At 41.2% G+C, this 63801-nt stretch overlaps 4 protein-coding genes across 12 annotated transcripts; 3 read left to right on the forward strand and 1 right to left on the reverse strand.

Annotated features, from left to right (window-relative positions):
- Positions 1 to 1347: 1347 nt before the first annotated feature.
- On the forward strand, positions 1348 to 6248 carry trim59 (tripartite motif containing 59; the record flags this gene model as incomplete). The annotated part of the gene is made up of 3 exons (XM_079481953.1): positions 1348 to 1515; positions 3056 to 3078; positions 4231 to 6248. The coding sequence occupies 3 exons, from the start codon at positions 1348 to 1350 to the stop codon at positions 5363 to 5365; spliced, it is 1326 nt and encodes a 441-aa protein (XP_079338079.1). The 3' UTR covers positions 5366 to 6248.
- A 4-nt stretch (positions 6249 to 6252) lies between these two features.
- smc4 (structural maintenance of chromosomes 4) lies at positions 6253 to 26715 on the reverse strand. 2 transcript variants are annotated; one of them, XM_079481182.1, is made up of 24 exons: positions 26687 to 26715; positions 25552 to 25690; positions 23872 to 24062; positions 23054 to 23245; positions 22492 to 22668; positions 19355 to 19519; positions 19032 to 19159; positions 18806 to 18946; positions 18577 to 18727; positions 13039 to 13203; positions 12338 to 12571; positions 12071 to 12256; positions 11830 to 11991; positions 11447 to 11672; positions 11290 to 11369; positions 10852 to 11004; positions 10652 to 10778; positions 10380 to 10569; positions 10108 to 10252; positions 9807 to 9980; positions 9273 to 9458; positions 8949 to 9181; positions 8424 to 8607; positions 6253 to 6679 (listed from the first exon to the last, which is right to left on the reverse strand). In XM_079481182.1, the coding sequence occupies exons 2-24, from the start codon at positions 25676 to 25678 to the stop codon at positions 6515 to 6517; spliced, it is 3882 nt and encodes a 1293-aa protein (XP_079337308.1). In that variant the 5' UTR covers positions 25679 to 25690; positions 26687 to 26715; the 3' UTR covers positions 6253 to 6514. The 2 variants fall into 2 exon arrangements, with proteins under 2 accessions (XP_079337308.1, XP_079337307.1); XM_079481181.1 differs by lacking the exon at positions 26687 to 26715 and adding an exon at positions 26264 to 26503.
- A 62-nt stretch (positions 26716 to 26777) lies between these two features.
- Positions 26778 to 34091, forward strand: ift80 (intraflagellar transport 80 homolog (Chlamydomonas)). 2 transcript variants are annotated; one of them, XM_079482245.1, is made up of 20 exons: positions 26778 to 26869; positions 26959 to 27043; positions 27345 to 27566; positions 27666 to 27776; positions 27844 to 27912; positions 28480 to 28589; positions 29824 to 29913; positions 30187 to 30324; positions 30501 to 30680; positions 30753 to 30871; positions 30982 to 31056; positions 31333 to 31496; positions 31577 to 31641; positions 31820 to 31955; positions 32037 to 32184; positions 32255 to 32429; positions 32676 to 32765; positions 33134 to 33306; positions 33405 to 33528; positions 33883 to 34091. In XM_079482245.1, exons 2-20 carry the CDS (start codon positions 27007 to 27009, stop codon positions 33991 to 33993), a joined length of 2337 nt encoding a protein of 778 aa, XP_079338371.1. In that variant the 5' UTR covers positions 26778 to 26869; positions 26959 to 27006; the 3' UTR covers positions 33994 to 34091. The 2 variants fall into 2 exon arrangements, with proteins under 2 accessions (XP_079338371.1, XP_079338372.1); XM_079482246.1 differs by lacking the exons at positions 33134 to 33306; positions 33405 to 33528; positions 33883 to 34091 and having other exon boundaries at positions 26959 to 27041; positions 27343 to 27566; positions 32676 to 32965.
- Positions 34092 to 43992: 9901 nt separating this feature from the next.
- On the forward strand, positions 43993 to 60602 carry LOC306908280 (NACHT, LRR and PYD domains-containing protein 1b allele 3). 7 transcript variants are annotated; one of them, XM_079481002.1, is made up of 15 exons: positions 43993 to 44133; positions 47256 to 47287; positions 48371 to 48403; positions 48495 to 48572; positions 49042 to 49080; positions 49339 to 49382; positions 49736 to 49788; positions 54546 to 54763; positions 54847 to 55097; positions 58267 to 58410; positions 58486 to 58621; positions 58697 to 58747; positions 59006 to 59083; positions 59151 to 59444; positions 59755 to 60602. In XM_079481002.1, exons 1-15 carry the CDS (start codon positions 44084 to 44086, stop codon positions 59778 to 59780), a joined length of 1527 nt encoding a protein of 508 aa, XP_079337128.1. In that variant the 5' UTR covers positions 43993 to 44083; the 3' UTR covers positions 59781 to 60602. The 7 variants fall into 7 exon arrangements, 5 of the variants coding, with proteins under 5 accessions (XP_079337128.1, XP_079337127.1, XP_079337125.1 ...); XR_013787993.1 differs by having other exon boundaries at positions 44036 to 44133; positions 54844 to 55097; positions 59010 to 59083; positions 59755 to 60580; XM_079481001.1 differs by having other exon boundaries at positions 44036 to 44133; positions 54844 to 55097.
- The last annotated feature ends 3199 nt before the right edge of the window (positions 60603 to 63801 follow it).

A 63801-nucleotide genomic window follows, 5' to 3' on the forward strand; every position in this document is an offset into this window, starting at 1 on the left:
ATATCGCAATAGCAAAATTAAATTGTCTCAATATTATCGTGATCAAATGACTGTATGAAATGATAGGTCTTCCGGGTCTAACATAGAGAATGTTCGAAAAAATAATAGAAGGTCCATCTGGTGGAATTATTTTATTTTATAAAAGGGATTTTTAAGTTAATTGACCCATCTCATGCAACGTACTATTACTCATATCTCTAAGCAACAGTTCTGATTAAAGGATCAAGAAAAGAGGATGCTCATGGCACGTTTCCAAGTCATGATTTGTCATTGTGGCGAGCAGGGTGGGACGAGCGCCATGAGGGATAGGCGCGAGGCCGGTCACGTGAGTGATGAAGCTTTGTGCAACGGTCTCGCATCTCTCACGGAGGAGCTCAGGAAGCATAAGAGAGGAGCGACAGGAGTGTATGACGAGAGAGGACCGGGCCCGGACATGTGTTAAGTGTGTTTATTATCTGTTGGTTTTAATGAGCTTTTTCTCTCTTTAGTGCTTGTGTCCTTTGCTCTGATTTTTTTTGTCTTGTTTCCTTTGTTCTGATTTGTATTTGTTTTCATTTTATGTAATTTGCTTGTACAGCACTTTGGGCAACCCCGGTTGTATAAAATATAGTGAACAATATGACACATTTGCAGTTTTGATTGTATAGATATAGATTCATATCCGCACGTTGTGTTCTGCGTGTTAAGTCTCGCGCTACGAAGAAGTGAGTGATCCGCCGCTTCAGATGATTCAGAGCTGAACAAATCATTTCAACTGATTCGTGAACCTATTCAGACAGTTTTGCCCATTATTCAATTGATGCTTTCAAAAGAATCGACTCAAAACAATCAATCACTCGGGAATGCCCGTAAAAAGAAATAAACAACGCATTTTATAAAGCATATTTAAAAATGAAGGAACGAAGTAAAAGTACAGATTTTCGATTGGAAATATACTCAAGTAAGAGTAAAAATACACACTTTTCATTTCACTTAAGAAGTACATACTTTCCAAAATGTCAAACACCAACATCTAAGGAAGTAGCGTATAGTTGTGGCATCTAATGTTTCATCTAAGGTTCAGACATGAGGTTCAGCTCACAAATGATCTGTGGTATAATGTTCATTTTACAAAAGTATACAGAACGTTTTGGAGTAATCTCACGCAATTAAAAGACCTTAACCTGACATGGCAGGACATAGCATGCTCAAGGCCTTAGAAGGGAAAAATCAAGCTTCCCTTTCTTGGACATGGTTGATGAAAATGATCGATGCAATTGTGCAGAAGGAACACTATATGAACATGGAAGGTTGTAGCACATTCAGTTCATGAAGGCTGTTGACGGGGCAAATGTACTGCTGGCGGAGATGTACGATCTGCTGATCGAGCAGCTGAAGGAACTGGAGGCGGAGCAGAGCGAGCTGATATCTCTAAGCTCCATTAGTGAGGAGGAGGAAAAATGGCCAGTGGTTTATCTGGAGAAGGTGCATCAGCTGAGGGCACGTGTGAACGTTTGGACAGGCACTAAAGGTCCTGTAGATTGCATCTCTTATTTTCACTTGGAGCCTCAAGGCTGAGCATTGCATTGGTGGGTTTCTGGTGTAAGCCTTTTGGCGGCCATGTCTGTGATTTGAGCAGAGTGTTTCAAGGAAGTTGATTTAAGCCCCATGTAAGTTCATAAACTGCTTTCTCCTGTTCTTTTATAAAATCCATCCGCGTTTCTCAGTTTCCTTGAATTTGTGGAGTTAAATGCGGCATTATCATTGCAGGAGTTGGCAGTACACTGGGGAGGTCCTGTTGAGCCATAGAAAAAAGCTTGGGTGAGGTCCTCTGCTGCATGGGGGCCTGGACCCTGGTCCCACATTAAAGTCTGGTTCAGGGGCAAACTGCACATGGTCTCCTTAATACAAGGGACTAGAAGGTGTAGAAGTATAGATTTCAGAAACATACGGTGGTGGAAATCCAGTAGGCATTTGGCCAGAGCGGGGTAGCTATGTCTGGTGGTGCATCTATATCCACACAAGTGGACTGTGGGGATGGTGTTGTGGACTTGTTTTAATATTGTCTTCGTTCAATGTAGTGTGCAACACATTATGTACTGATGCATTATAATGTATGCAAATATAATGTGTATCAGAAGATCAGCAAATAAATGAAATTACAAACGACAATGTCCCATGTTTAAAACACACATTTTCAGCTGAAACACTTCAGTTATCTAAGCTATACCTTTAAGTAAGCCCTTGACTACTACAGTTAAACATTAATCTGAAGTTTCACCAATGTTTGTAACACTATTTAACACACACCAGTGTTTGCCATAAGTTGAGAATGAACTTGGGAAGGGGCAGCGTGGCGCAGCACACAGTGGAGTGGAGCGGTGTAGAAGGGTCCTTGATGAAAGACTTTACAATAAACTAGTTCAACAAAGGGTTAAAAACTCTGTTTGCTCAATATAATGAACAAATCATTTAGAAATGATACACAATTCTGATAAGTGTGAACTCATGAACTTAAGTGATGTGAATGTAACAGTGAGTGCAGATCAAGGATAGTGGATCACCCTTGTTTTCTAAAGATGTTCAGTAATTGTTGATATTATGTGAAATAATTGCTTTGAGACGATGATTTGATAATTGTGATAACAGCCCTATTGGATATATGTGTCTGGCAGATGCATTCATGTAAACGTTAGTGATTACAATAGAACATTTAAGAACTAAAACGGCCTTGTTCCCCCTTGTCTCGTTACACAGTGTTTGTGTTTAAATGCCAGACATATTTCACACAATGGACTTGGAATAGTATAAACGTTTAGAAAACAACATAGAAAATGTTTGTAATGCTTTATTAAACGTTAAGTTAACATTACATAATAAAACATGAATTAACAGTAAAACGAGAACGGAAAATAAAAGAACATTCTACCAGTGACGTATTCTTCCAGAGCAACTTTACACCAATCACATTTCTCGTGTCAAGTTGATCAACTTGTTGCACTGGGCGATTTATCAAACAAGGGCTGTGATTGGCGGAGAGAGTCGCGCATGCGTGTTGTCCGTGGAGAAGTGGTAGTTTGGGATCCTTCGCGGTTTACGGTCAGTGTGTTTATTTCTGCATCACAAACTACTTCAAATATATTTCAGTTTTTTTACTTACACTGAGCGTCATCTGATATTATCCACCGCCTGCACTTACAGGAAAAATCCTTCTAATAAAGTTACATGAAATAAAAACGGACGCTGGGTTTGTTGCTTATCACGTGACACCTGTGTGAGACTGAAGCAAACGTTTTCGCTGAATAAACAACACAAATCATTTGTTTATCAAGCAGTAAAAAGCATCAGCTATTAAGAGAAACCGTAACAATAGAGACATGCATTGTTAGCCAAATATGATAGATAGTAATAAAGAAAGTTTTCATTATAATCCTGTGGAGTAAACCCTGTTTTCCTGAGCACTTATACTACGCCTTAAAGTCCCAGTGAAATCAATTACAAGACCTATTTGTTATATCAATATGGGTCAATCTCTTTTTAAAATTCATGCGCTCTCATATTCTCCAGTTAAAATCTGAAATTGCACTTCTGTCCTGTGATGACTCTCCTGATGGCTTGGGCGGAGCATCCGTTAACCCCTCCCCTTCACCTGTCAGTATGTTGCCAGTGCCACTTAAAAATGCAACGGCTGTTTTTATGCATCCAATCCAATCGCAGAGAAAGACGAAAGCCACGCCCACTGTTTTTCTCGTTCGAAATTCCATTTTACTGAGAAGTGCGTTAAAATACGGTAGTAAAAGCGATCGCAACTTCCGGGTTCACGGGGACTTAACATGCATCCACGCACCCAGAAATAATAAAATTTCATGCAGAAATGTAAAATTTTAATCTGTCAAAAATATCAAATACTTTGTACCATTTTTCACAGTCCATTCTAAAAGTCCTTGTAAACGATTCCCTGAAAACTAGCCTCTTTATCATTTAAAACGCAGCTTTGCTTTGAAAAACGGACTTAAGTAGTTTTATTGCTTCACTGCTCCCTGAACTCTATGTAAGTCAAGGCATTTCAAGATCATTTTGATCCAGCTGAATGTTTCACTCTCAGGTCAGGACATTCTTCAGACACGCAGACAGGAGAGGAGCTCATTCTTTCTTGAAACAGTAACGATGATTTGATCTTTTGTCTTCAGCAGCTGTTATGGAGAATCTGGAGGAGGATTTGACATGTTCGGTGTGTTATGCTCTCTTTAGTGACCCAAGAGTTTTACCCTGTTCTCACACCTTCTGCAAGAGCTGTCTGGACAACGTGCTTCAGCTCTCCATTACCACATCCATCTGGCGCACTCTCCGTTTGCCGCTCAAATGTCCAAACTGCCGCAGCGTGACGGAGCTGCCGAGTAATGGAGTGGATGCACTCCCGGTGAACGTTTGCCTGCGTGCCATCATAGAGAAATATCAACGTGATGGCCGGCCCCGTTCTCCTGCGTGTCCCGAACATCCTGGGCAGCCTCTAAACGTCTATTGCGTTCAGGATCGCAAACTCATATGCGGCTTCTGCCTCACGGTTGGACGACATCGAGGCCACGCCATCGATGACCTCCAGAGTGCCTATGTAAAGGAGCGAGGCGCTCGAGCTGAGCTGCTGGAGGGGCTGAAAGGAGACGAGATCAGCGGCCTGGCCGAGCGTCTACGGCAGGAGAAGGTTCGGAGCGAGAGTCTCGTGCAGGAGGACCGGGAGGTTGTAGCACATTTCTTCCAGGAGCTCGAGCTGATTCTCGTTGAGAAGCGGGATCTGTTTATAAGAGCTCTCGACGGGGCGAGCGTGCTGCTGGCGGAGACGTACAATCCGCTCATCGAGCAGCTGAAGGAACTGCAGGCGGAGCAGAGGGAGCTGATATCTCTAAGCTCCAGTATTGAGGAAGAAGAATGGCCGCTAGTTTATTTGGAGAAGGTGCATCAGCTGAGGGCACGTGTGAACGCTTTAAACCTGATCGTCCTGCCGGAGGTACCCCGTCTTCATATCGCACCGCGAACAGAGGAGTTCATCAAGGAACACTGGACTCGTGTCACTGTCAGAGAACTCCGAGACGGACCCATTCCTGACATCCTGTGTTGTCATCCACACAGATGCTCGGTGAAGATCGCACAAAACCAACATGAGAAGCGCTTCTTGTACTCTTCAGTCTTTCTTGTGTTGTTTGTGCTCATGCTGGTGTGTGGCTTCTTCGTTTCATCAGGAATCACTGCTTCACCTCAGCTTCATGATATAGAGACACACCTCTGCTGTATATTACGCAACATTAACACACATCTCATCTCTTACATTTACACTCTAGGACAAAACACCTACCAACAGATCCTCACCGGTCTCAACATACTACACTAATGTGAATACAACACGTAACACGCAGTAATGACCTTACACAACTTTGTTTCATCAGTGATCAAAGGAAAGTGTGCAAGTCTAAAATCATTTGTGTGCTGCAGCTTTCAACATCACATTACCCATGATGCTTTCCCACATTCACGCAGATACAGTGTGAGCTCATGTATTCATGTTCTCTAGTTCAAGATGAAGCAATGCTGCCTATATGTGCTCTCAGAATTAAGGGAAATTTGAGTTTCCTAGGTAAAAATGGAACATGAATGCCCTCTGATGTCATATTTCCCACTGGGAAGTAATTTTGATACCCAAAACTTTAAACAAGGATTTGTGCTGTGACGGATCTGGTGGAAACACTGCTCAGACTAAATCCAGTACAGTCATGTGTTTGTCATGATCATTGACTTACTGCTATTAGCAAAACATCTAGGAACAAAATATTGCCATCTTCAGACCTGTTAGACTTGTGGCTAGTAAGAAAACTTTTCTGGCTTGCACTGGAAGAACATCTTTCATTTGTTAATCAAATTAAAGGTTAAATGTCAAAGAATCTGTAACTGCAGTCAGTGTTTTGAAATGAAAGCAGTTGTTCCACTTATTGCTTCAGAAAAGATTTATATACATATTAGGATACTGTACATCGGCTACCAATGTTGAAGTGACAGTAACAACATGAAAGCATGAATCAGCTGTTTTTGCCAAAAACAATAAATCCAGCTCGAACGCAGAAATTATACAATTTCCGAGAGCTTGTGAAGCCAGCCTAACAGTTCCATTGGTCAAACACACCGTACTGCACTGCCTCAACTAATGATATGAGAACTGCAGAAATTATTGATTATTTTGAACATTTGTAATAAAGTGAATTATTGATCAACACCACTCTATTGTGAAACTTGAGTTTGGACACTTGTATTAAAGAAGCACAAGCACCACAATCTCTGGAGCTCAGTTTAACTTGTATGTTTTATTAAAAGAAAATACTTGAGTGCAATAAAAAAGCTTATATTTCCAGAGATTTATTCTGTAGTAAATAAAACAGTCATTATTTAAAAAGATAAAAGTGAGTGCATACTGACAGAAGACAAGTGATCATATAAAGACATTACACACACTCACAATGATTTTGTTTATACAGACTTGAAGTCATGGTCACGCGGTTGCGGTCTCCACCTCTCTCAGCACAATAGATTTGGGGTTGATGGCCACGTTCTTGGTGGTGTTGTGTGTCTTATAGATGCCAATAAGCCGATCAGCCATCTCAAACATGTTGTTCCTCAGAGAGATGATGATGAATTGAGCATTCTTGGTTTGTTCCTGCAATCATTTGGTCAAGTTTAGAAAAGAACATTAGAGATTGGCAAAAATGTTAAAATTGGTCAGATAACATTGTCTTCTGCTGTATACGCACGCTTCTTGTAAACATCTCAATCAGAATAAAAACGGCCAGTCCGATAGTAATTTAGTTGAATTTTGTCATTTGACAGGACATGTAACATTCGATCAGATTGAAAACTGAATTGAGAACGACTGGAGTAGAACATTAAAATACCTTGAGTGCGCTTTATGTGCTTTCATGCTCTACTTTTGTGTCATATGCTGTTAAGTCTGTACAGCGCAACATAAGGTCAAACACACTCATGTTCTCACAGTCTCTTGTCGAGGCTCTTAAAATAAAAGCAGCAATGGTGAAGGGATGGCTTCACAGCAGGTATATTCGTGCATTGTGTGCATGGCAAACATTCAAATGTAATTTAAAGCTTGTCACACAGACACACACATCAATCTGTATAGATTTCTTTCAAACTAAAACCGCTCAGAATCATGCTAATCGAATGCGTGCAGTGATGTCACCACTTAGGATTTGTCACTCATCCGAGCCTAGTTCAACCCTGCATTCACATTTTGATCTGACGCCGCAAAGCTTGCATATTGGTTGCTGTCACTGAGTAAACTGCTGCGTTTGTAAATCATATATGTAATTATCATATATAACGCTACGATCAAGCTTCTGCTGCATTAGGCTAATAAATATATTGACATTGAAACAAAGTCGCGAGAACATAATTGTTGGCTCCCTTCCTGATTACGGATTTTTGTCACACTTTAATGCTTCAGATCATCAAACAAATTTAAATATTCAATAAAAGAGTTATATTACAGTGAGGCACGTCTTTATTCAACACGAGCTGCGCAGACACACGTCACAAACTGCTTGTCCTCTTTATACAGCGCAAGCTCTGCAGTTATAAAGTCAGTTGATATTATTCATATTTAATAATATATTATTATATTTTCTTTCTACTTAAAAGTAGACATTATTTAGTTAATTCTGTATTCTACTTTTGTAATAAAGTTCAAAACAACTTTGTTGTGTTATGTTTGAGCTCAGAGAATGAGTTGTGAGTTGTTATGAGGGTTGTGTTTGAATTTAGTAAATGGTCAAAAATATCGGTTAATTTATTGGTTATTGGCAGTTATTGCCCAACTTGGTTATCATATCGGCAAAATCCAATATCGGATCGACCTCTACAAGCAGCAGCGCATCTTGGCTGTTGAGGGTGTCAAGGAGAATTTAAATGAAGTCAACTTTATGGTAAAGAGCTATGATGCGGTTTGGCAGCAACAAATCGGAATGTACAAGTCCAAAGCAAGATTCCAGAGAACGCCAAAGTAAAAACTTTGGTTCCGACCACATATACGATGCGTCCCTGTTTGCGTACTGGGACGTACATTTAAAAAAATGATGGGTGGACCAAGGTGTCTGAGATTGTTTGTGTTCCTGGTGAGTTGCTAATGATGTGCATTAACGTTATACATTTTCTATAAATAAGTGGGAATTTCATGCTAACAATAAAGCTCTTTCCACCGATCTCTTGTGGCCAGTCTGCACAAGATCAACAAGATTGTTTGCTTTGCGGCCCTTTTAAATACAAGATTAGATATCGACCTACGTCAGAGCGCCCAAGACTCTTTCTACAGCGTTGTTGGCAAGGCAGCCAATTTCTGACGCTCTCGATGGCGGCGGTCTGAACGCACAGTAAGAGACAAAAGAACTCACGTATATGTAGCAAGCCACGATAGAGACGTTCTTAAAGTCCAGCGCTGCGTCAATCTCATCCATGAAGTACAGCGGTGTGGGTTTGAAGTGATGAAGAGCAAACACCAGAGCCAGAGAGCTCAACGTCTTCTCTCCTCCAGACAGATTATAGATCTTCTTCCAACTCTTCTTTGGAGGACGCACACTGACATTACACAGACACACAAAGATCTTCAACCTCAGACAATATATAGGCTTTTTCAACCCAGTTTGCAGAATTGGGATGTTTTAAACCAGGGTTCCTCACACAGTGCCCTGATGGAACACACCTGTGCATGAGTTTGGTCACGGTTCCAGTTCAACTCTGCAGGGATGGGATTTGAGGAATGCTGCTTTAAACCATTATCATCGTTTACTAACATAAACCATAAAGCAATCCTCCAGCATGAAAAAGCAGTCACTCTATGAAAATGTTGTTTTCTTACAGCACATTTACTTAATTCCTAGACATTTGGGTGATTTTATAGTTGTCATGTGACATCATACCTGAACATGATGCCCTCAGAGAAGGGATCGAGACTGTCCACTAGCTCGAGCTCAGCGTCTCCTCCCAGAGTGAGCATCTGATAATTCTCCTTCAGTTTATTAGTGATGATGTTGAACCCGGCCATGAACTCGTGCAGTCTCTGTTTGCGCAGATCCTCGCAGCCTCTCTTGAAAAGGTCTCTCTGTGTGGTGATTTCATCCAGCTCAGCCACCCTCTGCAGATACAACTCCTCCTGCACAACACACATACACATAGGGGTTGTTTGCAATTCATTGATGACAAACAAGGGTTCATCTGACAGCTCTGTGTGCGTGCGAGTGTACCTTCTTCTTGAACTCTGCGATGGCTCCCAGGTTGGGTTTCATGTTGGCGCAGCGGTCCTCCAGCAGAGCGATCTCGTTCTTGATGACATCTGGATTAGTGATGTCCTTCAGCTGATCTGGGCTCAGCGTGGACAGCTCTTCTGCTGGTGCTCCATCATCAATAGAGTGCAGTGACAGTTTACTGGCCTGAGAGCAACACACAAACATCTCCACTGAACCGCGTACATTTACATTTATTCATTTGGCAGACGCTTTTATCCAAAGCGACTTACGAGTAGTTTTTTACAGTGACACATTACTGCAGAGCAATCAGGGGTAAGGTGTCTTGCTCAAGGACCCTTCAGTCATGACCTGCTGACACTGAGATTCCAACCGGCAACCTTCTGATCACAAGCCCAACGCTCTAACCACAAGGCCACATCTGACCCCGTTCATTTGCTCTGACGTAAGCTAGCCGGTGCTTCAGTCATTAGCACTCATTACAGATTTATTCTACTGAAATCGAGAGCGTGCCACTAGTGTTGTGTTGCGTACCTCTTTCTCCCAGTGTTTGATCTTGTTCTGACACTCTGTGATGGCCGTGTTGATGTGTTCCACCTTGAGTCGTACATTCAGAGACTCTTTCTGTAGAGCATGTTCTTGCTCCTGAAGAGTCTTTATGTCCTGCACCACTGCCCGATACTGCTCCTGAACCTCAGGCAGGGCCTCCTACAACAGCACACACACACACACGGAATATTGAAACACAAATCTGTAGTTCAATGTTGTTCGGTTACCAGATAAAGAACAATCTCAAAAAATGAAACACGACAAAAGGTTTTTTGTGCCCTGTTACCTCGGCTTGCTGGTATGACTGCATGATCTCTCCAGCCTGCTCCTCGAGCTTCTTCAGCTTCTCCGTCAGCTCCTCCATCAGCGTCTCATTGTCTCCGATGTCCTTCTCCAGCTGAGACACGCTCTCCTCACACTTCTTCAGATTACTGACACATAACAAAACAACATCTTTACAAGCGCAAAGCGATGGACCTTACATGTTCCTTTGTGCGCTTTACCTTAACAATAAAACTACAAACACAAGACAGAGGCAAAACCAAGCAGCGAACTGACCGTCCAGCAGTCTTGATGGCCACCTGGGCTTTAGTGATGCTCGAGGAGCATTCGTCCAGCTGTGTGTTGATCTGGTCAAGTTTATCCTGCTGGGCCTTCAGCTTGTGACTGTTGATGTCCACGATGAGCGCGTGCAGTCGCTTCACCTCAGCCTCCACCTTCCCCGCTTTACTGGATGCCGCATCAAAGTCTTCAAGTGACAAAGAAGCAAAGCGTGTGAGTATCATGAGGTGTTTCATAGCGCTGTACTACAGCTCACGTGTAGGCCATACCTCTCCTGAACGTCTCAAGAGATTTCTGCAACTGCTTCTGCTTGACTTTATCCGGAGCGGCTGAAATGACATTGGCTTCCAGATCTTTAATTTGAGTTTTGAGGTGAAGTTCTTGTTCTGCGAGACTCTGAAAGACCAGCGCGTTACATCATGAGCTGAATGAAGAAACTTTATTTGATGAGGATGATGTTAGTTCTCACCTGAATGCTGGCGCTGTATTTCTCCAGTGTATTCTTCATATCTCTCAGCTCACGTCTGGATTTGTGCACTTTTTCCTCCAGCTGAAGTTTCCTCTGCTGCCAGTCCTGTAGCTGTGTCATCTCTTTATTCAGAGCGCTCTCCATTTTATCAAGCTGCACAGAGACACACGTTTATCCTTCACACCACACGCGTCTCTCCACCAAAAAAATAAGACACGCACGAACCATCATTGTAAATTCAGGGAACACAGGTCGTCTCTTATAACTTCAACATATCTTTCAAAAGCGTTGTATGAGAAACAGACAGACATTTAAGTCTCTATGCAGCAAATCTTTCACAAACTTGAAATGACGTTTGCAACAATGTTCAATAAACGCTTATCAATTGTACGAGACTGATCTAGATTTGCATTATATCAGAGAGTCAAGGCATCTGACCTGCTCCTGAGTGACATCAGCACAGACGGAAGAGCCCATGCGACCTTTCATCACGCGTCCTCCTCCTCCCGTCATGGTACCTGATGAACGGATGACATCAGCTCACAAGCGACTCTTCACTGCCATCACTAAAAACATCAGCTGAAGAGGGACTCACCGGCCTGCTCGATGATCTGACCCTGCAGCGTGACCACCCTCCAGCGTTTGTCCTTCTGAAAGGCCACACGTGTGGCCTGCTCCAGATCTCTGGCCACCAGGGTGTCTCTAAGGGCGAAGTAGAAGGCAGGACGCACGGCCTCGTCCTTCACACGGACCATGTCAAAGAGACGAGGAATGTTCTCTGGAGTGGAGATGGAGCCCATGCTCTGCTGCCACACTTTCATCTGAACAACACGGAACGGGTTTTCAGATTCAAGAACCTTCATTTTCCATGTTCTGTCTTAAGCTCTTAGCTATTACAGTCATCATTTATCATCAATAAGCTCTGCAGCGTTCAAGTCAGTCAAAATGTGCTGAAAGCCTCCTGACACGAATCGTTACCTTATCCAGACCGATGAAGGTGGCCACGCCGATGTTCTGGCTCTTCAGGAAGGAGACACACTTCTGTGCCGTGTCAATGGTGTCCACTAATATATTATCAAGAGAGCCACAGCTGGAGGAGATAGCAATGTCGTATTTCTCATCTATAGCACCCAGATCACCCTATTGAGAAACACGAGTAGACGTGACATCAGCGCTCTGTGTGTGTGTGTGTGAGAGAGCCGTGATTGTGTGTTCGTACCAGGCGGCCCAGAATTCCTGTGATGTTTCCTGAGCGTTTCTGCTGCATAAGGGCATCCAGCACTTTGTTTCTGCTGCGATTGCTGGACAGAGAGCTCTTAACTTCAGCCACCTTCTGTCTCATATCACCAACTAACAACGTCTTCTGTCTGTCCTGTTCCGAGATCTGCACTAGCTCCTGCTCGTCCTGAAACACACACACACACACGATTCATGTTCATTTCATTCCTCATTCTGTGTCATCTGTTGATAACACGCGCACACACACCTGCTGGAGCTGTTTCTCACACTGAGGTATCTTGATGTTCAGCTCTTTGATGGCGGCTCTTCTGTCTCTCAGCATGTCGACAGTCTCCTGCAGGGCGTCTTTGGCCTGTTTGAGCTGACTCACAGCAGTGTTGTGTTGACTCAGATAGATGTCCAGCTCAGACTGAGCCACATCCATGCGCGAGCGTGTCTCATTCACCGCTTTACTCAACTCCAGCAGCTCCTGCTCTCTCTTCTGCAGGAGAAAACAAGTGTGCGTTCATCAAACTAAATCTCCATGCTGTTTTTTGGTGTTTGGGCAAAGCGTCTTCCAGTCATGGACTGGATCCAAAAAAAACAGCGTTGTTGACATAGTAACTAATCTACCAACAGATTTAGCCAGTTTTCCGAACGCTTTAGCCACTTTAGTTCAGAAATCTAGGATCTTTTTCGATAAACCTTAGCATTTATTCAGCGGGAAAATGCGACCAATACAGCCCTGCGAGCGTGAGGTCTTGCTTTCCTGGCTATAAATCCAAACTGACAACAGAACCAGAAAATATGTACATGAGAACAGTTTCACTGGGCAATATACTGTATTATAATACAGAAGGTTTAGAGAGCAAACGCCAGACGGGTCTGAGGTGCCAAAGCAAATACAACGCAAATGACATCCCAAATATCCTGTGGGAAACACAGAAAGATCAATGTGTGTGATGTTACCTCCTTCTCGTCCTGCAGGCCGCTGGTCTCCTCCTTCAGACTCTCCATCACCTGAGCTAACTTCTGCTCCTCCTGCAGCTTCTTCTTCTCCAGCTCTTCCTTCCGAGCAGACGTCTCCGTGATGACCTGCTCGCTGCTGGCGGGAACGCTCCTCACTTCCTCCAGCTGCACAGCACGCACAGTCTCATGAGGTACATGTGTGACGCATGAGCCCATCAGATTACAAACACGGGGTCATGCTGTCCCAATATTGAATAATTCATCATGTTCCGTTTTGCATTGACTCTGATTGTCAGTAGTGAACCCTCAGGATCCTCTGTGAAGACCCAAACTATCATCACATATTTCATAGAAAATCGCAGATTTTCCCTATTAGATATATATACTTGACTTCCTGGATCAAACGATCGAAAAGCTGATAAAAAAACTAAAAGATGATAAACGTTGTTCAAAACAACAGCAGGAAGACTTTGTTATGAAGTTATTTGATCATTAAATTGCAGGTCATTTATGATTAATAAGAATTCCTCAGTTCATTCTGGTTACCGTTGTGCACAGTTGTTTATGTTGCTTGGCTTTATTTGAGACGAGTGATTTTGACATTTATTCATTTGGCAGACGCTTTTATCCAAAGCGACTTACAAGTAGTTTTATACAGTGTCACATTACTGCTGATCAATCAGGGGTAAGGCGCCTTGCTCAAGGGCCCTTCAGTCATGACCTGCTGACACTGAGATTAGAACCGGCAACCTTCTGATCACAAGCCCAACGCTCTAACCATTAGGCCACAACTGATTTTGACTGGTCATTTTCAACATTTTGCAGAATTGCTTTTACATTTACACATTTGGCAGATGCTTTTATCCAAAGTGACTTACATTGCATTATTCTATACATTTATACACAAGTATCTGCAATCCCCTGGGATCCTACACACAACCTTGCGTTGTAAACACAATGCTCTTACCACCGAGATACAGGAAAGCTAGTGTTATTCTGCATAACAGTGACATTTGATCAGATAAATGGTCAATTTACTATGGTCAGTTCCAAACATTAAGTTTCACTGTACCGGTTTAATATGAAGAGTTTGGTTCCAAAATGAGATGCATTTTGTATTATTTTTACAATTGTACATTCCGATTAATATCAATCAAACTGCAGTTGGTTTGCTTCGACTTAAGCCATAATAAATAAATACAGCTAACTCACAAAAAAACACATGATTTTTGAAGTTCTCATTTTGTAACCAAAGTCTCCTTCATATCCTTCATAGTTTATTCGCTGGTGAATCTATATTTACTGTCTGCTAGTGTAGGTTTTCTTTGCTGAGAGCGCTCTCATGAGGCGTCACTTTTTAAGCAGGTATTGTGTATGTTAGTCTGTGTTGGTTTTATGATCAGACTGGGAGGCAGAGTCTGTCATGTGGTCTATTATTCCGTTGAAGAGTAATAATTAGAGGTGTACCCGACCAAGGATTTACATAGTCGAATCAGAATTGTCACGTCTTGCTTAGTCGACTGATAGTCGAATCATACGCGCGTGTGCGTGCGCTGTGTGGATGACACCAGGTGGTTAAGTGCATTGATGTTCAAAATAACAATCACACATTAATTAACAGAATTTGCTAAGAACAGAATATACCTTTATAATAAATAAAAATAAGAAATTAATGAAATAACCCAGAAACAAGTCACAATGTGCAAATGAAATGCGTTTAGGAAAAATGTCTGATATGCAGAGGAACATATTTACCAGGGATGTTCCGATCCGATATTTGTATCGGGTATCGGCATCGATACGTAATAAAATTCTAGATCGGGTATCGGTGCAATTTGTCACCGATACCCGATCTGACATAAAATTTGTGCTAGACGATGTAAAAGTTCATGGAGACACCGGCGCTTAAACTCTCTCGTGGGCGGCTGTGCTTTGCGCAACGTGTGACATCATACGCTAGCAACGTGTGACATCATACGCTAGCAACGTGTGACATCATACGCTAGCAACGTGTGACATCATACGCTAGCAACGTGTGACATCATACGCTAGCAACGTGTGACATCATACGCTAGCAACGTGCTCTGTACGTAGTGCACGTGAACATATAGCAGCGAACAGCATGGAGCGAGCCAAAATATCTGTCATTTGGAGTTATTTTACAACAGCTACGCCAATAAGTTCCACCGCTTTCATTGTTATGGATGGGCAACCGCTGTCCGTCGTTGCGAATAATGGCTTCAGACTCCTTATAAACCACCTGGAGCCGCAGTACGACACGCCGAAGCGTAAATATTTATCTGATATTTATCTCTACCTTGAACTGTACCGAAAAGTCTGCAAACACATATCCGAAAAAATTAAAGATGTCAATGCGGTGAGTTTTACAACAGATATCTGGAGCTGCGACGTGTCGCTTTTAAGTTTAACCGCACACTGGTTGGATGAGAATTTTGTGCCACAAAATGTCACGTTAAATGCAACAAACATGTGCAGTTTTACTAAGCTAGGGAAGCTAGTGTTTTATTCATCTGTTTCTGTGTTGGAAGTTAAATTTTATTTTCACTAAACTTTAGTTTAGTTAAGTGGACTTTGCTTTAGTGACTAAAGCATTAAAACGATCTGATTCATGTTATTTTGAATATCGAAAGCAGTAAAGCTATTACTTTTTAGCTCAATTTCAGCTGCTTTACTGCGAATTGATTTTTTAATTATTTTTGCACTTTCTTAAAAATTATTAAGAGATTTTGTTTCCATTTATTTATACCCGTTTATCAAGCTAGTGAAGCTGTTGTTATATTCAGCTGCTTAATTTGCACTTTAATTTTGAATGTCTTGTCCAAAGATAGTGAACACTTTTGTGTTATTTTTCATTTGTTTTGCTGGTTTAATAAACTATTTACTAAATTTGTGAATCATTAGTTTGTTATTTTGTTTTACGGGGTCAGGAAATTTATGTTAAGTCGAGCCTGATGTCTTGCACAGCAATGCACATAGTTTATTAAGTAATTGTGCACTTTAAAATTTTTACCTTAGTATCGGATCGGTACTCTGTATCGGCCGATACTGAATCTCAGGTATCGGAATCGGAAGCAAAAAAGGTGGATCGGAGCATCCCTAATATTTACGCACAAGTATAAACAAAAGATGGTGTGTTGCCGACGGTGTAGGTCTGACACAGAAGTAGGGATGCACCGATACCAGTTTTTCTCTGCCGATCTATTCCGATACTGAACTTACAAATATCGTCCGATACCGATCCAAATCCGATATCAGTTATTGTTGGCCTTTTAAGGTTTTAGAATGTCTGTAACTCACACAGTCATTAAATTAATCTGCTTAAAGTCAAGCTTTGTATATTCATGAAATACATCAAAACTTGGATAAATAATATACACAGTATGACTAACATCTTTTTTAAGAACACTGTGCTAAACTTGTAATTGAAATAAATTTAATTTAATCAAGCTATGGAGTCATCCAAATGACAATCTGTATTTTCCAACCATTCAGCATTTCTTTGATTGAAGCTGAAATCACGCTGTTGTGTGTGATCCTCGCAACTCTTTAGCATGTAGCACAGCACTCTGCAATGCGTAACCAGAATCCATTCAATCCATTCTTTTCCGTGATGCTTCTGAAGATGTTTGATTTAATGTGTCGTATTGTAACGTGCAACAGTACTTCCACCTCTTCCAGTGCTGCTTTCTGTTGTTTCAAGCGTGAAATATTTCACGCGCTGAAGTAAATTTCCATATAGGCATAAAGTTGGGTCCTGAAAGGTCTCCCCGCTAAACTCGCCTGTCAGGCAATTACGCAAAATAAATTTCAAAGTATTTAATTAATTTTTCTCAAAATAAACAAACGTTTTCTATTTACTTAAATACAGCTGCCCGTTCAACAATCGCTGGTAATTTGGTATCGGATATGGGTCGGTCGTGCTGATACCCGATCCTTTCAAAAAGGTATGGATCGGAGCCAAATCCGATTCAGAGTATCGGATCGGTACATCCCTACACAGAAGTAACAAACCCCCCTTAACTCAAAACACAGAGCGTAATAGTCTGCAGGCCATTTAGCAAGAGTGGTTAGTAAGATTTAGTCTAAATTAGGGCTGAAACGATTCCTTGAGTAATTTGAATACACAGAGGCCTCGAAGCTTCGTTTAATCCATTTAACTACAGTACACACAGAGCTTCCCCGCGGACCATTATTACTGACACACAGCCAACTAAACTCTGGACATGTTATGTAAAAACAGAAGACGCTGCAGAATAAATTACAGAAAATATACAGAGGGCAGAGGTTTTCATTTCTGCTCTGATAAGTGTGAGACTGCGACAAACAGAGTGTAAACCAAACTTTAAGGACTTCAGCCAGCAAAGTATTTCCTTTCTGACTAGCGCGTGTCATGTCCAAAGGCTGAAAGCAGCTGACAAGGTGTGCCTACTGACAGGGCTGTACAGTGCGGAATATAACATTATGTATTTACCAGTGTAGCTCACATGTGATCGTGTGAAGTGCGTTTGTCGTTGGGTTTGTTTCTGTTTATTTGACTTAGTTTTCGTCTGTTTTGCGAGTGAAACTTGTTTGCGGGCTGCAGTGAGTCCATAAAACTAAATTATCCTGTTATTTAAACATGCCATCTGGCTGTTCTGTGTGTCTAAGTGAATGAACTGCACAGTTTAACGTGTGATTCTCATGGATATGTCTGCATCTGCGCTGTATAAAGATATGAACACATTTAATGATTCTTTCTACTTTCATTTATGTTTCTTATTTATATATTTGTATTATATTGCATTTTGAATAAATATGGTACTAAATGGGATATTATGTATTCATTTCAGCAAAAAAAAAGGAAACAAATGAATTGTTCATTTTAAGAGACCCGTCTAAAGAAAAAGTACTTAATATCCAAATTCTCAATCAATGGAATACTCGATTACCAAAAATAATAGTTTTGAACTACAATCAAAATCTTGACTCATACGATTATTGACAGATTATTGTTTTTGTTTATTTATTTTTCTTCATTTATTTTTACTGTAGTTCACTGACATGCTTGGACTGTAAATATATTTCTTCATCATACTATTTTAAAATAATCAAAGGAAATACAAACTATTTATGGTTATTTTTGAAACATTTCAAGCAATGCACATCGTTGTGATATTATTTGGAAACATTGCCTTTGCTACAGCAGAAGACAGGAGAACATCAGCAAATCATCTGTCTGCATGTGTCGTGAGAAATCTGTAGGATTAGGTATCGGTTTAATTTTAGCAATTCCAATTCTGCTTATCGAATCCGGGTCTTTTCGATTCCAATATTTTTTGGGGGGACAGAAGCGATAGCAAATATATAACATTTTTTATAACACGTTTCATCGTATAAGAGGCACTTTCATGAAATATCTTTGCCGCAGATATTGCATATGGTATTGCTATCATCTTTTTTCACAACGTTTAACCAGATCTGAACATGATGATGTAATGGTATGGTTGACAGTGTAGGGCAGATAGACATGTGTCTCACCTTCTCTTTGTCTTTCTGCAGCTGTTTCTGCTGTTTCTTTGTTTTGCTCTTGGTGTGTTTGAGTTTCTCGCGCACCTCCACGTCCTGCAGATCAAGCTGAGTAAACTTCTCCTTTTGACTCTCGATGAACTTTGTCAGTTTATTCAGCTTCCTGCACAGCACACAAGCACACAATGCAGCAGACTTGTAGACACATACAGAGGGAGAGAGAGAGAGAGATAGATCTCACTTCTCCACAGTCTTCAGCTCCTCGTTCTTCTGCTTCATGTTGTCGTTCAGCTCACTGCTCTTCTCACTCAGATCTTTGGTATCCTCTTGAATCTGTTGTTTCTCTGCTTCTTTCGTGGACATGCGCTGTTTAAGATCATGACTGAGGAGAAATCAACGCGGTGCGTGACTTAAACAGCTGCATTCTCAAAACAAAGCTTGTGTGTGTGTGTGTGTGTTCATCTTACACGTAGAACTGACAGAGTAAGCTTCTCTTCTTGAAGATGTCATTCTCTAAAGTGAGAAAGTCCACAGCTTTGTTTTTTTCGCCCTCCAGGGCACTCTTCTCTTTCTCCACCAACTTCACTCGATTCAGCTGTGTGCGCACACACACACACACACACACACACATTCTCTTATCAAGATTACAACACTTTACACAAACAAAACAATGTCACTAGAGGAGCGCTATCCTTCTATTAGGACAGTACCGGTCCAGCATGCCATGTCAGTATTGCATTCTCACTGGCTTCACGCGTGTGCGCTGTTTGCTCGGGTGATGTTGTGTTACCTTCTCTCCTCTCTGCTCATTGAGTAACTCCACGCGTCTGCACAGCACATTGATGGGCTCTTTGAGACGACACGAGCCGATGATGTCCTCCAGATACTCCAGCATCCCTTCATCATGTTCTGTCTGACCTTTGGGCTTCATCATAGCAATCTGCTCCACCTCACCCTGACGACACACACACACACAGCATCAGGCCTGATTTAGGACTTGACAGGTTCATTTAGTACAGTCCCCACACACTCTCTCAGCTTATTAGGTGTCAAGAAAATACAAACACACTTTTCTAGAGTGCACACCTTTTTCGTATTTTCTTTGCAGGAATATTTTTGTCAATGAGACACGTTTGACAGATGATTGTAAAGATAAAGGAAAGATCTTAATTGAAGAGAATAGCATTAAGGGCTTGGTCTTATTTCACGTGTCTTTATAGGCATCTGTGTGCGTGTTGTGTTCTTTTCCCCCTGGATGATACGTAGAACCATATGTTGCTGTAGTGTAATATTTTAGCCAGTCAAGCAAAACGTAAACATCTGCATCATCTACGGCATAATGAAACCCTCAACACACAACGAAAACATGTCTTAAACAACGACGTTTGGTTACATTGACATTATGAAAACTTCTGTGTGTTAAGAGTGGCTTCAACGCATGTACATTTACACTGAACCAAAACCATGTGTATATTTCAGTCACCTTTGACAATAGAGTTTGAGGAGGTCCATGTTTTAGACAGAACTTTGATCAGCCACTGAGCCATCCCAGTGAAATTTAAAAATGAAAATCTGAAATTGCTGAAAAATCCATCTTAAATAATGTATGTTAGACGGCCTGGGAGGAGCATCCGTTAACCCCTCCCCTTCAACTGTCAGTCTACTGCCAATTTCATTTCAAAATGCAACGACTGTTTTTATACATCTTATAAATGCCACGCCCTTTTTTTCTCTCATTCAAAATTACATTGTACCCAGAAATGCATCAAAATCCAGAAGTAAAATCGATCGCAACTTCTGGTTCACGGTGACTTCAACTCGCCTGTACTGTACTACCAGTATATTACACTGCCTGTCAGTAACTTTAAACATCTACAAAACACCCAGAACCCTGCGTTCAATGAATGAGTCGCATCCGGTGTAGACATGGTGTTACATGTTGTAAAGCTCTTTGGGTGTACACAAATACACAATAAAGTGTTTAAGAAATGTTGCGTAAGAGTTTTGTTCTCATAGAAAACTACTCCACTTAAAACACATGTAAGGAGTAATTGGCGACGGGCCGTTGAATTCAACAGCCTGGGGCTCATTTCAGTAAGGAGGTTCCACCAGCTCTCAGTTAAACCTTGAAATCAGAGTTAGTTTACTTAGAAATTAGAAACTAAGCTTTTGGTTTCAGAACAGCTGATTTGAGTAAGTTCAATTGACTTAAAAGCCATGATCAATGGAGCTCCGATATTACAATTCACCATGGCAACATAACCAAAAAAGCAACATGGCGGCTTTACTAACATTAATAAATGTACCAATAAAACATAAAAAAAATATATTGTTTGTATGTATGACGTATATGTTGATAGATCTCAATTACTGTGAAGAATAAAGGTACAGTTTTAATAGAAAATGCACAGGATGCCCAAAATTCCACTCAAGTCCTAAACTGCTGTCCTGAAATCAAAGTTCATCCCTATGAATGAATGCAGCCTCTTCACATACAGGATCCTCTATGAAAGCACATCTGACATATTAGTCAGTGAGATGGTCTCTGTGTGATCATAACATGTGTCATGAATGAATGAGTTACACCCCTTGAGCTTTAAAGAGGGAGGAGATGGACATAAACTATGTGTTTACCAAAGAAAACCTGCTCCTGACCAGGTGAGGTTCACAGAGTCAGTTACTATGGTTACAGACTCTCAGTATAAGTGACCTCTCTATTAGAAACAGGCTTGATTAACCCCGCTTTCTCTGGTTTGACAAACCTCACATTCTGAAACAGAAAACACAGAGAGTTTCCCTCATTTCAGGGTTAATATACTCAGAGTTTCCACTAAACATCCTCTCTGAAACGAGCCCCAGATCATATCAGAAAAGCATTTGGAGAGAAAACATGACAGTTGTGCCAGCTGTGGTTCTCAAGGTGCCATAGAAAGCTTGCTGCTGTATATTTAAAGGCCGCTTCTCTTTCACAGATGTATTTTTAACTTTAATTTTCGTGTTTTAAGTGTTATCTTTAACCCACTGATTGTGTCATGTGGGCACAGCGCTGCCACCTGGTGTTGTTGTTGAAATATTCATGCTGTCTATAATATTAATAGTCATTTCTTCTCAGACAATATATATTACCTGTCATTTGTTGTTAGATCTTTATTCAGTGGTGGACAGTAGGCTACATAACTACCTCATTCGATTAAACTAGGCACAGTGATATTGAACTGTTGTTTGGTCGACTGATCTGGAACTCCTTCATAGGTGCACGTTTGACTGACTGAAAATAATGCACAGCCTAGGAACGTTCATCCACCAATTAAATTGAAGCATTCCACAGGCCGTGATATAACTAGAACTAAATCATCAACTCATTTGAACTAATGTTGGGTATAATGAACATGAATGTTTAATATCACTGTCTTCATGCGTTGTTAGCCATTTTAAAGTGGGTGGAGTGCTGGTACATGAAACAGACCGTACATGTTAAACTACCGGTGAAGTGGAGCAAGCGTTCACTCCATTCAGATGTGAAGCGTGGATTACGGTCACCGTGGCAGGAAGTAAAAGGCATGACAAACACGGACGGCCAATGATGATGAGCGGCTCACTCCCGCCTCACTGAAGCAGCACACATAATATTGGGGTTGGCCTTGACTTTAACACACGCCAATATTTACGTGCTGCTAAAGCGGGGAAGGTAGAGTAGGTGGATGTCGACCTGTGCTCTCATGCACAGCCCAGATGAATGTTTGAGAGTCCCTTAAAATCCTAGAGCAGCAAATGATGGTTTGCACCTTTTGCTCACCGTTGAAAACCATGATGCGCTGCTATAGCAGTCTAGGGCTTTTACTCACCACTGAGAAGAACATATATAAAGTGAGGTGAAGATCACCCCGACAATCTTTACACCGCGAACAAGAGAGAGGTGATGATCACCTGTAGAATGAGGAAGCGGTTGTGGTCCAGATCAATGCCGTGGCTGCGCAGTAACGTGCCCACATCTTTAAACGTTGACTTCTTGCCGTTGATGTGATACGCAGATGAGTTATCTTTTCCAGCTGTTCTGGACACATAGAAGGAACTGTTGGGGATGACTTCGTAGTCGTCTCCTTCCTGAACGCACAATTAACACATTATTAACACAACGACACAGTATTGCCAGTTTCAGTTATGTTTTGTGTTCAAACAAATTTATCCTAAGAAATCTGAATTTGAGCATCTCTGTAACACAACTGCAGTAACATAACGCAGAACTACTAGGAATATCCAAAGAAAAAAACAACGATTTTCACTCTCGAGGTCGAATAGGCAGTGGATGTGAAGATGTGTTAATGCCATCTGTTCATCAGCAGTTTACATCATGTGATGCAAGTCTTAACTGTTGCAGAAATCAGGTTACAGGGTTCCTTTCATGCATCTCCTGACTACAGGTCACAACCCAATCTGATTTTAGGTGTTATATAGGCGTGTCTGCATGCTGTGAGATGAAGACGTTTACCTTATCAACGATCTTCTGAAAGTGCACCTCTACTGTGCAGCTCTGGATATCCTGATGAACATCAGAACAGTGGATCAGAACTGACAGCTTCTTTGAGCGGATCTTCTGAGCTCTGTATCCAAACACAAACAGCATGGAGTCGATCACATTCGATTTCCCGCTGCCATTTGGCCCTATGATGCACGAGAATCGCTGAGGGGACAGAGAAAGACAATGGCAGGTTAATGACATGACTAAAAACAAATCAGTGTTAATACAAAAGAAAATCTAAGTTAATATTATCTGCCGGTCATAAAGTAGAGGTTGATCATTAATGGATTTCAGCAGTACATTTTGAAAACGATTAGCTGTTAATTCTGAGTAAAAACAACTTCAAGTATAATAGCGATTAGGTTGGGTGATGTCTACCAAATAGTCATGGGACGATGTTTACAGTAAAACATTCAGATGGATGATGACATCAGGGCAGTGCTGGTCACACTGCACGTCCGGCGCATCTTCTTCATACAGCACGAGATGTTGGAAGCATGATGGTGCCTCAACATCTTGGTGTCTGTTCTAGTCTATGCATTATATCAGACTGCGCTACAAGTGGAAAGCTTGCTTTCCCATACTCCCCCAAAAGCTTATGAGCCATTTAATTGAGAACACTGACAAGCCAAAAAAACATGATAGTGGAGAAATGCGAGCTAAAGCTTTCACAGAACACAATGGTGTCATTTTTGAGTACCTGAAAAGCTGTAGCATGAGTTGTTTGCAGAAGAATTCACTTGCTTTGATATCAAACACAATGACATAGAGACGGTTGGTTGCTGTACCTTGTGAAACGGGCCAAGGATCTGCTCGCCAGCGTACGATTTAAAGTTTCTGTTGACAATGTGTGTGATCATGAGACGTGGGGCACCAGGCTCTGAGCTCATGGCCGGTGGTGGAGGAGGAGGGATGCTGCTCAAAATCTCCTCCAGACTGCGATTATCAACTGCTTCAGCAGACTCACCCGCAGCCACATCTACAACATCACAAAACAAAGACTGTAACTGCACTGAAAACTCTACATCACTGCTCCATCTCTGTCCCTGAGAGTCTGTTTAATGCTGACACACAGCAAGCAGACGTCAAAGAACTAGCACTGAGTGAACCTGACAGTGATTTTAACTTCATATGTAGTTTTTTTATTCACAAAATTTGTGCTGTCACACCATAGGACACATTTACGGTATACTTGTAAATTACCCAGGAATAGGTCAAAGCAGAACAGTTAAACAGTAACTAAAAATTACACAGTAATACTAACAGTTGGACTTTTTTCTTAAATGTAAAAGCGATGTGATTGAAATGATCGCGCTTCAGAGAATAGAGCAAGGAGAGCATCAAGGTTTCGCTAGATAAGACCTTTATTCATCGTCTGGTAAAATTTAAAGCTGCACTGAAACTGTCATTTTGACCTTCAACCGTTTGGAGTCCATTGAAGTCCACTACATGGAGAATAATCCTGGAATGTTTTCATCAAAAACTATTTCTTTTCGACTAAAGACAGAAATACATCAACATCAAGGATGACAAAAGTGGTGAGTAAATTATCATGAAAATGTATGTTAATGGTGAACAATTCCTTTAAGGAAGTCGAGTTGATGATGCTCTTGTAATTTTACATTTTAACTAGAAAAATATCAAGTAACTTGTTAGCCAATTAAAAGATATTAGTAAATGTGCATCTTCACATAAAATCTAACTTATGTACATATATTTGCGTGTCTTTAAAAATCAGTCCTGGACAATTTATTATACATAAATATTCTGTCAATCATTTTTGTAATTAATTTTTCCACAATATTTCAATTTTACTGTTTAAATTACAACATAGAATTTTCATCAGACAACAGGGACGTGTTACAGTTATGAGAATTTCAGCAGAAGAAGCAATAAAATACACAAATAATTCATTCCTTTGTCAAAATGATGTTTTGTCCAAGGTAGAGAACAGGCTTATCTTTATTATGATCAGTTTTTGTGTTATCGAATTGTATGTTTTAAAATCACCCGGCCTGGATTTAACCGGTCAAGTGTGAAGGAAGGCTGGTTTAAGAGGGGTATCGGTCATGTTTCCAGCTGGTTTAAGATGAAAGAAGCCGGTCGTCCCAGCCTGAACCAGACTTTTTAAAACACATCTCTTCCGTCAACATGTCGCGGATTGATTTTAACATAATTATTTTCCCTTTCTTTCTTCTTATTAGAAAAAATTACTAACCTCACTATTCTTAGCTTTGTATACTGTGCTGGGCTTTAATGGACTAGTTTGATGCACTTATGTATTTTGTTGCCTATGTTGTTATAATTGCTTCCGAAGTCGCTTTGGATAAAAGCGTCTGCTAAATGACTAAAGTAAAACCCTTCTTAGGTTTGTTTTTTTCTATAACAATAATTGTGATTTGTTTGCTGTGAAAGTCTCCCCTGTGTGTAAGTGTCTTATCTCGTGTGTGTGTGTGTGTGGGTCTCACCGTGCGGCGGCGGCGGCGGGGTGTCTCTCGCGGCGCTGCCGGCTGTGATGGGCTCATCGTCGGACTCATCCCGCGGCTCTGTCGCTCTCTTAGCAGCGGTCGAGCTCTTGCTTGTCTTTACAGGCATGATTCGAAGCACCTGGACAGTTTGAAAGGTCGGTGTCAGTAAAACCGTGTTGTCAACACACAAAGAGAATAAACAGAGTTGACAACATGTCGCGCTTCGGAGCAAACAACACGACGTGATCTGACGTGTGAATATAGCGCACGTAAGACTTTACGCTGAAAGCATTTGAACTATGGCGTGTTTGCTGGTGACAGCTCATAACGTCACGCGTGTAACTAACCCAACAAAGAGGAACATTTACACCGACTGACAGCGATGTTTTAGCGATAGCATACGAGTGATATCAGCTTCATCATTTCAGACGCGACTGCTAGACAACATCTAATCAAACTATTGGCCATAGAGTTCGTTTCAAATACACATTCAATAACAATGGAAACGACAGTCAAATAAAAGACGTTTGTCTTTGTCTCCGTTTATTTATTATAAAAAGAAGTTTCTTTCTGTCGGGATAATGAAGGTTAAAGCAACACTAAAGAATGAAAGACCGCGCTTGAGTGACTTATCGATATAACGTGAAATGAATGAATGAACGCCATCTGAGGTAAAGTAGCGGTGTATTCTATAATAAATCTTCGCACTTACCTCGCTTTCAGTCGATTTTACTTACGGCTCTTTGCTATAAATGTGATATTAAGCTCCACAGAAATGAATCCTCATATATCGAGTGTTTATCGAGTAAAACGAGAGCAGATGTGCGCTCGTGCAGTCGAATCTCACTCATAAATGGCGCGTAAACTGAGAAGACGAACCCGAATTCGTTATACGCCGCGCGGTGCATCATGGGACGTCTGCCGCTCTGCGTCGGTCACGTGACCCGACGGAGTCTGACAGCTCAAAGCAGTAGCAATATAAAGTAGGGAAATAATCGCATTCTTCCATCTGCTGTTGTTTTCTTGTCATGTTTATTCACTTGACTGTTTCACGAGCCTAAGAATTGAATATGTAAGTGAATAATCATAATCATCTGCGCAAACTGCGTAACATTACACACACAAATCAACACACCGCCCAAACCGTTTGAAGTTGAAGCCATGTCTCGCGAGAATTGAGCCCTCGGAATCACGCTTGACACTTGGAGTTCCATCTCGCGAGATGTGTGACGTCGCGTCCAAACCACTACGCCGAGTACGCTGTTGCTGCTGCGCTACTCAGAAAGCTAAACAGCGGCGTTATGAATGTAATGTGAAGGTAAGAAGACTTCTGGCTGATAATGGCGTTTAGTCAGAAGAGTTTCTTCTCTCCGCAGGCATCAATTTACGTTTAGTTTTATGTTTAAGGAACCGTAAACAGTAAACGCGTTTCCGTGGCAACGGATACACTGCAGAATGCGACTGAAAACATCTGTGCTAAAGGAGCCCAAACATATCCTTTACCCTTCCGAGCATCATCCATTCATGACGGCAGCATAGATGATATCTGGATTCATGCACCTGGAATGTTGTTGTCAAGTCCACTGTTATTATTAGTCCTGTCAACTAACGTCTAAACCAAACACATTACAGGACCAGAGAGATCGTTTTCATACACGTTTTCTTCTTACGAAGCTGCGAGTTATAAGATCAGAGGTCAATGAAGGTGGTGGAAACTTCAGTGGATGAGTTTTTCTTTAGATAATGAATGAATGCATGCATGTCAGTGGTCATGCGCCTTAACCGGTGCACACACAGAGATCTTGTGAGTTGTGTGGGCTGGACCACAGCGGATGAACTCTACTCGTGTAGTGATGATCATCAGATACTGTGCTGGAATCTGCTGACCGGTGACGCCAGTGTTGTCGTGAAGCTTCACGATGACGTCTATCCCATCGACCTGCACTGGTTTCCCAAGAGCGTCAGCGGCAAGAAACAAGCCGTGTCTGAGATCTTTGCTCTCACCAGCACGAATGGTAAAGGGTGCTGGTTTGTAATGGAAACTGATGTGTTACGACTGTGAACGAATGGATGTGTATGCAGCTCCGAGAGAGATGTGTCGCTGTGTTGTGCAGGTAAACTTCATCTGGTGTCGAAGTCGGGTCGTATTGAGAAGAGCGTCGAGTGTCATAAAGGAGCCGTGCTGGCAGGACGCTGGAATCACGATGGCAGCGCTCTCATCACAGGTCTGTCTTCTGCTGAATGATGTCTTCTTCAGTGTTCTATACTGACGGGTTTCTTCATGTGTTTAAGCTGGTGAAGATGGACAGCTGAAGATCTGGTCCAAGAGCGGGATGCTGAGGTCCACTCTCGCCCAACAAGGTACAAACATATTTGAAGTGAAACACAAGACAATTCTCACGTGTAATAATTGTCAATACATCGATTCTTGTTATTGGTCCAAAATGATAGCGTAGTGTTCTTTCATATTGTTTATACGGCGACATTGATAGATCCTGCAGACTTGATGTCTGCTATCAGAGATGAAGAGGGAAGAACAGCAGCAGGCGGTAGACGAAGTGTTGAGAGAATCCTAGTTGCGTTCAGATGCTCATTCTAACTCCGTCAGAACTGGAAACACGCTGTGGAAAGTGACTGCCTCGGGACGTTATTATGAACCTCGAGACCCAGACCAATGCAAACTCGAGAGACAATACAAATACAGTATCCGACGATATGAAGAATAATCCAAAGAAATGAATATAATCTAAACATATACTGTGTGCGGTCAAGAGCTGGACAGTGAACTGTGGGATGAACATGAACATGGTCATGTTGAAAGATGCTGTTTAACCTCTCCACACACACACATTCTATTTCATGGGGTTTCATGTGTATGTGCTGTGCTGTCTCCCTGATGAAAACACTGTGTGTTTGTAACATGTTAAGGGTCTCCGGTGTACTCGGTGGCGTGGTCTCCTGACTCCAGCAGGGTTCTGTACACGTCAGGTCGACAACTGACCCTCAAGCCACTGCAGCCCAGCTCCAAACTCCTGCAGGTAACACAATGATTTGTCCTCGCTAAACACAAATCAATTGTTTTCTTTTCCAATAAAGTTGTGTTGTTTCTTATATGGGCCTCAGTGAAAATCTCAAAAAAAGTCACTGTAACAAGATCCATAAAAGGAAGGAGACGGGAACCGGCGGACATAAAATAACTTTTAATTATAAAATCAAACGTAAATAAACACACACAAAATCCAGGCCTGTTCCTCTCTCACTGACGGTCCTGTCTCCCGTCCTCTTATGCTCCACAATCTCCTCCGTGATACGAGACCTCGCATCCCGGCTCTCGTCCCGCCTACCTTGCTACCGTCACCTGCTCTCTTTTTTGTCATAATGTCGAGTTATGTTTTGAGCAGCACGTGAGATGGAAAGAATGAGTGAAATGAGACAAACAGCCAATGGGAAAATAAAAATGGTGATTCTGACAAAATAAAATAAAAATTCCCTTTTATCCACGTCACAAGGTATGACATATGACAGGTTTAAGAACGTTCATTTCAAAACTTATTTTTACAAAAAAGGCCTAAAAAAATTCTCATTATCACAACCATGTAACTGTCAATCCCATATAATATGTTTATAAAAAGCAAGTTTTCTATAATCATGCACAATAAGACACTTCTATTGAAAATGAAAATATTTGAAATGCTGAAAACTACCTGTATTGGTAATGAGCTGAGAATATTACGTTTCTATCTAGACACATCTAAAGTAATCCGTTAACCTGTAAGACATTTATAAGGTACTATGAGATGTGTCACTTCACATAAAATCAAACGTAATGTAAATATATTTGTTTGAACAAATGTTACAGAGGATGAGAAAATCAGTCCTGGATTCTTTCCACTTCCACTATTTGTTCATTTTTATTATACATGAATATTTTGTCAATCATTGTTTGTCATTACAGATCATCTTGAAGAACATCTAATGGTTTTTTTCAGAATATTTCTATTGAAATTGATCAAATACATAATAATTCATTCTTTTGATAAAATGATGCTCTGTCCAAGGTCAAGAACACAATTACTGTATGTTTACTAAGATTGTTTTTTGTGTTACCAAATTAAAGGTTTTATAACCCAAATACTGCCATGATGTTTCAGCGGTACTGTATATATATATATATATATATATATATATATATATTTGATGTTTCCTCTCGACTGTGACTGACGTGTATGAATGAATCCATGCACTAGTTAATAGTTTGTGTGTGTTTGTCAGTGGAAAGCTCATGATGGTGTGATTCTGAAAGTGGATTGGAGTGTTGTCAACGATCTCATCCTCTCAGGAGCTGAGGACTGTAAATATAAGGTTAGTCACACTAACTAACTAACTGTGTGTGTGTTCTTTTGCTCAGGTCAACACTGCTGTTCTGTCTATTATCAGCAAACATACATTACCTTATTGTTTTAACACTCTAAGCTAGTTGCTGCATTCATTCAATTCTACTTCTATAGCACTTTTCACAGTTTTGTGTCGTCGCAGAGCAGCTAGTGTATTAAAGAGATGCAAAACAAAGACACAATACATGGATGGATTCATTGTGAGATGTGTGTTTTTGAGCGTGGTGTGTGTGATTGTCAGGTGTGGGACAGTTATGGACGTGTGCTGTTCTCCAGTTCTCCTCATGAATATCCCATCACGTCTGTGTGCTGGGCTCCTGACGGTGAACTCTTCGCTGTGGGCTCTTTTCATACTCTCAGACTGTGTGATAGGACTGGGGTAAGAGCTCACCATCATCTCTCACTCTCATATGTGTGAAGTCGCATTCTTTACTTCAGTTTTCTGACCTATTTCTGAGGGACATCACTGGTGGATCTTTATCATGATAGGGTGTCGGTGATGTTAATGTACACACACACGTTTCTGTTTCAAATCTCTCTCTCGGTGTGTGTCAGTGGTCATACTCCGTGGAGAAGCCGAGCACAGGAAGTTTGATGAGTTTGTCGTGGACTGCGGACGGCACTCAGCTGGCGGCGGCGTGTGGAAATGGACAGGTGTTATTTGCTCACGTCATCGAGCAGCGATGGGAGTGGAAGAATTTTGAGATCACGCTCACAAAAAGACGCTCCATGCAGGTACTCACACGTCCAAATGTACTGGATTTTCAGAGCATTTATTCATTGTTTATCACGTTATGTTTTGTGTAGGTGAGGAATGTGTTCAATGATGCGGTAGATGTTCTGGAGTTCAGAGATCGTGTCATGAAAGCGTCATTAGCTCACGGACATCTGGTGGTCTGCACAACTCTGCAGTGTTACGTCTACAGGTACTGGAAACATGAGGCTACTACTACTACATAAGTCCATGCTTGCTGCTCCTTTATAAACGGAGTTCGGAGGAAGTTCTAAATGAAGGAATGTGATGTTGTTGTTGTAGTGTAAAGAACTGGAACACTCCGCTGATCTTTGAACTGAAGGATGGTATGGTCAGTCTCATCCAGCAGACAGAGAGGTGAGAATACACTCATCCTGACCATCACACAAGCAATAAGCTGTAGTCAACGCTGAGGTGCCGTTGGTTGTGCTGCTCGTTGTGCATCATCAACTTCAATTCACAGTTCTGGATGATATGAACACGATGATATGAAAATGTGATGATGTTCGAGGAGATGAATGATGATGATGATGACGTTGACGGTTGTGTGTACAGCGAGATGTGTCACTGATGCAGTAGATGTGTTTCTGTTGTTCTACTCTCATCACATGTCACTGTGTTTCGGGTCTTCAGATATTTTCTGCTGGTGGACGGAGCAGAGCTTTACGTGTACTCGTACGAGGGACGTTTGGTTTCATCTCCCAAGAGTCCTGGCGTGAGAATGGACACGTTGAACTCTCAGTCCGTCTCTCTGAGCAACGACACCATGGCCATACGAGACACCACGGATGAGCGAGGTGTGGTGAACGCATGTCATACAGCGCCACGCTTGTGCTGGATAAATCCGTCAATCTCATTCTGTCTCTCTCTCCTTCAGTCATATTTCTGTTTGAAGTGTTAACTGGAAAACCCATCGGTGACGGCAAACCCTTTATTCACAAGGTATAGTCATGGTGTCCGATGTCAAATGCATTAAGGTGTAAAAATGTATACATCTTGAATGCCCTGTGCATGATGTGACTGTTCCTCCCATCCAATCAGCATGCAGAACTCTAGTACTCTTCTCTATTAGTCTTGTGTGGTCAAACGTGCACTTTATTTGTCTGCTCGTGTGTTTGAGATGGAGGTGATGTTCATGGCTCTGGATCAGTGTGGATCATCTCACGACAGACGCATGGCACTGATCGATAAGAACCGTGATCTCTATCTGACCTCAGTGAGAACTCTGGGCCGGGCTCACAGCATACATAAGATGGGTAAGAATCACTCCTAGATTTACTAAACCGGCGCCGTCTGTTTGTTGTGCAGTTATGTTGATGTGCAGTTGCGCTTTGTAGGTTCCATGGTGGACAGCATGTGCTGGAACGACTCGGCAAACCTCTTGTGTGCCGTTCAGGACAATCAGTTGACAGTGTGGTGTTACCCTGCTGCTGTGTTTGTGGACAAAGAGCTGCTGCCTAAAACCATCTGCACTAAAGACAACAGGTAGTGTGAGCACACGCACACCCACAGGACATACTGTGAGCATTGTCATATGTGTGTTATTGTTTTGCAGTCCAGAGTTCAGTCGTCCTCCTCAGGTATTGAGTTATGTGGGCACTCAGGTGAAGGTGAGACGGGTGGATGGGTCTCTGGTGTGCAGCGGAATGTCACCGTACCCCACGCTACTGCACGAGTACGCTAGCAGTGCCCGCTGGGACGACGCCCTGCGCCTCTGCCGCTTCGCTAAGGTTTATCATCACTCTCGCTGCTGTGTGTGTTTGACTTAAGCATGAATGCAAACCAACTCAACCAAAATTGAGGTCACCATGGGAAAACCAGGTTTTAAATCGTATAGAAGGATGTGGCGGTGTGTTTAATGTATCTGAGGAAAAGGCGTGTTACTCCTGAAGAGTGCTGTTTGATGATGTTTTTGCTTTATTATAATTGTGCAGATTTCATGAACACACAGTGAATGATGTGCTTGTTTTGTTCAGGATCAGACACTCTGGTCGTGTCTGGCAGGGATGGCGATGGCCAGCAGAGAGCTCAGTACGGCAGAAGTGGCTTACGCAGCCATTGGAGAGGTAAACGCTATGCTGATCAAGCGTGCGAGGAGAGACTCACTGCTGTCTTTGGCATAACCATGTAACACCACTAACATTACTCATTCATGTGTCTTCAGTTCAGGAATAATTTGACCCACAGATGACACCATCCCATAGTCTTCTATCTAGCATTCTATTCTAGCAATGAGCCTGTCTGAATCTCAGATATTGGCTGTAAAACACACAACACTATCATAAGAACAGGGAGGTTAGCTGTCAGGTTTCATGGTCAATATTTATCATAATAGTAGCTGTGTGGAGGTTTGCTGTGAGGGTTATGGTAAGTTTAGCGGTTTAACACTGAGTATGATTCACAGGTGAATCAGTGTTTCTGTTCTTTGTGTTAGGTTGATAAGGTGCAGTATATTAACTTCATGAAGGATCTGCCATCTAAAGACTCGTGTCTGGCTCATGCACTGCTCTTCAGTGGTCATGTGCAAGAGGCGGAGTCAACGCTCCTGCAGGCCAATCTCATTTATCACGCTATTCAGATTCACATCAATCTGTACAACTGGGACAGGTGTGTAGTGCTCCAGACAGCTGTCTTATCTCTGTGTAAGTGTGTGTGTGTGTGTGTGCGCGCGCGCTGCTGATGGCAGGGTCTCTCTCTCTTCGCAGAGCTCTGGAGCTGGCCGTCAAACACAAGACGCATGTGGACACGGTGCTCGCTCACAGGCAGAAGTTCCTGCGAGACTTCGGCAAACAGGAAAGCAACAAGCGATTCCTGCAGTACTCTGAGGGAGTGAGTAATGTGTCTGTGTTTATATGTATATGTATACGAGCTCATGTTCTTCTGTGATAAAAACCAGACAGTTAAAAGAAAACACAAAGCTAAAAACATTTGATCAGAAATGAACGCAGTGTTTTTTGTGAAGACACCCGAAATAATTGTGGTGACAGTACGGACCATAATTTGGTCCTGAACACCAAGTAAACCAAAGAGAACATGGGAAATTTGAGGAGGTCTATAAAATAGAGAGGTCCTACATAACTCTTGGTCTTGGAGAGATAGATGCTGATTGAACATTTCACAGCTGTCAATGATAAACACTTGCGTTGAGTTATTCTGATGGAGATTTCTTTGGATTGTGTTCAGGTTGAGGTGGACTGGCAGAAGATTCAGGTGAAGATTGAAATGGAGTTTGCTAAAGAGCGAGAGCAAGCAGCAAACTCATCCGTCAGAAGCAGCGTGTCCATCCGACGCTAAACACACTCATCTGAGGACATGGTTCAAAATCTCTGTCTATTTTCAGCAAGTTTGATGTATATGTTTTTTCAATAAATGTAGTTTCTGTTATAAATGTATTTGTGTAGTCCGTCATTGTTCTCTTTGTTATCTTTGAGATGCACAGCAGCAGATTCTCACTAACTTCTTGTATTGACCAGACGTGAAAGTACATCATGATATACTCACACTTGTGTTAGTCTTCACCTGTATGAATTTGTTCTTTTATAAATGTATAAAACTTGGTAATTTCATAGGGAAAGTATGAATAAAACACTTGGCTACACTGTAAACAAACATGGAAACAGCAAACTCCTTTTGCTTTGAATCATTATCATCACACAATTGTTAAATACAATGAGTTGCAGTGAACAGGCAGCAGCAAGATGAGCTGTTTTAGTTGTAACCTTTCTACAACCTTTACATTTTATTTTTGGCTCAGAAACATTGTTGCTAATTTACAGAATAATCAAAATCACTTCATATGATGCAGAGTTAACATTTTCATGTTAGGGTTATCACTTGAAGGAAATACCAGAGACATTTTTCGACAAAAAAGCAGGCTCCTCTCATTTCTCTTTGGATGGTGAAAATAAGTCTGTGTATCGACCGCTGGTAGCAAGGGCGGAGTTAAGAAATGTCAGCCGATGAAATGCTATTTTTAGACGAGGAGCAAGGTATTATGATGAATTATAATGAACGTGAATTGTCATTTAGAATTACATTTGCGCACCGAATCGACTCGCAACAGAACTATTGTAGGATGAATTCCAGGTCAGAACAGCCCAGAAGGGCTTGTTAAACTGTAGGAATAAAGTCTTCATGTGAGAAAGTGCTAATCATGAACGATTCAGAGTGTGTGTGTTAAAGAGAGTTTCGGGCTCTTCTAGATGTGTTGGAGATCGCTCGTCCATCCTCAGATGCTCCTGTTATTGAGTTTTCATTCACCTCCATCATGATCTCCTCATATGTTGGCAGATATTTCACCTCCTCGTATGTGGGGAGCAGCAGTACCGGTGAGCTAAAGTCTCCCATCAGGGAGTCCTGGGACGCATGTTCGTGCAGAAGTGATGGCTCCTCGGGTGATTGGCGGCGGGGACGTGGACACGCAACCCGCTGAATGAAGTAACCCACCACGAAGAGCAGCAGCAGAATCAGGAGACCCGAAAGCTTGCGGACCATCCAGTCCAGGTTTTCCAGGAAAGTATGGAGAGGGAGTTTGCAACACTGGACCGCTGTGACGTTCTCCTTGGATGTGCAGCATCGCTGACCTTCATCACATCGCAACTCTCCACAGCTCTGCACAGCTTCACAGGAGAAACTCACTAACCCGGACATAACACTCAGGCACGTCCTCAGACTCATGTTTCAGCTTTAGATGATCCAGCGAATGAGTTATTCTGTGCTGACCGTTCAAATCCAGCCCAGAGAATGATCTGTTGATTTAGGATGTTTGTTTTCTACTTCTTTTTCGGAGATTATCCTGGGCGAGCCCCCGCCGGCTGCACAGAGTGGTGAGGAGGTTTTGGTGCTGTATCTTGCATCACTTATTGGAAATGAGAATTACAGATCAATGTAATAAAATCACAGTCTTCCTGTCGTGAGGTAATGACTCTTTCTTTCTATCGCCCACAATTGCACATCATCATTGACATCCTTTGAATGAAGAAGGCGACCTCAGAAACCGCTCAATTAAAAATGCATGGCACTGTTTTTAACTGGCTTTGAATGGACCCATTAGTCAAAACCAAGCAAAACTCGACACCCCTCACTGTGCTCTCTAGAGTGGTTGTCAACAACTCTATAAGGTGTACCAAACACATAAATCGAAGCATTTTATTTTACATTCAAATATTTGATACAGAGATCGTGTTAAACAGGATTATTTGTGGTGTTTGCTTACAAGATTTGTCAAACTCTTTACAAATTCTAATTTGGCACCAACTTGTTTGGTGTGTGTGCCGTAGACACTACAAATAAAAAATCCTGTAGACCCGAGTATTGATTCCTAAACGCATCTCAAAAAAGCTTCAAGGCGTTTAGCTCAAAGCCTTTCTATTACTGCTATATGAATATGTAGATGTATGTTTTTACGTTTGGGAGAAATAAAGATGATGGTCAAATGGAAGTGAAAATGTGGAGAATTGGACTGTTGTGTGAGGTTTCAATCGATTCACTTCTCATAAACAGAGCTAATGTTCAATTGGTCAGATATGATTACCGGAGCATTACGCTGTGAAATACACTGGAACACAATTGAATTCACCAGGGATCGTGTGTCTCTCTCATTTACTGAAATCTGAGACTCGCTGTCATTAGTACAGCATAGAAATACATGTTTGCTCTCTTCTTCATACAATATACACGCATGCAGTCATTTTATGGAAAGCTTAACCAAAGGTTACACTTCATCTCCTGACTAGAGGAACATTTTCCAGGATTTTCATATCTGACAGGTGTCATAAATGATTTGAAATTAAGATATCTGGAAAATGTCTTTATCTTTAATACTTGAGTTACATTAAGGGTAGAGTGAGGAAAGATCAATTGATTTATGGTATAACTCGTGGCATTTCTTCGTGGATCTGATCTGAAATGCATTCATAATAAATGAAGGATCCGTTAGGTTTTAGGTCTTAATTGAAGACAGTATGGATTACTTTGATGATTTATTCATAATTTGATGACTGAATGTTTCAGATCAGTTACAAAGGAACTTGACTGTTTCTGTATACGAAATTGGCCTCAACGCTTCAGATGATGTCTATATTTTATGTACTGTATAAATATTTATTTACACAGCTCATGTTCTGAAAAACTAACCCTACTACCAGTCACAAATAATTATATTATAGATAACTTGAAAATTTAATTAAATTATATTGAAGAAACTGATGAAAGCAAACTGTGTGTTCATCTCATTTGGGTTTTGACTTAAAGATGGTAGGAAATGGACCTCCGGAGTATGCAACCGCTGCTGATTGAGTTAGATTAGCAAACAATAAAAATACTGCAAAGGGTTAAGTTAGAAGATAAACTTACAGTGTGAGAGATGATGCTTTCAATTACTCTCCTGTAAGTGTCTGACTCCAATATTCAGAATTTGGACTCTGATACCAAACTCAACCGCTAGATGTCAATGTCCCATACTACTCCTTTATAAGTAATATAAAATAGAGAAGGTAAGGGAAAAAACAAATGCATACACAAACATGTATAAACACACAATTACACAGGGATTGTATTCAATGTTCAATCTCTCATGGTATTATTGCAGGTCTTACAGATGAGCTAAACATACTTGAGATTTATTGTCAACAGGTCAAAGAGAATTTGCAATAATATCATGTGTGGCAGTAAGCATTCCCTGGAAACACACTTATATGCCAAAACAATTTAACTCTGACTAATTCGTTAAAAGCAATATTCGAGTATGAAGCCCTGACCTTGATGTCAGTAGGCTCCCAGTGATCAAGCACACAGCGACTGACGTTGGCAAGGAACCATAACTCCAATGATGTATATAAATGGAGAAAACCATTTATTGTGTTTTGAGACACCAGAGTCTAGCAAGAGAGTCAGTTCTCCGCTTGAACAAGCTTGAACAAGCTAACTAAGCTTTTGATTACACAATTAATCTTAAATAAAGGACAAATAGAAAATAGAGGATATATGTTTAAGTATATAAACAGGCCCTGTGACACGAGGTTGCAAAAGGGGACATTGATTGATTGAACTGATTTGTGCCCCATCAGTTTCCCTTTAGTATTATGGCAAAGTTTTAAAAAACAATGCTGCAGAAGAAATAAAAAAAAAGGAAATTAACTCAAAGTAAAAAAATTCTTAATGTCTATATATTTCATTGGTAACTGTCATGATCGCGATGGGTGTGACAAGGACAGAGGACCCAGGTGCAGACAGCGAGTAAGGGGTTAACAGAAGACTTTAATAATAATACAAAACAAACACCCACTAGGGGGTTACATAACAAAACAGAGGGAAACAATAACAAGACAGGACTAACACTAACTACACTTAAACAAGACTAAAATTAACTATTAACATTATTAACTACACTAGAATGAACTAAACTAACAACCACAATGTACCAGCACAAGACAGAAGACACAAGGGCATTAAGTAAGGGACCAAATCAAGAGGGGAACAGGTGTAGGGCATGAACTAATTAACAAGCAATAGAAGAACCGAGAGGACAGGAACAGAGACGAGACTGGAGAGAGCATATGGCAAGCCAAATAAACAATAATTGCCTCTCTTCACATTAAACATGAGGTTCTGTCATGATCCTGCCACTAGACCAAGAGAAACATGACATGACCGCATTACATGACCGCACTGTCTGGGAGGCAGACACACTTTCAGTTTAAATCTTGGACACAGTCCAAGGTTACCAGAGCAGGCCGGACGCAGTCCAAGGTCATCAGAGCGGACAGGACGCAGTCTAAGGTTACCAAAGCTGTGATGATCGAGCTGAATAAAGAAGGACGCAGCGACTTGACACGTCTTTACTACAAAATTTCAGCCGCTATTAGATTATTAATGATAATTGTAAATCCACATTTTCTTTTTATTTTGCCTTGTTATGCAAGCACTGTCAAGCTTGTGCAGAGGCTGTAGCTTTTGCCAGACGGGGGGCCTGGCCGGGGGGGCTGCTAAAATTGTATAGTTTTATTTAATCAACACTGCATATAGGAATTTATAGTCTGTTTGATATTTGACCTGTGTTTCCCTCTCCTTATCTTGGGTGTGTGGTTCTAGGTGATGGCGCCTGTGTGCACATTTGCGTGTGTGTTGTGTGTGTGGAGTGTGGAGTGTTTTGTGTGTGGGTGTGGCTGAATCTGTGTGTGTGTGTGTGTCAGTTTAAATCTAGACTAAAGACGCATCTTTTTAATCTTGTATACACTACATTATCATAATATATGTATTTCAAAGATCTAGGCTGCACTAGTTAGATCAACCGGAACCAGGGACACTTCCAATAACAACTGATGCATTTGTTGCATCAAAGAGTGCAGAACAGTACTCTACTCTCAGCCAGTCTTGTCTCATTGTTCCAAGGTTACCAGAGCGGGCAGGATGAAGTCCAAGGTTACCAGAGCGGGCAGGGCGCAATCCATTCCCAGACCTGACAAATGCTGTGATGATAGAGCTGGACGAAGGACGTGGCGACTCTACAAAACTTCAGCCGCTATGAGATTATTAATGATAATTTTTATCATTATTTTGCATTATTAGGCAGGCACTTTTTTAATTTTGCCTTGTGCGAGCACTGTCGAGCTTGTGCAGAGGCAGCAGTTTTTGCCAGAGGGGAACTGGAAACCCCTGGTTAGGCCTGGTATCCCTCTGAGGTTTTTTTTCTCCTCCAATGGAGTTTTGGGTTCCTCGCCACCGTTTGCATACTGTTTTGCACTGTTTGCCTGGCCGGGGGGGCTGCTAGAATTTGATAGTCTTATTTAATTAACTCTGCATATAGGAATTTATTGTGTGTCTGATATTTGACCTGTATTTTGACTTCCATAACCTTTTATGTTTTACTTATAGTCAATGTTTTCTTGTACAGCTGCTTTGAAACAATGAAAATTGTAAAAAGCGCTATATAAATAAAGCTGACTTGACTTGACATATCACCACCGCCACTCGCTGCCACAGACGGCTTGTAATTTTAACGAGCACAGTTTCAGTACTATGATGCGATCTAAAGCCTGACTGAAATTTTTAGTTTATGTCATTATTTTGTAAGAACGAGCACAACTGAGTGGACACTACCTTTTCTAGACAGTGAAGGGAGATTTGAAATCGGTCTATAGTTTCCGAGTTCATTGGGGTTTAGATTAATTGAATAGTTGATAATGTTATAAATTGGCTCAATTTATTTGACTTGACAAGTGAGTGTAACTGCGAATCGTAACCCTCCAGTGGTGCGGTAATGCATCAGTTTGTGTTCATTTTGACGAGAGGCTCTTTCTAACGGCCGTTACAAAATGCGGAGGCCTTTGCTACTCATAGCCACCCGGCACCATAAGGGACACTGAGAAGCGTCGCCCCCTCACCTGAGGGAGATAAGACATGGAATACCTACGCAGTCTCACTAGTGGGGAGATCTTATGGGAGTAGTAGTTCAGGTCCCCAACCAGGGGTGCAGAGAAGCGGTGGAGTCCACCGAGGGGAGGTCACAGTTTCACCAACAGAAGAGTGAGGAAATGTCAGACGGGTCGACCCAAGGAGGTGGAGTCACTACGCGTGAAACATTAGCTCAGGTATAGGGTTATACCTTGAGAAAGAAACTCACCTATACTCGGCTTGGAATACGGGCCACTCCACCCTGCTCGTGAAACAGAGAGTTGCTTGGTGATGGATGGAATCCCTATACTTCATGCAGTGGGATAGTGCACTAACTCACCTGATAAAGGGGAGAAGGTGCTTCGCAGGCGTGTTTTACTGCAAAACACGGGCCGACACCGGCTCTATACGAAGGTTGTAGAACCTCGCAAAGGTGTTGGGCATAGCCCAACCCCCAGCTCTGCAGAGGTCCTCTGCCCACGAGGAGGTCCGGGTGGAGTGAGCTCTTGGGACCAGATATGGGTCCTAAGAAATTAGGTCCTTCATCAGGGGAATCGAACAGGAGGGAGTCGTCGTCAGATGCATCAGCTCTGAAAGTCTGGTTGGGCCAATAGGGCGCAACTAAGAGGACATGATGCTCCACTTCCCTTACCTTGCACACGACCAGTGCAGTGCGGGCATGCCGTATCCACAAACGCTTCTTTAGCATGCTTCCCTCTAGGCCTATAGCTTGATGACATGGTGAAACGCTAAACCTCTTTTCTTTCGTTTTGTTTCTATTCTTGTAGAACAATTTGCAGTCATCTTAACCATCAGATTCCAGTGACAGGAAATAGTATTATAATCATAGCATTTTAATCAGTGATTCAATGTGTTGGTAAATTACTTTTGGGGGGAAATATGCTGTTGTAACAGGCGTAACTAAGATTATAACGGTATAATATTTCCCGAATTGTATAAGTATGCGTTATATTACTGCGTTACAGCAAAAACTGACAAATGACTCTAAAATCGTTAATTTTGTGATGCGTTACCTGCAAACACTGAATATGACTAGTGTGAAAATGGCTTGCCATAGTAGGGGAAAGTGGGGTGAGTTGTGCCAGTTTTTACTCAAAGTGACTTTAAAGTAAGGCCATGACTGTAATGCCTTCAACTTGAGAATGAACATATATTTCAGGGTGTGGTGCATCTCTGAGAACAATAACTTTGTATCTGAAATCAATTGTTTCAGAAATATAGCTTTTGGGAAAAAAGTGGTCTTGTGGCACAACTTGACCCTGACGCGGGGTGAGTTGTGCCTTTGGGGAGAATACGCTGGGGTAAATTGTGCCAGTGATTTCTGAAGTAAAAAAGAACATTCTAATGTTGTCAACTGTAGTGCTATATGAAAGCAAGACAAATGAAATACAAAATTGATCATTTAAGGTTTATTAAGATATTGTCACCTTATTAAACTGTTGGAATAAGTCATATTTTGTAGTTTTTGGGAAAACACAAAAAATTAAATACACAAAAGGCCTAGCTATCTTGTCTATTCCTTAACATCCCACTTCTCAATGCTGCAGGGGAATATACACTTCTGCTCCCTTCTGGCTGTACCTGTTTATGGGGTGTGGGTAGTTCCTTGAGCACATCACCTCTAGGGATGACTTCTTCATAATTCTTTTTAAATGTAAAGATGGGGTTTCCATCCACAGACTTCTTACAACTTTGCCTTTTTTTGCTCATGTCTCCACCCTCAACCTTCTCCACCACTCCAATGTAGTTATAGGATTTGGTTTACCTGCAACGCTGGAGATGTCACTCTCTACTGTAGACAGTCGCTTTCTTTTTGGGTTTGGTTGGTTTGGACACTTTCAGAGCCCCTCTCTTCTAATTTTCATTCATTTTCGGTTTTTCAGCCCTATTATTTTCGCTGTTGTGTGTGTGTATGTCAAATAGTTGAAGTGCTAAAATGTAAGAGTACAATGTAAAATTACAAATTAATAATATGTTGAAAATAATCATAACTGGGGGTGAGTTATACCACTGGCACAACTTAACCCAGGCCCACAAGTTTGAAAACTAGCATGATCCAGCAGTGAAAAGCTAACATCATGCTTTAGTATATACACATTGTGTAGCCTGCTATAGCACTTAAACATGTGTGAAATGTTTTTCCAACTTGTCTATAATTGTTCAGACACTACAATCAAAAAACCTTGATCATAGAAATTTTGAAAGACAAAATACAGTTTTTTGAGCTAAAATCAGTGGCGGCGCCAGGGGGGGTCTTGGGAGGTCTCAAGACCCTTCCCAAAAACGCCTTGACCCCCCATTAGACCCCCCACCCCTTCCTTATTTAAAACATATTTGATATATATTAAATATATATATCCGGGATAAAGATTTAAAAATGGTTCTCTTCAAACTACGCAGAACAATAATAATTAATAATTTAATCGACATATAAAAAAATATATAAACATAAGAATCAATGCGACGCCCCATGAACGTTGCTGCCGCTGCGCCTTGCGTCATTGCATTCAAGGCGATGTCGCGAGCCCGCAAGAGCTGCAACGCACTTTATATCTTGAAGCTAAAAATGGATCGCTTTGTCATACCTAAAAAAAGGTGAGCAGATGGAAAGAAATGGCGCCTCATCGAGCGCTACAGCGGGCACGGATGGTGGGAATCCTGACGGCTGAGTGGATTTAACTGGGGATTTAATCCATGGCCCAGCCGAGAAACCAAGACAGCCTCAACTAAAATCATACCCGCGTCGTTCTTTTGGATTGTAAATATGTTTTCTGTCATGGGTGTGGCCAGCGCCAAAAATAGCGTAATGAATTTTTTTTAAATCTAATATTATTTCATTAGGCTATAGAAAAACTATAGGCAGGCACATTTCAGCCATGTATATGTAAAACAAACGGCCGAACAATCCCATATCACCATCCGCCCATGTACGGTCCGCGCGGCAGCGCCGTTTGATCGCGCGTGCGCCTGACGCAGTTTGACAGACGGTAGTCTAGGCAACTTATTTGTAAATGGCCCCGAAAAGACATTAGGAGTCAAGATCAGAGAAAAGAAAGAAGAAGAAACTGCGAGATGATGCCAGTGCATCACATGCAGGTATGTCCATGTTTAATTAACTTAAATTCGGGAAATGTGGATGTGCTGCTACTAATTCTGTTTACTGAAGAAAAGTTTGCACTTTCAAATGTGTAGTGTGTGTTGGCTATTCTACATATGTTTACAAAGTCAGCAAACCTGTGAAGATTTTACTTTCTCTATTTTGTGTTCCTAGGTTTTATACTGCGATGCTGCTATTGTGTTATTGATATTGAGTTATATGTTTGGTAATAAAAAGTTAAACTGGCAAATTTCAGGGTGGGGTGGGTGGTGTCATCATAATGGAATTATGCTTAGGGCACCAATATGGCTAGCAGCGGCACTGGGTGTGGATATGGCAATTAAAGTTCGAGCATATTGTTTGCAAACTACAATTGATTAATTCATTAAAAACACAGTAGTTGATATGCTGTGTTGTTGTATGTGTTTAGTAGCATTAATATGCAGTTATTACCCGTGTCCACTGAATTTACTGTTGGTTTTCATGAGACCCCCCTTTTAATGACCAGGACCCCCCATTGACCCCCCCAATCAAAATTGTCTGGAGCCGCCACTGGCTAAAATGTGCTTACTTCTCATGCCATGTGTCTCTCTTCTTTGGAGGATGAGTAAAATGGATGGCTTTTCAAAATGATGTGGTGGTCACATGACCAATTTCTTCTATGGTTTTTCAAAAACAAGGTGTGGGACTACTTCCCCCCTGGCACAAACCACCCCACTCTCCCCTATGTATCTCCCCTATGTATGCGTGTGGTTATTGACACTCATGCACGAGAAGCTGCCGAGCGGGTCTGACTGACTGCAGTTCCCGCCACTTCCTGCCGCCGCTGGTGCGCGCTCCCGTGTTTGCGTGCATGTGTATGTATGGGAAATAATGGTCGCACACATGGCACAGTATAGAGAAACAGCAACACTGGACGACAGGTGAGTGTTTGTAGTTGAGGGTGTTGAGATGAGTCGCTGCTCAAGCTGAAGGGTTATAGGTTATTCCGCTCGAGCGTTGTAAACAATGAGCGCGTGGAAGAGTCGTAACACATTAAAGCGACAGTAACGTTACCTCACAGTGATGCACGCCGCGATACTCCTGCGGGTCAAACTCTCCAAATGCCCTTTAAACATGTGAGGATGAAACGCGTAATAAATGTGTTTCTCTCCTAAATCAATTGCTTCATTAAATCAATCGGAAATGGCGTTTGTGTGGGGAATAAACCTTCCGGTTGCTTATTTGTAAACCGCGACGAATGCGAGGCATGAATATTAATGACGTTCTGTAGTAAGTAGAGCTCATGAATATTAAGCAGGATGACGTTCTTCCTCTTTCTATGGTCGATTGTCTGATCTGTATAATATCGGTACTTTCAAAGATTTCTATTAATAAAAGAGTAGGATGACCTTTAAATCCGGGGGCGTGGTCTAGTGAGTATACTCTGAATTCTGATTTTTATAGATTTAATGCAAATGTGTCTTAATAAGATCAGTCAATAACACATTACAATGGCGAATAAAAACATTTAATGAAGAGCCACAAAAACACACTTTGGTATATTGAAACAGAAAAGGCTATCAATGGGCCATCAAGAGATGAACTAGATTGGGCTAAGCAGTCAGAAGCAGTGCGTCTCTCTGTCTGCGCATGATGCACAGATGACCTGTGTTTCCTCCCTTACATGCAAAAGTTTAGTTGCGCTTGTGGCTACCAGCATTGTCACTGTCAGCGTCTACTTTGGTGAAGTGTAACCACACTTTTGACGTTTAGTTCTCTCCGCCATCGTTACGAATCAAGAGCGTCTTTCTTCTGTGCGGCTGTTGGTGTTTTTACTATAATCCACAAAGCTGAATGTGGATGTGGGAGACCCCGATAGAGTTATCATTTGCCCCACTTTGACTGAGACTCTAATCTGCATCAGAGGAACTTTCAATCCTTCAACATGCTGAAGAGATATCCACACATACTGTTTGTGTAAACGTGTGTGTAGTGTTGTGTATGTGCTGATCATGTCAGAGATCAGGAAATCAATGAAGCTCAACTTCATGAGCTAATGAAAACAGCAGCACCTCACGCACAACATTTGAAACGCCCCCTGATGGCTGGCCACCGTGCAGGTCACCAACCCCACCCTCTCCACGTAAAACAAATCGGACGTGTGCCAAACTTAAAAATCCCATTACACTTGCAAATATATTTGTACCGTAGATGGTTTTTGCTATTTTAATGAGGCTGATGTGTGCTTAGGTGTTCATGTCGGGTCTGTCAGGATAACAACTGACTGACTGACTGTACATGATCCCTTACGGATAACACAGAGCTACTGTAACACTTCAAATATCTTCACTAGTTACTTTATCAAGATAAACTGATTTTAGTGAATGTTGCCAAAAACATCAAATGATATATTGATTTTGACCTCCGGATAAGCGATATGTTCTGAAGGTGAATTGTGTTTGTTTGTTTATCATTGTTAAATATTCCCTTTGTTCATATTTTTGCACATTTCTTCACTTCTGTCTTGATTATGAATAACATTTTCATCAGATTTACAGACTTGACATTCTTCTCTGGGTTGAAGAGTGAAAGTGGGGAGCAGAGAAAATGAGCTTTTAAATAGTAGCGCTTCCTCGAGCCGGGACAGAAGAAAAGGTGAATTCAGTTCAAGGGAAAGCTACCACAAAAGCAGCTCAGAGACATTTTAAGCAGGAAAACAAGCGGGTATACATACATACTTTAAGACATTGTATTTAGTAGGCGAATTATGGTGCAGAAGAAGTGTGTGTTGAGCCATCCATCTTGTTCTTCTATGTAAGCAGTTTCGCATCAGTTCTGTGACATAATGCCACATTGCGTTGAACTTCAGAACAGCAGCATATTAAGAACCGAACCGAGCAAATTCATGGTATTGAACCGTTTGATACCTGAAGTGTCCTGGTCATTTTCCAGTTTCAAAGCAGATTCTCCTAACCTCAACCTTACAGTCTACTCATACTCTCATGATAGTTCCTTGACATCTTTTTTGGACGGGTTTTCACTTTGGGACTGTGAGTGTAATTGTTTGGGGGTTTTGTTCTCAAATTCAAGTTTTTCTACTGATCTACATCATACCTGTCAACATTGAGATTTCAAAATAAGGGACATTATATAAATGAAGACAAAACAGAATATAAATTCAGCGCAAGTTTATTTATTACATATTACATTTATTATGTAGGAGAATGATTGGGGGATACAGTTTTATTTGTGGTGTTGTTATGTATACACATAGGTCGCAGACTTTGCATTCCTTAACTCTTATGAGGAGTGTATTTGTGAGCTTGACCAAAAGAGTTTTTAACTGTAATACTGTTTTTGAGACATTCACCGTTTTAATATAATGATGTTATACACGTCATGACCACATTAAACTCTTATATAAACTAAAACAATGCTCTCAGAATGTTTCATCTCAGATGTTTCGTGTTGGTTCACATCCCTTTTCCCTCCGTGTGATACACTAAAATCCGTCTTTGTTAAGTACGAAGCCTCCCTCTCCCATTTGTTAAGATACTTGCAGAAAGTTTGCGGTCATCTCTCTCATTATGTCCATCCTCGGGCTGCTGCTGCTGCTGCTGCTCTTCTTCTTCGCGCGAATTTTCCTTCGTCCGATTCTAAAGATTCTATTGGTCCTGTGAATCACGTGATTGCCTACACCAAACACTGATCCCTAACCTACCCATCATTATAACCCTAACCAATAAAATTAGCTGCAGGGCGGGAGTTCCGCATGATTCTTTTGCGCCCTGCGGTTTTTTCTGTTTTTTAAATAGAAATATAAAAAATGCGGGAGAAATATTTAAACGGGATGATCGCGGGATAGCAAGGGAAAATACGGGAGGGTTGACAGGTACATTGGTACACCAGAGCCTGTCCACAGAGAACAAATGAGGATGAAAAGTGCTTTTATGAGGAGAATATCTGCTGCAAGGTAGTGACATGAAGGGCTTTCACTTTTCTAACAGAAGCGGCGGTGTTTGTGTCACATGATGATGAACATTGTTGTATTTGTGTATTTCAGGAATGGAGATGTTTCACCATCAGATGTGAAGAGTGAGTCCATCATTTATATGCAGTTTGATGATTTATGTTATTTCATTTGAATATTTGCTGACCATCACAAAACACACGCGTTATGATTTCATTGGCCTTATTCGTGAAACACGGGCAGAACATATTTTGGTGTAAAGAAACGTACACCTGCTCCATACAAGGTTGTGTTTTCTTTTACATGACACTGCGTTATGAAGCACTGTGTATCATAAACATATTTCACCGGTTCTTTCACTTTTTAAAACAGAAAGCTCGTCACTGTCCAATCACAGCGAAGAAGAGGCGGGACAAACACTACATTGACCAATCATCATACTTACACAACATAACAATGAAGAAGTTAATATTACATTTAGTCATTTAGCAGACGCTTTTATCCAAAGCGACTTACAGATGATGAAACATTGGAAGCAATTATAACAACATAATATTAGGCTTATGGTCCTGCAGTTTCATATTCAGTAATATTCCACATAACGTCAAAATAAGATATTAGTTACAAGTAACATTTTTTTGAAACAATCCTCTTTTTAAATAAGCAGGACCAAATCTGCTGTCATCTGCTTTTGAAAGCACAGATATGATCACATCCAAAACTATTCTGTGGAATTCTTCACATTTATCCAAACATTTTAGCGTGGAAATAAGAAAAAGTCAGATCCTGTATGGCCCTGCTTATGATAAAATAAACTTCACGAGCAAACCCTATGAGAGGGAAGATTGACACACAACAGGATGCGTTTTAAAGGTTCCGTAAGCTCATGTTAGAGAGCGAAACCATCATTTGGACTTTTTCCTTTTTACAGTGATGAATTTGATATCAAGATACTGATGATAACTCTCTTTCCTCACCAATCTTTAGTCTTTATTATTGGAAAACAGAGTGCTTTTTTACTCTGGGTCTAACATTGGATAACGTCGTAATACACAAATAACTACTGTATAATATAATGCTAGCTAACATGAGATCATTATTGCGGTTGACACATCACACACTGACTCCAGTTGCCCACAGGGTTTTAATATTAGCGGTGATGTTGACTTCACATCATTCATTCATTCATTCATTTGTGTGTTTTACAGATGATCCTGCAGAAACGTCTCACAGCGCTTCAGGTACATGACATCACATTCCTATCAAACATGCAGAATAATCTGTTGAGCTGCATCTCATATCAGTGATGTGTGTGTGTGTGTGTGTGATCAGAAAGCACAGATACATCAACAGAGAACAGCTCTGAGGACGATGATGGGTCTGATGAAGAGGAACACAACACACATTCAGGTTTCATATTCTTATTTTTGATATATGTTTACCTTAACATGTCTTACTATCGTCTATATTGTTAAAGATGATTGACGATTGTCATCATTAGCCCTCTACGTACTACTGCTGTTTTACTTTTTCTTTTTATGGCCACATTGCATCATTTGTTTTTTGTCACTTGTAACTGTTGATTCTTATGAAGGCCACTTACACTTCAATGAAGATTTTGCAAAACAAACTTTAGTGGAAAGTGAAGGCAATGTAAACTCTATTGGGTATTAGCGTGATGTCATGGATATTCTGTGTTTGTTCAGTTACAGTAGCAGCATCTGATATCACTGAATAAACATGATGTTTGTTTACAGTACCACTACACTACACAGTACTTCACCTCATCTTAATAATAAATAGAATGTTCTTATACTCGCTTTTATTATTTCTATACATGGTTTTGCTGAATTGAATCATTTGATATAATGTTTTTTAGACTCTGATAAGAGATCCACCACAGCAGAAGATGCCAGCGGTAAGTGCCGAAGGCTATTTAAGACATCACATATCCTGCAGATGTAACATGTTTCATATCGTTTACAACATGGAAGATGAATGTGCCAAAAACAGTACTAAACAAAATCACATCATCATCATTTTTTATGTTATCATGAAGTATACAAACGTTTTGAGTGTTTTATCCAAATGACGCTGTTTGTTGAATTGAATGCTGTCAAATGTATTCAAATCATTGTCCAGCTGTATTTGTGTGTGACTGTGATTTATGTCTCAGATGAGCAGCTGAGGTTCTCCTGTGACAGATGTAAAGCTCTGAAGGTGAGACCGTCATGACCTGTGCAACATTCATTCAAGTGTATGATGGATCATTCATGTGTCCGTATGTTAAACCACTTGAGTGTCAACACTGAAAGTTTGTTGACTTCTCTGACTCCTCTTTTGGCATTAAAAACAGCTGTGGGTATTTATGAAAGACACGCAGTGAATATTAGCGCTGAAAGGTGTGGTTTTCGTGACTGACCTTATTGGATGTGCATTTGTAGGAGTCCACTCCCATCAGCTCCCTATATTTAGCCCTGTTTAGTAAAGTAGGCCCTTAATGTCTAATGACAAGCTGAACAATGCTCCTCATAATATCTGATGATAAAAGAACTGTTATTTTTCCTTCACAGAATCCCAAACATGAGCTTGTGACCCCCAGAAAAATCTCCAGAGACCGCCTGCTGTAAGTCCGCAGTATCACACGAGTGTCAGCGCCGGTACTCCCACTGTCTTACTCCGGTGGAGGGCTGAAGCTATTCAATATTTAGTAATCGAGTATTCTACAGAGTAATGCTATATTAAATAGCAATAGTAAATATACAAGAGAAAATAAGACGGGTCTCTTAAAATGTTTCCTTTTTAAGAAAAAAGGCATAGTATGCAGGCATACAACAATATTCTCTATCAAAAATAAACATTTAGTCGTAACCCATTGTTTTACTGACTGTACTTGTACTGCCAACAATGTGAACGGTGAACAATAAAGTTGATGCAGTTGATTTAAGTGCCTTACATTCTGGGTTTAAAATAAAGCATTTTCTGAGAGGCAATAACAAATAAAAAGAAAAATCTTTCAAATGACTATAAAGTATCAAAACTAAGGCATACATTAAAATAAATAAATATAATACCAAAACAATGCCTTTAAGTTGTGCAACTTAACTACCAGAACCAAACGTTTTTAAATGTACAGTGCATCCGGAAACTATTCAGTATTTCCACAGTATTTCTTTAGCATCAGCGCAGTATTGTGACAGTGTTACTTGAGCGTTAGCGCAGTATTGTGACAGTGTTACTTGAGCGTTTGCGCAGTATTGTGTCAGTGTTACTTGAGTGTTTGCGCAGTATTGTGACAGTGTTACTTGAGCGTTTGCGCAGTATTGTGTCAGTGTTACTTGAGTGTTTGCGCAGTATTGTGACAGTGTTACTTGAGCGTTTGCGCAGTATTGTGTCAGTGTTACTTGAGTGTTTGCGCAGTATTGTGACAGTGTTACTTGAGCGTTAGCGCAGTATTGTGTCAGTGTTACTTGAGCGTTAGCGCAGTATTGTGTCAGTGTTACTTGAGCGTTAGCGCAGTATTGTGTCAGTGTTACTTGAGCGTTTGCGCAGTATTGTGACAGTGTTACTTGAGCGTTTGCGCAGTATTGTGTCAGTGTTACTTGAGCGTTAGCGCAGTATTGTGTCAGTGTTACTTGAGCGTTAGCGCAGTATTGTGTCAGTGTTACTTGAGCGTTAGCGCAGTATTGTGACAGTGTTACTTGAGCGTTTGCGCAGTATTGTGACAGTGTTACTTGAGCGTTAGCGCAGTATTGTGTCAGTGTTACTTGAGCGTTTGCGCAGTATTGTGACAGCGTTACTTGAGCGTTTGCGCAGTATTGTGTCAGTGTTACTTGAGTGTTTGCGCAGTATTGTGACAGTGTTACTTGAGTGTTAGCGCAGTATTGTGACAGTGTTACTTGAGCGTTAGCGCAGTATTGTGACAGTGTTACTTGAGCGTTAGCGCAGTATTGTGTCAGTGTTACTTGAGCGTTAGCGCAGTATTGTGTCAGTGTTACTTGAGCGTTAGCGCAGTATTGTGACAGTGTTACTTGAGCGTTAGCGCAGTATTGTGTCAGTGTTACTTGAGCGTTAGCGCAGTATTGTGTCAGTGTTACTTGAGCGTTTGCGCAGTATTGTGACAGTGTTACTTGAGCGTTAGCGCAGTATTGTGTCAGTGTTACTTGAGTGTTTGCGCAGTATTGTGACAGTGTTACTTGAGCGTTAGCGCAGTATTGTGTCAGTGTTACTTGAGTGTTTGCGCAGTATTGTGTCAGTGTTACTTGAGTGTTTGCGCAGTATTGTGTCAGTGTTACTTGAGCGTTTGCGCAGTATTGTGTCAGTGTTACTTGAGCGTTTGCGCAGTATTGTGTCAGTGTTACTTGAGCGTTTGCGCAGTATTGTGTCAGTGTTACTTGAGCGTTTGCGCAGTATTGTGTCAGTGTTACTTGAGCGTTAGCGCAGTATTGTGACAGTGTTACTTGAGCGTTAGCGCAGTATTGTGACAGTGTTACTTGAGCGTTTGCGCAGTATTGTGTCAGTGTTACTTGAGCGTTAGCGCAGTATTGTGACAGTGTTACTTGAGCGTTAGCGCAGTATTGTGACAGTGTTACTTGAGTGTTTGCGCAGTATTGTGTCAGTGTTACTTGAGTGTTTGCGCAGTATTGTGTCAGTGTTACTTGAGTGTTTGCGCAGTATTGTGTCAGTGTTACTTGAGTGTTTGCGCAGTATTGTGTCAGTGTTACTTGAGCGTTTGCGCAGTATTGTGACAGTGTTACTTGAGTGTTTGCGCAGTATTGTGACAGTGTTACTTGAGTGTTTGCGCAGTATTGTGTCAGTGTTACTTGAGTGTTTGCGCAGTATTGTGTCAGTGTTACTTGAGCGTTTGCGCAGTATTGTGACAGTGTTACTTGAGCGTTTGCGCAGTATTGTGTCAGTGTTACTTGAGCGTTAGCGCAGTATTGTGACAGTGTTACTTGAGCGTTAGCGCAGTATTGTGACAGTGTTACTTGAGCGTTTGCGCAGTATTGTGTCAGTGTTACTTGAGTGTTTGCGCAGTATTGTGACAGTGTTACTTGAGCGTTTGCGCAGTATTGTGTCAGTGTTACTTGAGTGTTTGCGCAGTATTGTGACAGTGTTACTTGAGCGTTTGCGCAGTATTGTGTCAGTGTTACTTGAGCGTTTGCGCAGTATTGTGTCAGTGTTACTTGAGCGTTTGCGCAGTATTGTGTCAGTGTTACTTGAGCGTTAGCGCAGTATTGTGACAGTGTTACTTGAGCGTTTGCGCAGTATTGTGTCAGTGTTACTTGAGCGTTTGCGCAGTATTGTGTCAGTGTTACTTGAGTGTTTGCGCAGTATTGTGACAGTGTTACTTGAGCGTTAGCGCAGTATTGTGACAGTGTTACTTGAGCGTTTGCGCAGTATTGTGACAGTGTTACTTGAGCGTTAGCGCAGTATTGTGTCAGTGTTACTTGAGCGTTTGCGCAGTATTGTGACAGCGTTACTTGAGCGTTTGCGCAGTATTGTGTCAGTGTTACTTGAGCGTTAGCGCAGTATTGTGACAGTGTTACTTGAGCGTTAGCGCAGTATTGTGTCAGTGTTACTTGAGCGTTTGCGCAGTATTGTGTCAGTGTTACTTGAGCGTTAGCGCAGTATTGTGACAGTGTTACTTGAGCGTTAGCGCAGTATTGTGACAGTGTTACTTGAGCGTTTGCGCAGTATTGTGTCAGTGTTACTTGAGCGTTAGCGCAGTATTGTGTCAGTGTTACTTGAGCGTTAGCGCAGTATTGTGACAGTGTTACTTGAGCGTTTGCGCAGTATTGTGTCAGTGTTACTTGAGCGTTTGCGCAGTATTGTGTCAGTGTTACTTGAGTGTTTGCGCAGTATTGTGACAGTGTTACTTGAGCGTTTGCGCAGTATTGTGACAGCGTTACTTGAGTGTTTGCGCAGTATTGTGACAGTGTTACTTGAGCGTTAGCGCAGTATTGTGACAGTGTTACTTGAGCGTTAGCGCAGTATTGTGACAGTGTTACTTGAGCGTTAGCGCAGTATAGTGACAGTGTTACTTGAGCGTTAGCGCAGTATTGTGTCAGTGTTACTTGAGCGTTTGCGCAGTATTGTGTCAGCGTTACTTGAGCGTTTGCGCAGTATTGTGACAGCGTTACTTGAGCGTTTGCGCAGTATTGTGTCAGCGTTACTTGAGCGTTTGCGCAGTATTGTGACAGCGTTACTTGAGCGTTAGCGCAGTATTGTGACAGTGTTACTTGAGCGTTAGCGCAGTATTGTGACAGTGTTACTTGAGCGTTAGCGCAGTATTGTGACAGTGTTACTTGAGCGTTAGCGCAGTATTGTGACAGTGTTACTTGAGCGTTAGCGCAGTATTGTGACAGTGTTACTTGAGCGTTAGCGCAGTATTGTGTCAGCGTTACTTGAGCGTTAGCGCAGTATTGTGACAGCGTTACTTGAGCGTTTGCGCAGTATTGTGTCAGCGTTACTTGAGCGTTTGCGCAGTATTGTGTCAGCGTTACTTGAGCGTTAGCGCAGTATTGTGTCAGTGTTACTTGAGCTTTTGCGCAGTATTGTGACAGCGTTACTTGAGCGTTTGCGCAGTATTGCTGCAATGTTACTAGCCGCCGTGTCCAGCTGACTCTCCAGCCAGCATTCTCCCACCTGAACCAGTGAGTATTTCCTCAGCTGGCATTTCCCTAGTCTTCCCCTGCCATGTTTAGCTCTTCCTCTCTGCCCCCCACACCTCCCCGCTCCACTCATGACGAGGACAGAATCATGACAACAGTAGTACTTGAGTGTTAGGGCAGTATTGTGGCAGCATTACACCATATTAATTCACAGTGTGATGTTTCATCAAACTATTGGTGACTGTACACTACAGAGAAATGAAAGGCTCACGTTTATAAACTCTCAATAATATCAGTCATGATGGATTGCGTATTCTAACAGCCTGGGCTGGATAAAAACTATTACAGCTCATAATAAGAAAGGACTCATGTTTCTGAACAAAAGTGAGTCATGGGAAGATGAAGATGTGAGTCATGAGTGTAAAACCTAATGTCATGGGAAAACTACTTGACACTTTCGTATGAATTCGTATGTTTACTAAAAAAAAGTTCACTATCAAGTGTGGAAAGGGGCACGCGAGTGAATGATAAATGATCCCGACTAGATACACTCCAACATGCAGATCTATTACCCTTTTACCCTAAACCCTGTTGGGTGTTCCATCCAAATGATACTTTAAGAAAAAACCCTTTTGTATTAAGGATATCTGTTATACATTGAGTATTGTCAATATGTGTAAAGAGATGTGTGAGGTGTGTCACTGTAATGTAAATGTTCAGACAGTTCTCATAGAGGCATGATCTTGTGACGGTTCTGATGTTCTGACAGGCTTCATTTGGAGGCAGAAGGTGTGTATGAATGCTCAGACACTGGACTGGTGTTTGAAGTCTCTCAGCGGGTCAACATCACCTACTGCGTTCTCTCGTGGAGCAAGTTTGCCAGCTACTTGAGCGACTCGTGGAAATTTGCCGGACCCATTTTTGACGTGGACTGTGATCCGTCGATTCTGAAATCTGTGCAGTTCCCACACTCGCTGTGTCTGACAGGTACACACGTGTTTGTTTTATCGGTCAGGTTCTTGTCTTCCTCTCGTGTGATGCTTCATCCTCTCTAATGTGTCTTTCAGCAGATGAGAACAGTGATGTGAAGTTCAGCGTTCTTCACGTGAAGAACCGGCTCGGTCTGATCGAACCCTCGACCGATCACTCGGGCAGCCATGTCAAATGGAACGTGTCGTCTCTTTCCCCCGTTGGTCCCGTCGTCAAGACGTCTAAACCTGCAGAGCATCATGGGGTTGTGCAGGTGTTTCGAGAAGTTGGCCATGAGAAGTCTTTCTCCTTCAGAGTTTATCTGGCCGGAAACAACCGCTCCGAGGTCGAGGTGAGGAAACACTCTTCACTGATAAACTTCAGAATCCTCCACATTTAGCCGAAAGCAATAGACAGTCAACCTTAACTAAAGAAGAGCTCTGTGTGTGTAGCAATAGTAAACATGAAACAACGTATCAAAAGAATAAAATGTAAAAAATGTGTAGCTGTCAGGTGTAAGCAAACAAAAGAAGCCCTATACAAAAAATAGCACTTGAAACCTCAACAAACGCACTGAACACTAGACACAACTTCACAACACTTTGACAGAGAGAAGGACAATCACCTGGACAGTGTGAATACATTTCAAAAAGCCATTATAGACATAGTGTCTGGTGAGTAAAACCTCGTGTCAAGTTTATAAGTGATAATAGTGCAGAATGAGACCGTGAAATTAGGTTAGATGCTCTGCAAATGGATAAAATCGCAATTAGAAGTCTTTAAAATGGCATGGAAAGAGAGTGCAAATTGTTATAAAAAGGCACTAAAAGCAGCAAAGGCTGAGCACCTTCGTAACCTCATAGAAACCAACAAAAACAATCCAAGGTTTCTATTTAGCACAGTCGCTAAATTAACAAATAAACAGACATAAACTGACCTGCTATTCCGCCGCACCTCGGTAGCAATGAATTTATGATATTTTTTACAGAGAAAATCGAAAACATTCACAAAAAAATTTTAAAAACTCAACCACCAAATCTGTCCTATGAATTAGCACCAACCATCGCTCCAAAAGAAAGGCTGCAGCGTTTTTCACCTATTAAACAGGAAGATTTAATTCAACTTATCGCAACTTCTAAACCTACAACTTGCTTATTAGACCCCATACCAACTAAATTATTAAAAGAGCTACTACCTGTTGCAATTGAGCCCATTTATAACATTATCAACTCGTCAATTAATCTAGGCCATGTCCCAGGACCCTTTAAAATGGCCGTCATTAAGCCTCTAATCAAGAAACCAAACTTAGATCCAAATGAACTTGGAAACTATAGACCGATTTCAAATCTCCCATACCTGTCTAACATACTAGAAAAAGTAGTGTGCACTCAGTTGTGCTCTTTCTTACAAAATAACAACATGCACGAAAAATTTCAGTCAGGCTTTAGATCGCATCATAGCACTGAAACTGCGCTCGTTAAATTACAAACGACCTGCTTATAGCATCAGATAAAGGTAACATCTCACTCCTGGTCCTGCTTGACCTGAGTGCTGCGTTCGATACCGTAGACCATAACATACTTCTAGATCGCTTACACAATTATACCGGTATTGAGGGACAGGCACTACAATGGTTTAGATCTTACTTGTCAGACAGACATCAATTTGTCCATCTAAATGGGGAATCATCCTATTTAACGCAAGTAAATTATGGATTACCTCAGGGATCGGTTCTGGGACCCGTGCTGTTCTCCATATACATGCTTCCCCTCAGAAACATTATTAAAAAACATGGAATTAGCTTCCATTGCTATGCAGATGATACCCAGCTATATATCTCATCAAGACCAGATGATTCCTCCCAGCTATCCAAATTATCAGAAGATATAAAACATTGGATGACCTATAATTTCCTTCTTTTAAATTCTAATAAAACAGAAATATTACTTATTGGACCAAAGACACGCAAACCAAATATTTCTGATTATAAACTGCAAGTTGAAGGATGTACTGTTACTCCAACAAATACAGTAAAAGATCTAGACGTTATATTAGACAGCAACCTGTCATTTCAAAATCACATCTCAAATGTCACAAAAACAGCCTTTTTCACTTCGGCCTTTACACTCGTCCAATTTAAATCTAGATTAAAGACACATCTTTTCAGCCAAGCATTCACTTAATGCAAAATATGCCAAATAAACCACCAGGAGATGCTGACATTAGATATTATTTACTAGGTCTTTTTTATAACAAGTTAAACTATTCATGGTCTGTGTGTTTTACCCTTTTTTTGTGTTTTTCATTTTTCTCCTGTAAAGCTGCTTTGGAACAATGCAAATTGTGAAAGGCGCTATATAAATCAAATTGAATTGAAATGATTTTGAAAATGACTGTGTAACAGCTACATACTGTCTGCCGCTTTAAAGGAAATGTTTTTCTACTTTACATGAATGTTGCATGTTAAAAGTTGTCACATCAGAAAAGATATAATTTTGCAGCAGGATTGCACATAAAAGAATCAGTCTAGTGTCTAGTTTCAGAGGAATTCCTCTCAGAATAATAGTGAAATAAACTCGCCTGACGCCAATTCACAGTCAGTGCAGAACAGGTTTAACGCCACCAGGGGTCAGAAGATGCTTCTACTCACATTTAGCCTGGTTGAGCGCGATTGGGAGGAATCTATTCCTAAACAGTCACATCATCTACTTCATAGCAACTACTTCAGTTTTGTGTTTAAATAACATATGTCTGTGTACTGTGCATACTATAAACCCAATAAAAAACACAAACATGTATGTACATTTAGGAAATATTGTCTATTTATATTTACCAATAATTGAAATGGTATAGAAATGTTTATATTCATTTTAATATTTTCTAAAATACGTGTTGATAAATACAAAATGAACATGCACAGTACACAGACTTCTGTTATGCACAAACTGGATGCCATTATTAGTTAAACGGTTCTTAATTTGCCTCGCTCTGATCCAAAAGTCATTGACAAGTTTCTGTGGACATGAAAAAATAAAGATGATTAATTGAGATTTAAATCACGTATGGGGGAATTCCTTCAGGGTTACAAAATGAAACTGTGTCATATGTACATGTATGTGTCATCAGTAAGCGTGTCGGTTTGTCCTCAATGCATAAACGCATGAAGTACCTTGTTGCTGTAATATCAGCATCAGTGTTTTTGTGGTAAGATCCGATGTGTTTGTATATGACAAGCCTTTCGGTGTCTGACTCAACAGATGCTTTGCTGGACTTTACTCACACAGTGTCAGGGATAGAGTGAGGGATGTGGTCTTCAAACTTTCACACCTTCACTAACTTTCAGTTTCACTCTTTTCATTGTTTACTCGTGTTTCCAGTCAGTTTGACTTTCATACAGTGTAGTGTGTATCAGGTTATAAAGTACTCAAAGTTAGCTGGTCTACACCGAGGTTTCTGCCTCCTCCGGTTGGAAATCTGTGTCATGGTCATAGCAGTGTTTAAATAATCCTTCATCCTCACAGGACATCAAGAAAGCCGTTCGACGGGCCAACAACTTCAAGAACAACAAGAGATACGTGCTAGTACACAAACCACCAACATGCATCCTAGAGGAGAACAGAAAATATCGACTGAGCAGTGAACCTGTGGGTCACATCACACCAGAGGTCAGACACAGAGCAGTTGTGTGTGTGTGTGCGTGTCTGCTTGTGCTTCAGTAAATGATGTGTGTGTTTGTGCAGGAGATGCCGTTCAGCGCAGATATTGTGGAGGTGAAGGGATATTTCGAGGTTTTCTTTGAGGAAAGTCCTCCGTTCAAGCTGTTGCTGACAGACACAGACTCGGATCGCACCGTCTGGAGCACTATCATCAGAGAGGGTTCGACTTCCTCTAGACTTATAACACACAGTATTTTTTGTTTCGGTGGTGAAATGAGCTGTACATGTTTTACAGGAGATTGCGATCACAATCTGGATTGTGAAAAGTCCCGGAAACCATCGCAAGGTGCGTATACGCCAGCACAGTGGTTCCAAAACGCTTTAGACGTCCCCCTATATAGAACACTTGATTCAACTCATCAGATGGTTAGTGTGTTCATTAGAGAACTTAACACACTAACCAACATTGAGAGCGGGTCTGACGAGTAGAATCAGGTGATTGATATAGGGAGACACTCTGGAAGGACCAGGGTTGGGAACCACTGCGGTAGTGTTTGTGTGTGCTGAAAGGTTTTCTGGAGAATGATGAATGATGTGTGTACAGGCAGAAAGAGGAAGGCCAGCACGTCAGAGGAGGAGCTCTATCACAAGCGCAGGAAAAGTGTCTCCTTCGATGAATCAGGTAACGTCATCACCGGATCCTCGTTCTGTTCTGTGTCCCACCGACTGAACATCCGCTTTGTCCTCAGACCGTAAGAAAACATCGTGCCAAGTTCCAGACCTGACAGACCAGCAGCTCATGCAGGTGGCCAAACGCATGGGGAAGGAGTGGAAGATCGTGGCCATCTCTTACCTGGGCCTCATCAAACAGGATCTAGAGGAGATCGAGTCGGCCAAAGACGAGGACGTCGTCATGCTCAAATTCAACATGCTGGACCGCTGGAGGAGACGGCAGCCCAAAGGACAAGCGGGATTCGAAGAACTCCATAAATGTTTGAAAGACAACGATGACGTGCCCAATGAAGTCATCGCCGTTCTGGCTGGTGAGTGATTTCACATTGAACCGATGTACCAAGAAAAGAGACATCCATCATATAGAGCAGGACTGTATTTGTTTTTATTCTGTCAGCTGTGCGTGGGAGTTTTACACAGTAATAAGAACACAAGGAAATACATGAATGTCTACATAAGAGAAAATACAAATTCTTTAAAAGTTATTCCAGTTTTATAGAATGTCCATTTGTCTTGTTAAGAGATGCTAATGTTCGGTGAAAATGAATCATCTCGTTCTGAGGGAGTAAGTGGAAATATACATGAAACACTAACATGTTCCTTTGTTTGGTCTTTTCGCAGGGATGCTACAAAGTAATTCAGCCTAATGAGCTTATCTGATGATGATGAATGACGTTTTCACTTTACCTTTTAACAACTGAAATAGCCAGAATGCCATTAGTCAAAGTCATTTTAGGACGCTTTCTCACCTTTAGTTTGGTTTATTTGGTACGGACCAATGGCACAAAATCATACATTAGTTCACACCACACGGATTGCTTTGGTCCTCATCAGTTGATTAGAACCAAAATGCCGTCACGTGACAGCAACCAGATCACTCGTTGGCGGGAGAACCTTTTGTCTAAAGTGCTTTTGTAAACGAAATAAACTCACCGTCAACATCGTGTGTCAGATGTGGTTACGTTTGCCCGGTCAACTGTGCTAGCATCAGACTACGGCATCACGTTCGCACCACAAACGGACCGCTCCAGGGTTCGGTTAAAAGCGTACCAAGAAGAAAAACAAACTCTAGTGCGTTTCAACTGTACTAAATGAGTCCAGTGTTTCATTGAGAAAGGAAATGTCTGTGTCTCTACTGTTTCTTTTTGTTTGTAATGTAAATGTGTGACTTTGCTGGTGCTTCTGAAAATCTCTGGAACTGAAGAATGTGTTTTAATGTTTTATTTTTGAATCATGAGCCGTGATAGATTTCAGCAGGACATCAAGAATGAGCTCTACAAGCCGTACTGTGTTTTCAGATGAGATGTACGCATGGGCTTTGACAATTTATCTTGATTGACATCATGTTAAATAAGCACCTTCACAACACTAATGATGTTGGATTCTCAGGTGAATGTTTGTGAGAACTTGTGAACGATCGTGAGTGTAAATAAATCATTTTGATATAAAAAAAGCCTTTAGGCGTTTACAAGACTTTATTGAGTCCGCACAATCATTCGTTCATCAAACTTGAATCAACTGAAAAATTCACACTGCTTTTTTTTTGGCAAGACAAAATATTTTAATAAATAATATAAATAAATAATGTACCGCAAGCATGTCAATAAATACTTCGAGCAAATAAATAGACTGAAAAAGAACCATCCTATAAATATCCACACGTGTAGCTTATATGTTTGGTGTGTTTCTATCACGTTGGTTTGGATGTGTTAGTGTGACTTTAATCATTTTATTTAATTCAATTTCCTGTGGTCTCCGGAGGCGATGTAGCCCAGGGCACGGTTCACGGTGATGGCCCGAATGTGGAAGCCCTTCAGCGTTTTGCACAGGGACAGGCGGTCATCGAAAGGCGATCGTTGCCAGACATCCCACTTTACACAACGTGTGACAAAAACACAAGGGTGGGATCAGAATGAATTAGACTGAAGATTGAGAGGCTTTGATGAAATAATGATTTCACGAGATGACACTCACTTCAGACAGCGTTCTTTCAGCAGATAAACGTGGAAAACCTTCCTGCAAGCACTTTAAAATGAGAATAATGAGTCAGTATTTCCCTGGTTCACCACGAGTAACGGAGAACTAGTTTTGTTTTCATCATCTAAGGGTTTTGTTTGCATAAAATGGTGGGCATTGTTGCATTATCCAAAGAAAAGAGGAGTTTTGTTGCTTACGCTCGTGAGTGTTTTTGTAGCCATTAAAACAGGATTCAAATCCTGCACAGCATTCTGGACTCCATCAATGTATGATTTCAGGATGTGATTATAATACCACAAATCATCTCTGATGTTCCTCACACACTCGGTCTGTGACCAAAAAAAACAGTACAAACATGACATCATTAGACACAACAAAACAGGTCAAGGCTAGATCGGCTACAGCTGCGGCCAAAAGCTTCGATTTAGGTTTGGGGCAGGATTAGGATAAAAACAGCGCTCGTCTAGCGAGATTTTGGCCGAACCTGTATGCCTACTCGCCACAAAGTCATCAGTGGATCAATTCAAAAGAAAGAATTGGTCACGCTTTAGATTACAGCCCGCAACAGAATTCACAGCCAATAATGTACCTCTACAGTACATAGTTTTAAAATACAGCTTAATTCATTTTATAGATAAGGGGTACCTACCATTTCAAAATGACGTGTAACGCATAGAAACGGTCTCAATCTTCTGCCTGTTTCTGTCATTTCGTATGCCAGTGGCAACAAACTAAAAGGCAATTCAACCCAACTCGACCTTCTGTCAATAACCGCCGGGGTTCCCAAACTCTTCATTCCAGGATCCACGTGGACTAGACGGGTATAATCTTACTCAAGAACCATTCATTTTGATAGGAATATACGGTAAAACACACATTCTATAACTTTCTGCGGTAATATAAACATCCCAATCGAACTGCTCTTTTGAAAAAACTTGATAACTGTTGTATAGACTCAACAGGTCAACATTAATTTTACTTTGATTTGAGGAAGAATTTTTGACCTAAAATCCTAAAATCAATCAAATAAAAAGGAATCCTAAAGTCAAAACTCTTTTTCGGCCAGTGTGAAACGTGTGTAGTTCTGCTTGCCCTAAAACTCAACACGGCTTTTCCCCATATTTCATGTTTGCTATAGTAATAAATGAGGTACATTGTTATTACAAGCGGACCACGTAATAGTGAAATGGGCACCCCTTCCTTTTGTTACAGAATAATAAACACAATGTTTCCAAAACCTTGCATGTTGTTCCCCTTTACCTACAGATATGCATTACAGAGGTACATTATTGGTACAATTGGTCACGTTGTAAATCCTGTTGACTTATGTGGGCTGTGATCTAAAGCGTTACCTTGATAAGAACTTGATAAGAATCAACTATTCGCTTACTGCGTTGAATGTGGAGTTTCTCTGGTTGACACATGATGTGTTCTGCAATAAAAAGTAGATTATTTATTATGTTTGAAAGAAGTATGCACATGCTGGTTAGGGATGTTTTGAGGCACGGTAGCCGGTTTACGATGGTCCCAGGTTGCTCATGACCCCCTTAAACTTAAACCAGCTACCGTGCGTCAAAACATCCCTAACCAGCATGTGCAGAACTGGGATGTGACGGTGTAAATTAGCCTTAAAAACACATTAGGAACATCACACCTCATTTATAAAGTGCTGTGTAGACACAGTCCTATTTGATTGTAAAATCATTTCGCAAAGTGCACATGTACATCTAATTGATGTCATTGATGTATAAAAGAGGGCACAGGAACGGCTTATGCTTCCAAAGATGAGCAACAGTAAGACAGACGAAGAGACTCACAGCAGGTGTGAGGGGCTGACAGACCACCGCTGTCTGTGTGAAGGGAATCATTTGTGTTGTCTGTTCAGTGCAGTTAAACCCGGCGAACAAATGAGGATGTTTCTCTCGTCCCTCCTGCGTTCAGACACAACATCATGAACACAAATGACACATGACATGAATGTATAAACACAACGTATGAATGTTGTCAGTGATGTGAAAGGAACCTTGTCCATGAGCTGCGAGAGCTTGGCGAGCAATGAGCGAGCGTGTAGTGAGCATGCGGCGCACTGCTGTGAATCTGATGGCAGTGGACTTCCTGTCGCGAGAGCCACGACGACTACGCTGAACACAACCACTGTGTGTACGCACAACAACAACAACAAGAGTAAACATTGCATTATTTACCGTTAGTAGTATTGCTGTCATTCTGCGTTGACAATGCAAAGAACTACACAATTAAAAACTAATATCAACAACATACAGTCAAACCAAACATGATTCAGACATCATCTGACTTACATTTATTCAAGCTAATCCTTGACACACCTTTATATGTGCTTGTCATGTTTTAGAAATGTTCAAAATCTTTTTTGCTTTGACTGTATAAATGCATAAGAATAAGATATGAACTACAGTACACACAATTCATTTGCACAAGTAATATTGTCAAACCTTCATTATAATGGTAAAAAGCACAATAATAATAAAACTCATTCACATTCCAATAGTCCAACAATAGTAAAGCTCATAAGTGTGACACCTCACGGATCATTTACAGTCGTTTCTGGATCAATATCCTGGAAGAAAATGTAAAGCTGAAGCCTGAACAGCTCATTGTGTGTGTGGAGATACTCACAGTATTTCATGATGAATGTTGATGAAGACAAGTCGT

This window comes from Barbatula barbatula (assembly GCF_947034865.1).
Source record: "Barbatula barbatula genome assembly, chromosome: 19".
Taxonomy (NCBI): Eukaryota; Metazoa; Chordata; class Actinopteri; order Cypriniformes; family Nemacheilidae; genus Barbatula; species Barbatula barbatula.

Excerpts from the sequence above, each read along its gene's own strand:
- smc4 (XM_079481182.1), bottom strand. The coding sequence starts at position 25,678 with ATGCCTGTAAAGACAAGCAAGAGCTCGACCGCTGCTAAGAGAGCGACA. Across the intron at positions 24,063-25,551 it reads CCCGCCGCCGCCGCCGCACG|ATGTGGCTGCGGGTGAGTCT; the intron begins GTGAGACCCACA and ends GTGATGTTGTAG. Across the intron at positions 23,246-23,871 it reads TCCTTGGCCCGTTTCACAAG|CGATTCTCGTGCATCATAGG; the intron begins GTACAGCAACCA and ends CTGTCCCCTCAG.
- ift80 (XM_079482245.1), top strand. The coding sequence starts at position 27,007 with ATGCGACTGAAAACATCTGTGCTAAAGGAGCCCAAAC. Across the intron at positions 31,956-32,036 it reads TCACAGCATACATAAGATGG|GTTCCATGGTGGACAGCATG; the intron begins GTAAGAATCACT and ends TGCGCTTTGTAG. Across the intron at positions 32,430-32,675 it reads GCCTCTGCCGCTTCGCTAAG|GATCAGACACTCTGGTCGTG; the intron begins GTTTATCATCAC and ends TGTTTTGTTCAG.
- LOC306908280 (XM_079480999.1), top strand. The coding sequence starts at position 44,084 with ATGGTCGCACACATGGCACAGTATAGAGAAACAGCAACACTGGACGAC. Across the intron at positions 58,411-58,485 it reads TGGGTCACATCACACCAGAG|GAGATGCCGTTCAGCGCAGA; the intron begins GTCAGACACAGA and ends GTGTTTGTGCAG. Across the intron at positions 59,445-59,754 it reads AGTCATCGCCGTTCTGGCTG|GGATGCTACAAAGTAATTCA; the intron begins GTGAGTGATTTC and ends GTCTTTTCGCAG.